Raw genomic sequence first — 72089 nt, 5'->3', positions numbered from 1 at the left:
GAGTAATGATTTTAATTAGTTTTATACCATGTTGTGAACCACTGGAATTAATTTAGTTTGCAAGTTTGGTGTGTTAAAACAATTGGGGTTCGGGAAAGCATAAACTGCTCGTATTAAACTCTTGATGCAAAATTCATGCTTTAATTGATTTTAGTAACTGAACAATGAATTTGGTGGATTTTGGAATAAGTTGGAACCTGATTTAAACACTTTGGAACCCTAGGTATAAAGGTCAGTTCATCAGAAACTCACCGGAATTGAAAACGATGAAGAACAGAGAGAGAGACGGCTCACTATTTTAAAGAGCAGGCTCTTCCGGACGAAGAGCAAGCTCTACTTTTAAGTAAAGCCGGCTCTAAGGGTCTTGGAGCAGGCTCTTCTTCTAGTAGAGCCGGCTCCAAGATGGGAAGAGTAGGCTTTTCTTTTGGTGGAGCAGGCTTTTCCCTCGGGTGTTCGTTTTTTAAATTTTTCTGCGACTGTGTGGGCTACAGAACTTGGATTTTAGGATTTTCAGTTTCTGTTGAAAGCTATACTGAGGTGTTTAGAGGTGGTCTAAGCTTGATTAAAATCCTTGAGAGAAGATTTATGCAAAATAAAACAACTTTGTTTTAGTGCGACAATGGACAATGCTTAATTAATCAGTTTACTGTGTTTTTGTTATGAAATGATGCAGAATTGCTTAACACTTAGAATAGCAATTCTTAGCAATAAAATTCTCAATTAAACCTATCCCAATGTTATAAAATAAGCGTGTGGATTTAAATGGTTTAGTATGCTTATTTGGCCCTAAGTTGGTTTACAGTTTGGATGGGAGGAACTGCAAGATGTTTAAGCTTTGGTATTAAAATTCTTAATGATGATTTACAGTTAGTCATGTTCTAGAATTACTAAAAATAAACTTGTGAACATTTATATTCTGTTATGGTTGATTAGAATTAATTGGTTTACACGTATAACCTGTAATATTAATTAGTGAACATTTCAGAGTAGTATGGATTAAGCTTGTTAATTGACAATTGTTTTATCATGCTTAATATGGAACAATTGATATTTGTACTTAATGTTTTATTGTCAATTGTGGAATGTATGGATTAGTTGATAGTTATATTTTTATTTATTTTATTAACTGCCGGATGGATTGGATTGTATGCACCGGTATGGGACGGTGATATACTAGGTTTGGATTGGCTCAAAATTGCTATATCCTACCTATACGGAATAAGGGAATGGATTAAAAATAAATCCTACTTATATTTAGGCTAAGTCAAAGAAGCTGCACAAGCTGAATGACTAGCTGGATTACTGGTTATCTATGTTAAGTCTGTGCAGTTGAATAAGCTGAACGACTTACTAGATTTATTATGGATTGTTATGAACGGATTTTAAATATATTATTATGGTACTGTGACATGAGCTTGAGTCTCAGAGTCGACGGTTAGGGAGCGTATATGCAGTAGGATGCGTAGCTGGCTATGCTGGTTGTGGTGTACCCTGTTAGGCTTAGGTAGTCATGCCCACTCAGGTGCGTTTTGCATGTTGCCTTCTATTCAGGTTGAGACCCATATCATAGTCCAGCGAGAGTCCATAGTATGGATATATATATATATATATATATATACACGACTTATATAGTTATTGTTGAGTTGGTTAGAGTGTATATGTGTATCGAGTCTCTGCTTGGATTGTAGTAGGTTAGAACTTGTTCATGGGCCTGACCCACTCCTATTTTCCAGGTGTACGTCAGTTCCAGGCTTGAGCTTGTTCGTGCTGGGCAGAGAAGATCTTCCATTCTACCGACGATGTAGGACTTCTTTCCGGATATTTGATTTGGATTTTATCTTCAGTTTACTTTCATTCAGTTTGGTTTTTAAGGGTCCACTGGAGATGGATTCCCGAGTTGTTAACTTATGGAGGTTTTGGATTATTGGGATTTAAGTGTATTTAATATTAAAGGTTTTTATATTTAGTTTTCTTTCAGCTTAAACTTTATTTATCAAATTCATTTTGTCATCTGTGTTCGTATTACATATTAATTATTTGATATTTCTCTCGGGTTTGGGCTTGGGCCTGATCAACCCGTGTCTCGGATCCGAGGGGTATCACAGTTGGTATCAGAGCACTCCAGGTTCAAGTGTTTCTAGGGTGTTTCATATTAAGTCTTCCGCGTAGCATTTTCTCTTGATTAGAGCTTAAGTGTAGGATTCGTTGAATTCCTTTACGGTCCATTTAGAAATCGTACTGATGTCTGTCTTTCCATGTTAACAGATGGTTAACGGTAAGAGAGGAGGACAGAATAGCAGGAAAATGAGAGCGGCACGTAGGTAACAACAGTTTCTCCTATGGCGTCAGCAGATTGGGGAAGAACAGCAAATGCCTGCATTTCAGAATGGTGAGGGTCAGTTGCATATCGAGCAGGAGAATGTACAGCTGACTCAAGAGTCTCAGGATTGGGGCTACAATCAAGACAGGAAACCAAAGTTTTCTCCTCAGTTAGTTTACACCATTGTTCAAGCTGTAGCAGAGGGCATAACAACTGCACTTCAGAATCAGCTACATCTTCAGCAAACACTAGAAGCAGTACCGGTGGTGTAGAATGTGTTTAAAGGACATTGTTATGCCTGCGGAGATTATGGGCATACAGCCAGACAATGTCCTAGGTTCACTCAGTGACAGCGTAATGAGGAACCACAGGCAGGATGGGATCAGTCAGAGGCTAACCAGCAGAGGAGACCGTTCAGTATTTTTAGGGGTACTTGCTATACTTGTGGGGAGATTGGCCACACTTTCAAGCAGTGTCCTAAACGTAGGAATACCGAGCTGTCCAAGCAGGAGAGTACCGAATCACAGGGAGGATAGTACTTTTAAGAGTAATATTAATTACTAGTAGCATTGGAGGTAGTAATAAAAGTATAGTACGAATTTAATCGCGTACATTAGTAGTTTTTAAAGAATATTTTATGATTATTCTTTTGAAAGTTTACGATTTAAAGAAGTTTTTAATAATGTAAACTATCAGTTTTGGCCATCTCTTTTGTGGTTTATGATGGTATTATTGGATTTATACACATATGTTTTTTAAACTATAATGGAATGTGTATGTTACAATAATAGATAACTATCACAGTGAAGTGTTTAGTTTGGATAAGAACTTGTGTACATTAATACAACAAGTTTGATAGTAAAGAAAGAATTCTCAGGATAGAGTAATGTTCTAACTATGAATTGACTTCGAAATATTTTGTGTACCTTCTGTGTTTTGCTCTACGAAGTATTTAGCATTTTGGTTTGGATAGGTTAGTTAGGACACTAGATATTTGCAGGCTCAGATTCCTAGCCAATTTAGTAGTTCAGGACAGGTACACTTATACGGTGTTACTTGGGATGGATTGGTTATCATACTACCATGCTCAAGTTAGTGGTTGTGATCGGTCTGTTGCTTTCACCATACCTGGTCAGGTTATGTATGTTGTCACTATACCACATTCTAACTTGGTCATTAGCACTTATTTGTTCCATGTGGAGGAGGAAACGGAGGAGGAGGTTACTGTATCTTTGGATCGTATACCAATTGTACAAGAATTTTTCAGATGTTTTTCAGGAGATTCCAGGGTTGCCGCCTAGTCGCGAGATTGACTTCGTGATTGACTTAGATCTAGGCACTAGGCCTATTGCTAGAGCACTGTATAGGATGGCACCAGTGGAGATGCGAGGGCTGAGGGATCAAATTTAGCAATTACTTAGCCAGGGTTTTATTCGTTGGAGTACTTCACCCTGGGGAGCATCAGTTCTATTTGTGAAGAAGAAGGATGGTTCACTTTGGCTGTGTATAGATTTCAGGGAATTGAACAAGGTTACTATTCGTAACAAGTATCCGTTACCTAGGATTGATGATCTTTTTGATCAGTTGAAGGGAACTACGTACTTCTCTAAGATTGATCTACGGTCTAGGTATCATCAACTTCGGGTTTGGGAGCCGGATGTTCCGAGAACAACGTTTCTCACTAGATATGGATCTTATGAGTTTCGTGTAATGCCGTTCGGGTTGACTAACGCACTAGCAGTGTTCATGGACTTAATGAACAGAGTTTTCAGGGCTTATTGGGATCAGTTTGTTATTATCTTTATTGATGATATCTTGATCCATTCTCGGTCGGAGGACGATCATGTGAGACATCTTCGTATAGTATTGCAGACGCTTTGTGAACGTCAGTTATTTGCCAAGTTCGAGAAATGTGAATTTTGGCAGCGGGAAGTGAAGTTTTTGGGTCACCTAGTGTCCGAAAGGGGGATAGCAGTAGATCCAGCCAAGGTTTTAGCCGTAGTTGAGTGGGGACAGCCTACTTTACCTACCGAGATTCGGAGTTTCCTCGGGTTGGCAGGATATTATCAGAGGTTCATCAAGGGGTTCTCTAAGATAGGTGGACCACTCACGTACCTAACTAAAAAGGGTGTACAGTTCGTGTGGGATGAACACTGTCAGCGAGCTTTTGATGAGCTGAAACCTAAGTTGACTTCTGCACCGGTTCTGGCTACTCCACAGAGTGGGATAGAGTATCTAGTCTATACAGATGCTTCTTTGCAGGGTCTTGGATGTGTTTTGATGCAGGAGGAGCGACCGATTTTATATGGATCTCGAAAGCTTAAGCCTCATAAGCTTAATTATCCAACACATGATTTGGAATTGGCAGCTGTGGTCTTTGCCTTATGCATATGTAGGCATTATCTGTTGGGTGAGTCCTTCAGATTATTCAATGATCACAAAAGTCTGCAGTATTTATTCACTCAGTGGGAGTTGAATGTGAGACAGTAGAGATGGTGGGAGTTTGTAAAAGACTATCACTTTTCTATACAGTATCATCCAGGGAAAGCGAATGTGGTGGCAGATGCGCTCAGTTGCCGACCTATTGGTAGCCTTTCTACTTTATTCACCACTGGGTGGAACGCTTTGAGGATTATGGATGAGTTATTGGATGTTTTTATGGCTTGCTTAGTGGTTATACATTCTACCATTCGCAAGGTTTTGCAAGCACAACTCACGGATCAGCAGTGTATTGACAAAATTGTAGGGATAGCTTCTGGGGAGGTTCCATTTTACTATATTGGGGCTAACGGAGGCTTGCGGTACAAGGGACGTCTGGTGTACCTTCTGCTGATACTTTGAGGAAGGATGTGATGACTGAGACTCATCACTCTGAGTTTTCTGTTCATCCAGGAGGAGACAAGATGTATCAGGATATGAAACGGTGATTTTGGTGGGCATGTATGAAAAGGGACATTGCTCTTCTTGTCTCCCGATGTAGTACTTGTTAAATGGTCAAGATTGATCATCAGAGGCCGCCAGGAGCTCTACAGCTACTACCGATACCGGAGTGGAAATGGGAGAGCATTTCTATAGATTTTGTGGAATGATTGCCAAATTCCTTCAAGGATCACAATTCCATTAGGTTATCGTGGATAGACTGACGAAATCAGCTCATTTCTTACCTTTTTGCACTGACTTCACCTCGGAGCAGTGGCGAGAATTTGCATTTTAGAGGTTGTGAAGTTACATGGTATTCTGTTGTCTATTATATCGAACAGGGATTTGAGTTTTGTATCCGGATTCTGGAAGAGTTTTCAGCAGGCTTTGGGTATTGAATTACACCTTGGTACTGCTTATCATCCTCAAACTGATGGACAGACTGAGAGGGTGAATCAGATAATGGAGGAAACGCTTTGGTCATGTGTTCTTGATTTCAAGGGCCACTGGAAGGGTTACTTACCGCTGGTGGAGTTTGCTTATAACAATAGTTTTTAAAAGACTATTGGGATGGCACCATTTAAGGCGTTATACGGTCACCCGTGTCGATCGCCTGTTTGTTGGATAGAGGTTGGTGAAAGCAGATTCTTGGGTCCTGAGTCTATTAAAGATACTTCTGAGAAGATTGTTCTTATTCGAGACCGCATGCGTACTGCTCAGAGTAGGCAAAAGAGTTATGTCGATCGTCGTACTCGTGCTTTGGAGTTTAGGGTTGGAGATCAGGTTCTACTCAAAGTGTCATCTATGAAAGGTGTTGTGCGCTTTGGGAAGAAAGAGAAGTTGTCACTGCGATTTGTCGGTCTATTCATGGTTACGGATCGAGTTGGAGCTGTTATTTATTGGTTGGCACTTCTGAATACTTTGGATCGTGTACACAATGTTTTCATGTTTCCATATTGCAGAAATTTCTGCGCGATGAGGATAGGTATCAGCATATCGATGTTGGAGAGATTGAGTTGCAGCCGGATGCAACTTATTTGGAGTCACCGTGTCGTATTATCGCCCGTCGGGATCAAATCCTTCGTAACAAGGTTATCCCTTTGGTTCGTGTTCAGAGGAGTCATCACAATGAGGCTGAGTCTACTTGGGAACGGGAGGATGTCATTCGCTCGCAATTTCCTAAATTTTGGGAAGAAGGTAAGAGCGAATTCCGAGGACGGAATTCCTGTTGTTAGGGGGGAAGAATGTAATACCTCTAATTTAACAAGGAAAGTTCTGGAATTTATTTAATTATTTAAATTGTGTTTTTATTTATTTAGTTGTGAATTTGTTGATTAAGTGTGACTTTATTTGTTTTTATTTATTTAGTGGTGGTTTGTGAATTAATTAATTAGTTATTAAATTGTATTTTATTTTTCTATTTTTCGTTAAGTGAATTAATTATTAAATGGTATTTTATTTTTCTATTTTTCGTTAATTGAACTTAGGGTTTTGTTTTATTTTTCTTTAGCCGACTTAGTTTCATGTCTAGTATTAAGACTAGAATTAGGGTAACCTTAATCCTATAAATATATACATTAAGGTTTTACCTAGGGTTTTAGAACTTAAACACGTCGGTGGAGGCAGAGAGAGAGAACAGAGGAAGGCTTACAGTAGTCGGAGTTCGCCGGAGAATTTAGGAAGCAACGGTGCAAGGTTTCAAACTGAGACCTAAAGGCAAGTTCTAAACCTATCTCTTTCCCTTAGGCTCGTGTTCTTTGCACGACTGATACAATTCCAGGATTTAATAAGAATTAAAAACTGAACTGGATTGCATGTTTTAAATGTTTAAAACTGGATGTGTGTTCAAGTTGTTTAATGTTTGTATTAAATTCTTTGTTGCGTTATTTCTGTTTTAAATCATATAAGTTGATGAGTAATGATTTTAATTAGTTTTATACCATGTTGTGAACCACTGGAATTAATTTAGTTTGCAAGTTTGGTGTGTTAAAACAATTGGGGTTCGGGAAAGCATAAACTGCTCGTATTAAACTCTTGATGCAAAATTCATGCTTTAATTGATTTTAGTAACTGAACAATGAATTTGGTGGATTTTAGAATAAGTTGGAACCTGATTTAAACACTTAGGAACCCTAGGTATGAAGGTCAGTTCATCAGAAACTCACCGGAATTGAAAACGATGAAGAACAGAGAGAGACGGCTCACTGTTTTAAAAAGCAGGCTCTTCCGGACGAAGAGCAAGCTCTACTTTTAAGTAGAGCCGGCTCTAGGGGTCTTGGAGCGGGCTCTTCTTCTAGTAGAGCCGGCTCCAAGATAGGAAGAGCAGGCTCTTCTTTTGGTGGAGCAGGCTCTTCCCTTGGGTGTGCGTTTTTTTAAATTTTTCTGCGACTGTGTGGGCTACAGAACTTGGATTTTGGGATTTTCAGTTTCTGTTGGAAGCTATACTGAGGTGTTTAGAGGTGGTCTAAGCTTGATTAAAATCCTTGAGAGAAGATTTATGCAAAATAAAACAACTTTGTTTTAGTGCGACAATGGACAATGCTTAATTAATCAGTTTACTGTGTTTTTGTTATGAAATGATGCAGAATTGCTTAAAACTTAGAATAGAAATTCTTAGCAATAAAATTCTCAATTAAACCTATCCCAATGTTATAAAATAAACGTGTGGATTTAAATGGTTTAGTATGCTTATTTGGCCCTAAGTTGGTTTACAGTTTGGATGGGAGGAACTGCAAGATGTTTAAGCTTTGGTATTAAAATTCTTAGTGATGATTTGCAGTTAGTCATGTTCCAGAATTACTAAAAATAAACCGGTGAACATTTATATTCTGTTATGGTTGATTAGAATTAATTGGTTTACATGTATAACCTGTAATATCAATTAGTGGACATTTCAGAGTAGTATGGATTAAGCTTGTTAATTGACAATTATTTTATCATGCTTAATATGGAACAATTGATATTTGTACTTAATGTTTTATTGTCAATTGTGGAATGTATGGATTGGTTGATAGTTATATTTTTATTTATTCTATTAACTGCCGGATGGATTGGATTGTATGCACCGGTATGGGACGGTGACATACTAGGTTTGGATTGGCTCAAAATTGCTATATCCTACCTATACGGAATAAGGGAATGGATTAAAAATAAATCCTACTTATATTTAGGCTAAGTCAAAGAAGCTGCACAAGCTGAATGACTAGCTGGATTACTGGTTATCTATGTTAAGTCTGTGCAGTTGAATAAGCTGAACGACTTACTAGATTTATTATGGATTGTTATGAACGGATTTTAAATATATTATTATGGTACCATGACATGAGCTTGAGACTCAGAGTCGACGGTTAGGGAGCGTATATGCAGTAGGATGCGTAGCTGGCTATGCTGGTTGTGGTGTACCCTGTTAGGCTTAGGTAGTCATGCCCACTCAGGTGCGTTTTGCATGTTGCCTTCTATTCAGGTTGAGACCCATATCATAGTCCAGCAAGAGTCCATAGTATGGATATATATATATATATACACGACTTATATAGTTATTGTTGAGTTGGTTAGAGTGTATATGCGTATCAAGTCTCTACTTGGATTGTAGTAGGTTAGAACTTGTTCGTGGGCCTGACTCACTCCTATTTTCTAGGTGTACGTCAGTTCCAGGCTTGAGCTTGTTCGTGCTGGGCAGAGAAGATCTTCCATTCTACCGACGATGTAGGACTTCTTTCTAGATATTTGATTTGGATTTTATCTTCAGTTTACTTTCATTTCAGTTTGGTTTTTAGGGGTCCACTGGAAATGGATTCCCGAGTTGTTAACTTATGGAGGTTTTGGATTATTGGGATTTAAGTATATTTAATATTAAAGGTTTTTATATTTAGTTTTCTTTCAGCTTAAACTTTATTTATCAAATTCATTTTGTCATCTGTGTTCGTATTACATATTAATTGTTTGATATTTCCCTCGGGTTTGGGCTTGGGCCTGATCAACCCGTATCTCGGATCCGAGGGCTATCACAACTTTCCACCAAGTCACTATCCGTGTAGCCAACAAGTTTAACCGAAACATTTGCTTGATAAAAAATACTATAATTAATGGTTCCTTTCGCGTACCTCAAAATTCTTTTTGTAGCCTCCCAATGACTTGAATGTTATTTCTCCATGAATCGGCTAACCAAACTTACCGCAAACATTATGTCTGGCCTTGTAGCGGTTAAGTATATCAAATTTCCAACCAAACATTGAAACATGGTAGAATCAACAAGCTTTCCTTCACCATTTTTGCTTAATTTTATTCCGGTGATGCATGGTGTTGAAACAGGATTAACTTGCTCCATCTTGAATTTTTTCAGAATTTTTCTAGCATAACTTTCTTGAGAAATAAAAATTCCCTCTTAAGATTGATGAACTTCAATGCCCAAAAAATGATGTAACTCACCTAAGTCCGTCATTTCAAATTCTTTCATCATTGAGACTTTAAAATCATTCAACAATTTCAGATTATTGCCGGTAAAAATTAAGTCATCAACATGAAGACTTACAATCATAAAGCCTCCTTCCAAATCATTTTTTATGTAGAGCGTGTGTTCGTAAGGACATTTTTGAAAACCATTTCTCTCAAAATATGAATTAATGCAGCTATACCAAGCTCGTGGGGATTGCTTCAAGCCATATAAAGCTTTGTTAAGCTTATACACCTTGTGTTCTCCCCCATTTTTCACAAACCCAAGAGGTTGTTCAACATAAATTTCTTCTTCAAGGATCTCATTCAAAAAAGCGGATTTAACATCCATTTGGAACAACTTCCAATCATTTTGGGCAGCAAGAGAAATTATCAAACGAATGGTATCAAGTCGAGAGACTGGACCAAATACCTCATTATAATCCTCCCCTTCTTTTTGTTTGTAACCTTTTGCAACAAGCCGTGCTTTGTACTTATTGATGGAGCCATTAGGATTCACCTTTGTTTTGAAAACCCATTTCACACCAATGAAATTTTTGTTTGGTGGTAGATTAGACAACTCTTATGTGCCATTCTTTTCAATGGCATTAATTTCTTCATTCATTGTTTTCTTCCACTTTTTCCCTTTGCGTGCTTCTTCATAAGAGATTGGATCTTCCCTTGTAAAGAAAGCAAAAAAGACAGGGTTGTCTTGATTCACTTCATTGGTAGATTCATAAAGTTCTTGCAAGCTTCTTGTCTTCCTCCCATGAGAAGATGGAGGGCCCTAAGAGGATCCTTCACTTGATGAGGGGCATGTTAAAGACAAATCACCATTAATTTCTTCACCTTGAAAATCATCAAAATTTGTTGCATTTGAAGAATCACCTATTTTTTGAATCAAGAAAAGAAGTCTTTTCATCAAATTTTACATCTCTACTAATCACAACTTTCTTTATTTTCGGATTGTATAGCTTATAGGCTTTGGACCTGTCACTATACCCAATAAAAATGCATTTTTCTACCTTATTATCAAGCTTATTTCTCATCACATCCGGAATATGTGCATAAGCAACACTTCCAAAAATCTTCAAGTGTTAAACACTAGACTTTTTTCCATACCATGTTTCATGAGGTGTACGATTCTTCAAAATTTTTGTGGGAGATCTGTTGATCAAATAAATAGCACAAGATACTGTTTCCGCCCAAAATTCCGATGGCAATTTTTTCTTTTTAAGCATGCATTTTGCCATTTCCATGACCATTTTATTTTTCCTTTCACTCACACCATTTTGTTATGGTGTGCGTCTAACTATTAACTCATACCGTATGCCAATATCTCTAAACAACCTCTCAAGTTCATTGGAAAGATATTCACACCCTTGATCCCTTCTTAATGTTTTAATTGGAAAACCGGAAAAAATTTCAACTTGGGCCTTGAAATCTTTGAAAGCTTGAAATGATTGAGATTTTTTTTTGAGAAGATATACCCAATTTTTTCTAGTGAAGTCATCAATAAATAGGAAAAAAATATCTATTACCTCCAAGAGATGGAATCGGCAATGTACCACACAAATCCATATAAACAAGATCTAATGGATGCTTAGCACGCCACAAGGATTATGAAGGAAATGGATCTCTATGTTGTTTTCCAAGCATGCATTCTTCACAAATTCCATTTATACTTTTAATTTGAGGCAGCCCTTCCACCATTTTCTTTTACACCAACAATTTCAAACTTCCAAAATTTAAGTGTCCAAACCTGTCATGCCACAACTTGGAGTCTCCTTTATCAACACTAGTGAAACAAGAAATATTAGCAATTTGGAGCTTGAGAGGAAAAAAATGGTTAGCCGCCATCCCAATTTTAGCAACAAGCTGATAGTTCTTTATCATGATGCATGTATTATCATGAAAATGAATATCATATCCTTTCCGTAAAAGATAACCGGTGCTAAGTAAATTACCTTTCAAGCCGGGCACATAATAAACTTCTGACATTTTCTCAATTTTGCCGGAATTTGTTTTGAATGAAACTTCTCCAATGCCTTGAATTTTGTAAACTCTAACATCTCCAATTGTTACTTGGCCATGACCCACTTCAACTAAATTTGAAAATAAATTTTTGTTACCGGTAATATGCTTGCTAGCACCACTATCCAAGTATCATACATCATCAGTATTATCACCATGACATGCAATCAACAAAGTTTCATAAGAGTCATTTTCATGGAAATCAAACTTGTTTTCATGCATAAAACCAGTCTCATTTTTTCCAACTTGTTTGTACTAACATTCACTAATTTTGTGACCAGGTTTATGGCAATGAAAACATTCAACATAGCCTTTTCTTCCTTGGTAAAAACCACGACCTCTTCCTCTTTGTGAAAAATTTGTTTGTTGATTTTTCTCATCTTCCTTGGAAGAATTTTCATTTTTTGAAAAAGTTCTTCCTCTTCCACGGAAATTAGAACCTCTTCCTTGGAAATTTCCACTTCTTCCACGGCCTCGACCATGGTTGTAACCACGGCCTCCCATAATTGAAACTTGAGATTTAAGAGCTTGGTCAAGAGAAGGAAGATTTCTTTGAATGATCCGAATTTCATGAGCCTCCAAAGATCTCAATAAATTATCTAGACAAAGGGAAGAAAGATCTCTTGATTCTTCAATGGCAACTACAACATAATCAAATTTTTTAGGCAAGTTGCGAAGAATTTTTTCAACCACTCTTTTCTCTTCTAAAATTTCTCCATTGGAAGCCATTTGATTTACTATAGATGTAACATTTGTAAAATACTCAGAAATAGATGAATTCTCCTTCATTTCTAACTTCTCAAATTCCAATCTTAAGGTTTGATGACGTACCTTTTTCACTTTTTTCTCACTTTTGTATACTGCTTGTATAATCTCCCAAGCTTGCTTGGATTTGGTGGCTTTTGCAAGTCTTTCGTAGATAAGCATTTCAATTGTTTGGTAGATTGTGAAAAGTGCCTTGCTATTCTTTAATTGCTTCTCATTCAAAGCATTCTTTTGTACTTAAGTTAAATCATCTTTATTTTCGGGTTCATCAAAACCCTCGACGTTTGTCTTGATATCTACAATATTTGAAATTACAGATCGAGGTATTTATATCTAACTATTTATTTATGCATTATAGACTATGTGAAAATAATGAAGTTTTAAGATCTTAAGATTCATGTTTATTTGTGATTAATGATTTGCACGAATAATTGTAATTTACATGTGTTATTAGAGCTTATGGTTTATGAATTCATTATTTTTCATTAATGTTCCATAAGTTTAAATTAAAATCAAATAATTTAATTTATTAGATTCGGTGTCTATATATACATATACAATAGCGTTCTCATGGAACTGTTTGTGCGTGATATGTTTTGATCAATTTGTTGGCATCAAATAATTAATCAAAATTGTGTGCCTCGATTTCCAAAATTAAATGAATTACCGAAAGTTGAATAATGATACATAGTTTATATGATAGTTTCATATATGTAAAATAGATCCATAATGTGGGTAAGATAAATAACATATATGTTTTAGATTCTCAATTTTCGTGCATGATTTGAATGATACATGAAATTGGAAAGTTGTAAGTCATGTTTTTTTTTTTTTTTTGAAGAAAACTTATTGGTACATAACTTGTCCAATAATTTCAAAGATTCGTGTTTTTAATTTTTTAAAAATGAAAAATAAATTATGCAATACATAAAGTATGTGTATTTATTTATTCTATTGAAAATTTGTATTTTTAGAACAATACGTGAGTCTAAAAATTTAATTTAATGTTATTGGACATGTAAATAATTATTTTTTTGTACCCATACATGCATACATATTTGAGAATCAATTTTAAAGTGATTCAATTATGATCTTCAAGTTCAAAAATAAAAATTATATGTTTTATTATGTATATAAATAAAATGATACTTTATTGAATTTTTTGGACTATTAAGTTTCTGGAACCGAACCTACCTAAATTTAGATCGATCAATATGAGTATGTGTATATAATGTTAAATAGGTAAATTAATGATGAAGAAACCACTATCTAATTTAATATTCATGTTATGTGAGGGTTAGTAGCTATCAAAGTGGTCTAACTATAATGATTGATGAATATTAATTTTAGTAGTAGACATAACTAATGATGAATTAGTTACTAGCTAGTTTAATATTCATATTATGTAAAGGTTGGTAGCTATCAAAGTGGCACAACCATAATGGTTGATGAATATTAATTTTAGTAGTAAACATAATTGCAATATTTCATGAATTATGATACTTATGATTTTTTTTTTTTTTTTTTTGTGATATTCATGAATATTAAATTTATTTAATTATGAGAAATAATTCCCCAAATGTAATTGATTTTCAAGTGATTAAATGAAAATTAAGTGATTGTATGTATTTTTTAATTAGGTAGATATAGAATATTCAAATGTAACTTATCTGTTTAATTAAATAATGTATCACCAATAAAGGTATACATATAAATACAAATAAGCATCATTATTAGTATTTTATAGTTGCCACCCAAAGGGGTACTATAGTTATACATTGTATTTATATTTTAAGTTATATATACGTGTTATGAACTCAAAGCATAATTGTTGTGAGTATTTTATCTTATTATGTTTGTTTTATTACATCCCTTAATTCGCATGCTACATCTGTTCTAATTCTCAATAGGACTAACTTCTCATAATGGAATGAGTAAGTTAAGTTCAAAATTTAGGAGAGAACGAACAGATTAAGCATTATAACTATGCGAATAATTATTCCCCATAGTGATAGTGTTAAGGAATATTTGACTAAAAGAATGTTTTTGTATTGTAAATAAATACCTAAAACGAAAATTATTGATTGATATCACTACTATGCATTTTTGTTGATACTCGTACCATGTATGAACATATTTTTTAGATGATTAATGTTGCTACAAATTTAAGAACCTTATGGATGATTGTAGATGAGAATTTTCTTATTCAATTTATTCTCAATTTTTTGTCTACTCAGTATGGGTCATTTCGAATTAACGCTATTAAGATAAGTGGAAAGTGAATTAATTGACCATTATGTTAATTTCGGAGTAGACAAGGCTTAAGCAGCAAGGTAATTATTATGTTCATCCGATGACTCAAGATGTTAAAAAGAAATTTGGAAATAAGCCTAAAAAGACATTAAGTGAGTAACACCCAAAATTAAAAGATTTAGGTAAATCTACTAAAAAAAAAAAAAAAAAAAAAAAAAGAAATGTAATAATACAAAAGTGTTATTTATGTATTGAACACTTTTAGAAAGATTACATAAAACATTAAGGATGATTCGAAAAAGAATAGTAAGTCTTTGGCTTTTGTATATTTCGAATTACTTATTGAAATTATTTTTAATTCGTGATAGGTTGATTTAAGTATAAATGTTTATGTTTCTAATAGATAGTAAGGATTTCTTATGGCCTAAACCACAAATTCAACGAGAATTTTTATTTATGAGAATTGAAAAAAAAAAAAAAAAAAAAAAAAAAAAAAAAAAAAAAAAAAATTGTTGAAACCATTGTGACATTATGTTTAGTGTTAGACAGTAGATTTATTTATATTGTTTTAAACTTTTTATGTTTATTCAATTTCTCTCAATTTGATTTTATTTCAAAACTTTATGTTAATGATTTTTCCTTTAAGTTTGATAATGATCTTTATTTAAGAAATTCTAATTTGTGAGTTGTGGTATTCTTTTGATGATTTCTTTAAATTTAAATTTGATAATTTATTTATTAAAACCCTTTTAACCTTACATCATAACGTTAGAATTAAGCGCATCTCAATTAATGAAATTCATTTATCTTGTGGCATAAAAGACTGGATAATATTCAGTGAAATGTTAGAAAAATTAGTAAATTATGTGATTCTTCTGAATTTAGACTTTACTGATTTTGTTGTGTGTGTGGATTGTATTAAAGGCAAACAAATCAAACACATAAAGAAATGAGTCACAAGAAGTACAGAGCTTTTTTAAAATTATTTACACAGACATTTATGGACCTTTTGATGTTCCATCTTTTGGTGGAAAAAAGTATTTTATCTCTTTTATAGTTAATTTTTCACGTTATGGATACATCTATTTGTTGAATGAAAAATCTCAAGTAGTGGATACTCATGAAATATACATAAATGAGGTTGAAGAACAACTAGATAGAAAAGTGAAAATCATAAAGTTATATAGAGGTGGTGAATATTATGGAAAGTATGATGAAACGGGTTAAAACTCTAACCGTTTGCTAAACTCTTTGAAATGTATGACATTTGTGCTTAATACACTATATCAGGCATGCCATAGTAGAAGCGTGTAACTGAAAAGCGTAATTGTACTCTTATGGATATGGTTAGGAGTATGTTAAGTAATTCATCGTTACCCATAATGTTGTAGATGTTAAGTAATTTAAATGGTACAAGTTTTACTATCCTAAACATAGTACGACAATTATTGAAATCGGTAATGTCAGATTCATTGAGAATGGTGAAATCAGTGGGAGTGATAAAAATAAAAATGTAATCATTCCAGAAGTTAAGATACAAATCTCTTTACCTATAACTTCTAAAGAAATAATTGTTCCTTCAGTTGTTGAACCGTATAACAACGATGAATAATTGAATGATCAACAGCTCCATGATGAGATTGTCATCAATGAATAGATTGTAAAAGAACCATAAGGAATAACATTAAGACGGTCTCAAAAGGGAGATCTGCTATTCCGGATGACTATGTGGTATATCTGCAAGAATTTAATTTTGATTGATATTCTGAATAAGAGTTTAGAAATAGGAAGTCTATATGGAACAACCTGAAGGCTTTATATTAGAGAGTAAATAATACATGGTCTGTAAACTTAAGATGTCAATATATGAACTTAAACAAGCTTCCTGACAATGGTATATTAAGTTCAATGATACCATTATTTCTTTTGGGGGTTGATCAGTGTATATACTATAAGGTTAGTGGGAGTAAGTTTATATTTCTAATTCTATATATATTGATGATATTTTGTTTGGTAGTAATGATCTTAGTTTATTATATGAAACTAAAAGTTATCTCTAAGAACTTTGAAATGAAATATATGGATGAGGTATCTTACGTGATAGGAACAGATCATGTGGATTTTTAGAATTGTCTCAAAAAACATATATTGAAAGAGTTCTAGAAAGATTTGGTATGGAACATTATTTAACTAGTATTGTTCTATATATAAAAAGAGATAAATTCAGCCTAATACAATCTCAAAAAATGAGTTAACTAGAAGGTAAAGAAATGAAAAATATTCCTTATGCATATATTGTGGAATTTGATATATATACAAGTTGGTAGGGGATAAAAGATTATATGCTCATACTTAGAAAGATATTTTTATGAATATGTGGATAATTATTAATTCACAATTAGTTATTTGTTCCTTTTGACTAAAAGAACAATATTATTAAAAAGTGTAAAGGAATTTATTGTTACTTTGTCTATTATGAATTTTTAATTTGTAGCATGCTTTGAGACTATAATTTATAGTTGCAGAATTTATTTCAGGACTTAGAGTTATGGGTACCATTTTCAAATTGCTGAAAATTTATACTGCAATTGTTGATATTTTTATATGAAAAATGATAGGTATTCTAAAGTTGAAATACTTTATCATTAAAGAAGATGTTTAGAAACAACGAATGTTTATTGAACATATAAGTACAGAATTTATTATTGCAATCCATTAACGAATGGACGGTACCCAAGACATTTATAGAATATGTTGAAAGAATAGGTCTTAAATGTAGTCAATGATGATTATTTTAATTGTGAATTGCTTAACAGTGCTTATATATATTTAATATTTTGCGCTGATAAAATGTGTTTATAATGTTTTCTATTAATTAATATACATGTACGTATTACTTTAATATATTAATTAATATACATGTACGTATTACTTTAATAAATGACAATAGGAATAGGCTTGGAAAAGATATTATTGTTAACTCATTATTGATACTTCTCATTTATAGACTATGTTGAATAGGTTACTAGTGTTGTGGTACATGGAAGGGAATGTGTCATTTAGGGACATATAACCGTCTTGACTCGCATTGGTAATTTATTTACCATGGTATTTATGATGACCAACTTAATGAGTCAATCTGATTTATGGTGCACACTAATAATTATTTTACTAAACCACTACAAAAGTTATCATATGGGCCAAGTGGGAGACTGTAAGATATTTTCTTATATTTGTGGCCCACATGATTTGGACACGTGATTTACTTCTATTCTTTGGTGGTTAAATAAAATAGATATCACTTTAATATTATATTATTTGGTCAACTTATAAATTACATTTTTGGTAATTAAGTATTGCAGAAGTGTTTTCCTATTTATTCCTTACTTTGATGGAAAATGGAATTAAAGTTACTAAAAGGAAAACTGGTCATCTCTCTGCCTTTATAAAAATGCATATTCCCATCAGTTATGTACGCTAGTGAAATAACACGTTTATGTGTGCAAAAGGCCAAGAGAGAAAAATCAGTTTCCACACTTTGACTTGCAGTTTACCACGTTGTTCGTTACGCAGAAAGAATCTCGACGTTTGCCTTGATATCTACAATATTTGTAATTACAGATCGAGATATTTATATCTAATTATTTATTTATGCATTATAAACTATGTAAAAATAATGAAATTCTGAGATGTTATGATTCATGTTTATTTGTGACTAATAATTTGTACAAAATAATTATAGTTTATGTTGTGCGCACACATGGAACGTTCAAAATTGTCAACATATACATACATATACAGTTGAGACAAATGTAGCAAGGAGTATCAATCAATTGGCACCTGCCAATTGGTTAAATATTTTAGTGGCAGTTTTGATTTTTTTTTCATTCAATTTTGTCATTGTTAATTTTCTAGTCAGAACATGAGAAATTGGAGGCCGGTCGTGAATTACTGTAAGAAAAAATAAAGGAGGGAAGTTTATTGATTCGCCCATTTCAACGACCCACCAACAATTGAAATTGACTATAAAATTTTAACAAGCTTGCTAGCTGCAACTGTTTTTTCATATCTGTCTCATCTCTACAGAGCAATCTGAGTTTGCAAAGCATTGAAGTCCACCTATTGCTGCGGTGGTTGTTGCTCAACCTCCCACTTCATAATCAAAATGTATGGAATTGTACCAATCATATGGGAAGATTGAGGGCCCTACAGACTTCAGAAGAGATACTCAAGGACATGATCCGTTTTCCATATATATCTATATACAAATAAACACCCACAATAAAGAAAAATATCATGACACCGGTGTGCTAATCTGTAATGATTATTCTTTCTTCTTATCACCGGATTGTCTTTCCTACGCCCATTTCTTTTCTGTTTTTTTTTAAATAAATAAAGTCAATGTACAAGTTGTTGCAATTTCATTTTTTTTTTTTCTTTCTAGAAATGAAAACAAAATGAAAAGTCTAGAGACACCCTACAGCTTTTTCAAATGGAAGTGAGGAGATAGTTGTAGTAACCATCAACGTTAAGCAACATTTAAAAAAAAAACAAAAAAAAAACAAAACAAAAACAAAACAAAACAAAAAAAACTATCCACATTAAGCAAACCCATGCCTGCCAAAATTTCAGATTACATTAATAAAGCTTTAGTACGTCGTGGAGTGATTAGTTAGCAAACAGAAAACTAATATTACTTTTATTAATAAAGTAAACGCAAATATGAAATAAAAAGAAGTAATGCTATTAAGAAAACTCCTCACATAAATATGAGCTCAATTTAATAATTAAATATAGAGAGCGGGTGACTTCTGTCATGAGATGAACTCTCATACCAGCATTACTCAATAAAAAAAACGAAAAGAGGGGAACTAACGTGGATGGGGAATAAAAAGTTGTTACATTGATATAAGGAGTAAACTAATACATATAATTAAGTAATTAATTTTTAAAATTCTATATTCATATATTACTCCCCCATGTATAAGTTTCTGGCTTAGCTTCTGGAATTTGACTTATGATAGAAGGTGGGTGAGTGGCCAAAACACTTGCAGCTTGAGCACATTTGAGTCTTGATATTCGACTCAGATGTACGCTTACTACCTGTCCAGAGCTGACCTTGAGTTTTAGGTTGCTCGGGAGCTCTGAATTTGCATTGACTCCCATTTGAGCTTTGCTAGATGCTTTATTTTATATTTTTATATTACTCCTTGCTTATGGAATAATATTATGAATTAACAACTATATATACCCCACATGGTTAAGTAATACATGCAGATGATAATATATTATAAGTAATATATATGCCCCCTAATACAGATTAATTATTGCTTAAGGAATAATTCTGCAATAGGTTCCGTCTAAATTACATTACTAATTAGTCTAATGGGTGCACAATCAAGGGCAGAACCAGAAATTTGTGGTTGGAGGGCCAAGTTTGGACCATGCAATTAAAGTTAGAAAAGTTTATACATAAAAATTCTTAAATTTGAGCTGTTAAAAATATAATTAAAAGAGTAATGAAATTTCAAGAAGGGGCACCCCTAGCTCCGCCCGTCACAGCACAGATGATAATGTGATATATATAGAATACCAAACGTACTGACTCCAAAAGCATATACGTGTCTGTGTTATGTTCAATAATTGCATTTCTAAGCATGATTAAGGTGTGAAAGTAATAAGTAGCGTAAGTGATGATTATCATTTAATTAGTGCGCAGAGATGGAACGCTCAAAAATGTCAACATATACATACATCTAGGAAAATGTAACAAAGAGCATCAATCAGTTGGCTGCCATTGGTTAATTATTTTAGTGGTAGATTTGATTTTTTTTCTTTCAATTTTGTCATTGTTTTCTAGTTATATATATAAATAAAATGAGAATTTGGAGGCTAGTTGTGACCAGTAAGGAAAAAATAGGAGGGAAAGTTTAGTCATTCGTCCATTTCAACCACCCACAACCAATTTATTGAAACTGACTATAATATTAATTTTATGTCATTGTTTAATTTCCACTAAAGACTTAATCAAGGGCTAGCTTTTTATAAATGCTATCCCATCTTCTTACAAAATGGATACGATCTTCAGCTCATACATACTAAAGAAGAAATTAAACAAAATATTATTATGGATATTGCAGGAAATGGAGAGTTCTCCGTGAAGCTAGGGAGGAAGGAAGTTGTGGCAGCAGTGCTGCCAATGCAAGAGCATTGGCTGCCACTGTCCAATCTGGACTTGCTCTTGCCTCCGGTAGACGTCGGTGTGTTCTTCTGTTACAAGAAACCAGAGGAGGACCACTTGTTCGGCTTTACTTACATGGTCAGTGTCCTTAAGAAGGCCATGGCTCAAGCTTTGGTGTCCTTCTATGCGTTTGCTGGGGAGCTTGTGCAGAACACCTCAGGCGAGCCCGAACTCCTCTGCAACAACCGTGGGGTGGATTTCTTTGAGGCTTATGCCGACGTAGAGCTCCAACAACTCAACTTGTACAATCCCGACGAGAGCATTGAAGGCAAGCTGGTCCCTAGGAAGAAGCAAGGGGTGCTCTCTGTCCAAGTCAGTGAGTTTTATCATGCATGGCATCTTAGAGAAATTAGCTTGCTCTCCCTCTCTTTATCTTGTGTGTGTGTGTGTGTTTTCTATATCTTGTGTGTGTGTGTTTTTTTTTTCAAAAGTTAAAGCAAATACATACCCACTATATAATGCCTACATCAAGGATAGAAGATTAAACTTTAATTTTCATTTGAGCAGGGGCCTCAATATAATTTGAGGCATTAGACGAAAAAAAAAAAAAATAAAGTGATCTTTTAATAAAATGTCTTTTAATAAAATTTATCCATATTATTATGTTAGTAAATATGCTCATTAGTTGTTTCGTGATTTTTAACTTGTTAGTAAGATTTTTTCAATCTATAGTTCCATTATTAATTAATTGGCATGTGTTTTCTAGTAGACACATTGAGCAATATAAATAAAAATAATGACAACTCACAAGCATAATATATAATTTTATGAGAACAAAAATTAATAAAACTATAAAATAATTTAAATTATAAAATAATAGAAATTGATTTAGAAGAATTTGGACCAATACTCCAATAAATTTTTCAATACAATAAAAATGTATTCAAAGTCTTCTTGGAGTGACATAGTGAAATTGTAAATTGTAACGAGTACTAAGTGAAAAAGATAAATAATAATAATAATAATAATAATAACAAAGAAAGTTAAAATGAGAAAGGATGAAAAATATGTAAGGAATAAGGGAAAAAAAAAATGATAAAAGTTAATTGGTCTTAGAAATATATAGAAAATTTCACCAATTCCCACCAGGAGAAACAAATATATATGTACCTGATGTAATGAGGATGAGAGAGGAAAAATGTATAGTTTTTTTCTTTTATTTTATACTTATTTACCGAAAAAAGATAATATAAGGATAAAAATATTTTGGGCCCACTATTACATTTGTTTATTAGTTAAGGTTTAATGATAGAAGAAAATAAAAATTTTTGGTATGTTATACTAAATAAATAAATTAAAAAAAAAAAAAAAAAAAAAAAAAAAAAAAAAAACAACAACAACAACAACAACTTTTAGGTCTACTATCAAATCTATTTATTCGTTGAGGTTTAATAATTGAAGGAAATAATTTTTTTTTTTAGAAAAGTTATAATATATAAAGAAATAAAAATTTCTGGGGCTTTCTTATTGGTTGGGGTTTTAAGGAACCGCCTAACTCGCTTAAGACTCCAACAAACCAACATTTGGGGAGATAGGCTTATACTTATTTGCATTCCATTTAAATTAGTTCAAGCTATACATATCTGTACCTCTATCGTAATTTTGGGTCTACGTGTGCGCAAGCAAGAGAAATCAAGAATCTCTTGTGCTACTAGAGAAAATCTTTCTTGTCCGATTGCACCAAGAGTTATCATGACATTATTATCATCAATCAATTATATTTTATCACATAAAAAAATAAAAAATACATCATTTCAATGGATTTTTTTTTCCGTAATTCATTTCAATGGATTTTATCCTTACATTTTAGTATTTAGTAAATAAATAATATCATGTCATCAATATTCTTGGCACATTTAACTATTTAAGTGTTTTGTCTTCAATTGTGCACCTAAAAGTACCGAGCATAAATTGATGCATGATAAAGGGTGAAATGTGAAATATGTTAGGAATCCAACAGCTGGCTAGCCATGCATGCATTCTTAAACTAATCGAACGTTAGTTTGGTCAGGGAGGTTGACCCGTTTCCAAAAATAGCTAGGAAGCCTAGTCGCTTCCTAGTCTCGTACTCTGATTTTCTTCTTCTTCTTTTTCGGTAAATAAATCTAGTACTCTCATTTTCACCAATAATATATATGTATAATGTATGATTTCCATCTTTTTCATACATAAAATTAATTCCAAGATTGTGTTATCTCCATTATTGAAAAAGAAGTTGAAAGCTTCATCGCAACGACCCCATAGAATATAATGAAAAGACAAAAATGGATAGGAAATTTTCAGCATAAACATGCATCTTCCTTCTTCTACCTTAATTATTTATTTATTATTTTCTTGGATTATTGTTGACTTAATTGCACTTACACTAACATGGATTTAACATATATGTTGACAGGTCACCCAACTCAAATCTGGAGGACTGGTGGTAGGGTGCACGTTTGATCATAGAGTGGCCGATGCCTTCTCGGCCAACATGTTTCTTGTATCATGGGTGGAGATGGCTCAGTCCAAATCCGTACTCTCTCTCCTCCCATCATTCAGACGGTCTTTACTCAACCCTCGACATCCAGGTCACTATGATCCCTCTCTGGACAACATGTATGTGCCCATCTCGGCCCTACCACCACCCCAACAAAAAAAATCCGGTACCACCGGTGATGATCAGCTGATAAGCCGAATCTATTACATCGAGGCCAATCAGCTCAGCCGCCTTCAGTCACTGGCGAGTGCTAGCGGAGACAGAAGGTCTAAGCTCGAGGCTTTCAGCGCCTTTGTGTGGAAAGTGGTAGCAGCCAGTACTGAACATGGTAGCGACAAGAAGTGCAGGATGGGCATTGTGGTGGACGGGAGGACTCGCCTGAGTGAAGGAGACAGTGGCGAAAGGGCGGAGATGATGTCTGCTTACTTCGGGAACGTGTTGTCCATCCCCTATGGGGAAAAGAGGATCGCTGAGCTCGAGGAGCGGCCGCTGAGCTGGGTGGCAAATGCGGTTCATGAGTGCTTGGAGGTTGCTAAGACCAAACAACACTTTTTGGAACTGATAGACTGGGTGGAGGCTCACCGTCCAGAGCCAGCTCTTGCGAAGATATATGCTAGCAGCGATGATGAGGGGCCGGCGGTGGTGGTTTCGTCCGGGCAGAGGTTCCCGGTGTGGGAGATGGATTTCGGATGGGGGAAGCCTGTATTCGGGTCGTACCATTTCCCGTGGGGCGGGGAGGCCGGGTACGTGATGCCCATGCCAAGTCCAGTTGGGAATGGAGATTGGGTTGTGTACATGCACATGTTGAGAGGGCAGATGGAGTTGATTGAGACGCAGGGAGCACATTTGTTCAGGCCCTTGACTAGTGATTATCTTAATATATTTTAATGTCGGGTTTTGTACTGAAAGTCAATTGAGTGTGAACTGTGAACTAGTCTTTAATTCATCATTTCGTTGAAACACTTCAACGTGAATGGCATGCATTATCCCATGGTACTACTTTTTGATCTTTGATCAAGCATAATATTACTACTTGCAATGCTTTTTGGTTTCAATTTTCATTTTATAGTATTACTATATTGTAGCTATAGATCTATATATATATATATATAGGGAGTGTAGAGGGATTCATGCTGGTAGCCCGGTTCAGTTGAATGCATCAAAACTGTAGCAATATTAATATACTACGTATATTAATGTCAGATGGTGGCCTTGACTTTGAGCATTCGTTGACGAAATAGTGTTAATCCAGCGACAACTGATCAACTAGGAACTTCTAAAATTCCAACTTGGGTGATCAACTAGCATTTTATAGTATTGCTATATTGTAGCTATAGATCTATATATATATATATATAGGGAGTGTAGAGGGATTCATGCTGGTAGCCCGGTTCAGTTGAATGCATCAAAACTGTAGCAATATTAATGGTGGCCTTGACTTTGAGCGTTCGTTGACGAAATAGTGTTAATCCAGCGACAACTGATCAACTAGGAACTTCTAAAATTCCAACTTGGGTGACCAACTTTTGTTTCCCTTGTTTCTTTTTCCAGTGAGTGACTTCACCAACTACCTATTCATGAATTCAAGGTTTTTGATATTTACGTAAATTTTAATTCTTCTTAATTGCTTCTTATACAATTAGTCGGAAGCGCAATGACGGATCTACAAAATTGTATGGGATGAACAACAACTTTAAACGTACAATAAAAATATATACCGGGATATTATCAAAAATTAAGGAAGACACTTTTAACATTTTAACAAAAAAACAATATAAGTAACTTTGTAAATAAAAGAAATTTTAGTAGGGGCTGCTGTCCCATTGAGTCCTTAATAAATCCGTACCTTGTTAAAAGAGTGCCTAGATATAAAAAACAGGATAATGATTAGTTATTCACTTATGAGCAGTTTCATTATATTCACCTTTTGTGTGTTCCAATAATAATTTATCACATCAACTTTAATAAAAAAATAATTCACGTTTATTCAATAGTTGATCCAAGAAAATACAAAAGGATGTGGATTATTTTTTATTAAGGTAAATTGTTATTGAAACACACAAGGGTGAGTAGGGTAAAACTACTTACCAGTGAATAGTTAAGTATTATTCTAAAAAAAATTCATAAAAATTAAAAAAAATAATAATATAAAAAAAAAAAAATTTAAAAAGACTTTGGTTTGGCATGTGTCTTACAAAACCATGCACCTAAGCCAAGCTAGCTGGTTGGTAAGTGCTCGTAGAAAAGGCACCCATTCCAAAATACAGGATTGGTCAATCAAATAACAATAGTAAATTACATCTGTAAATGGGTAGGTTCGAAAATAAATAAATCGGTAATGGTAGAATATTACTACTCCACTAAATAAAATAACTACGACAAGGGTTGGGACAATTTGCTTCTTTTTGGGCTTTGCCTTGTTTGGGCGTTTGGACTTGCTTTGGTGCTTGTCTTCTTTGGACTACATGATACCATTTCTTTTTGTTAGATTCAATACTTAAAAAAAAAAAAAAAAAAAAAAAAAAACAAACCTATTGTAATCAAATCGATTATCTGAAAAGTACCAATACACTACTTTTTACAATATAATTCAATGGGAAATAGGTATGTAGTGAATTTTAGTGATTTTTTTTGCGCTGTTGTAATTATTAAAAAGTATAATAATTAGATAAGTCTTTTTAATATGTTATAATATATTTAAGTATGAAATAAGTAAAAATTCATATCAGATATAACATGAGTATTGAAAAACAAGAAATAAAAATAATAAATCCGAAAACTAAAGACAAAAATAAAAGGTTGGACTTTCGTTAGAGGGTCCTTGTCTTGGTCATTGGGAAGGTTATTTAGGTATTGAACAGTTTTTCTAATTTTTAAAAGTATTCTAAACTTTACTATGTGACTAAATAGAAATAAATAGTTGAAAGGTAAAGTACGTGAAGCTAATGTAGAGCACAAATTCTACCTAAATTATTTATTTGGTAATTTTTCATATTACTAATGATCTATATATACATGAAAAAGATATGTTATATAATTAAAGTTGCACATAATATCTGTCTTTTGGTATTGTAATACATGCATTTTGGATTAGCAATTTTTATTTTTATTTTATTAAAGACGGCTAATTCAACGATAATTCAATGATATTTCGTTTGTCTCCCAAAGTAAAATGTTAAAGATTGGATTAGTGCATTATTTGAAGTAAAATAAAATAAAAAATTGTTTGTCCAACTTTCCTGGTCATTGAATCATATAGTAATAATTAGAATAAGATTTTGAATGATCACGAAATCAATGTGAGAAGAATAACTTAAATAAGATAGTCCAAATGGATTGGATAAGATAGTTCAACAGTAGACGAAAAATTTGAGATTAAACAAAAACAGTTGAGCTGTAACAAGTAAATCGCAACCGTTCAAATTCAAAAGAAAGAATCTCTTTGAATATTTCCTCACCTCTTACCAACCAAAGAGGCATAGGACAATTAATACATTAAATTCTTAACGGACTTGATAGCTCTTGGTAGACACTTTACCGATGTTGATCAAGTTTCACCACTTTGTTGCATAATCATGCTTCAACACAATGTAACCATTTTGGTTATTAAAAAAGAAAAAGAAAATTGTAGTGGTGTGGTCAGTGGTGGGTAGTGGGTTAAATAGAAAGATTGTGGCCAAGGATGTAGAGGCCGCACTGCCGTAGGCGGAGGTGGCACTGTGTTGACGGAGGTGCTAAAATCGAGGGTGGGTATAGCCCCGGTTCTAGTAATTTACAGCGAATGTAGGGACTGTGCCAACATTAATCATAGCTGTGTACTCACAACTGATGAACCTGATGCTTTATACAAGAAGGAAACTATTTGCTTTTGCAGAATTTGCTGGATATTTGTACAAATTTGGATTTGGGTTTTACACAATTAATCATATTGGTTTGAAAATTGAGGAAATTCTTTGAGAAAAGCCTAAATCTCAGTGCACTCTTATGAAAAAATAAAATACACGAGTTAGTTTAGTAACTCGTCTGAAATCGATGAAATTCATGAGGATTTATAAATAGAGATGTTAAAAATAATTATTGTTTAAATTTAACAGCAAATTTGTTAATTCTGATAAAAGGATTCCAGGTAGAGTTTTGAGTTGCCGCAACATTGATGATTTTAAAACCATGTATTCTTTGAGTGCAAACCCCTTTTTCCTTTGACAGCTTTTGTGAAAAAAAAGGCTTGTCCGGGGGATAGTCGACCAAGTGTGGGTTAAAGCTTGGGCTAAGTAGTCCTGTAAAGTATAGTTTTATAATTAGGGTTCCTTGGATGTAAATTTTTTTTTTTAAATATAATTTTTTTTTTGATATTTGATTGTCCTAAAATATTTATCAAGAAAAAAATATTAAAATTTAGAATTAAGTGATCTCTCACCTGAGGTTTGATTTAATTAGTTCTTACATTCCCTCTTTTTAAAATAATAAAATAAAATATCTAAATTACCCTCCATTATTTCAATTACATTATTATTCTTAAAAATTGTTAGAAGTTTTTACCCTCAACTGGTTTCCTCTCTTTCTTCTGCACTTCTCCTATGGCGGATTCATCACCGGTCCATTCTCAACAGATCAATACCGGAGAGTGCTCGATTGAAAGAGGACGAAACTAGGTAACAAGTTCTTGATGAGTTAAGCTTACCTTTTAACCAAAAAAAAAAAAAGTTCTTGATGAGTTAAAAGGAGAGAAAGTGAAGGAAAATGAAGAAAAAGTCCAAGAAACCAATGTGTTTTCCCTTTATCAATAGTACAATGCCGCAAACAGAGGCCTTGAGACTGAAAGAAGCAAAATAATGACCAAAAAACAACTGGGTTTCTCTCAAAATCCTCTCCCAGAGGGAAGCTGACTAGAAAATCAGTAAACAAATGAATTAAAAGATTCCATTTTTTTCATACTCTCTCTCTAATCTTTTGATGGTTTGCTCAAAGAGAAGGAATGGAGAGAGGAAAGGGATGGAAGAGGAAATCACGACCATGGGGATGACCGATGATCACGATTCACGACTTCTACAGTAACCACATCCACTGTTTTGTTCAAGGTCCATCTCTATCATTTGTCGCCAGCAACTGTACGCGCCACCGATGACGACGACAATCTGTCTTTGATGCACGAGGATTGAGGATTTTGCTGGGCAAGATGCTGACGTCAACTGCTATCCTTACCTAATTCCAAAAAAATGAAAGCAAAATTTCCAACAAAAGCGGAAGAAAAAAAAAAAAAAAACAGTTTTAAAGAACACTAATCGGTCCCCAAGTACATAAAAGAGCACCGAACGATTTTATTGTAAAATTAATACAGATCAAGTTTAGAATTCACATACGTTTCTCACCTAATTTAACACAATTGATTACTCACTCCATGAATTTCATTTGTTAATTCTAATTGCAACTCATTACAGTACCAACAACAGCAACAAAATTAGTCAAATCGCATAGTAGTCCATTAAACAATCAACGTATGTGTATATATGCGTGTATTTGTATGAATTTGAATACAAATAATATACCTATATACAAGAATTACCTTTGATCGGAGATATGTGGCCGGGGAAGATGGGACGATGACTGGATTTATGCTTAGAGAGGCCCTAATCGGTTGTAGCAGCGGCTACGTTGCGGATCTTGTGAGGTGTGGGCAAAAATAACTTATCACCATTTAATCTTAAAATTTAATAAAAATAACTTATTCATTAATTTTTTACAAGTAATCTTAAATACTTCCAATAAATTCAATCTTAACTTCGACTTAGACCTTTGCCAAATATCAAAAAAATAAAAATATAATTTTATTTTACCTAAACAAAAAAAATATTTTTCAAAAACATATTTTACGTCCAAACAAACAGAACCTTAGGATCTGTTAGTTTGGCTGACAAATGTTTTTGTTGTAAAATATTTTTTAAACAAAATATGTTCATATAAAATATATTTTTTTATCTTTTATTTTTCAGTATTTGAGAATGGTTCGTAAAATATTTTATAAATCAATTTTTGTGCGCAATTAACCATTTTTCTTTTTTCAATATTCTTCACCGATAATAATACCCCCTAAACCATCCCTCTCTCTCCTCATTGCTCTCTTTCTACACTAAACCATCCCTCCATCTCATTCTCGTTACTTTCTCTCCCCACTCTCTCTATACCTGAACATGTTCTCGATCCAAATTTATTCTTCGACCAACCCAAATTTGTGTCCCTAATTTGTGTCCCTCTTTCTCCCTCCTCTCAATCTATGTATGCATATAGATAGAGAAGCCTAAAAATTAGATTTTTAGATTGAGAAGACTGCAAAGATTGCAGAAGATTAGTTATTAGAGAGACAAAGGGTTTTAATAAGAATATGAATGGTTAGATGATCCAAGGTAGCCTGTAGAAAATTACTTCCTGAAACTTTTTGGTAAATTATTTTCAATCATTTTGGGGTAAAATGATTTACACCAAAAATAATGTCCTGACCTTGGAGTCTTCTAAAATTCGAAAAATAAGGAAAATAATTTTCAAAATATATTTTACGATGAAACAAACGGAGCGTTAGGGTCAGTTTGGTGCAATGGCAAAGGAAGGAAAGAGAAGGGATGAATTTAGTTTGCAAAACAAGAATTACAGACCTTCATTAGTTGATTTAGCAGTTGTAGAGAGAGAGGGGGGCAAGCTTAAGTTGAGAGAGAGAGGGCTAGTGGCTAAAGCTTGCGAACGGCGAACCCGAATTGGAACAGCGGGCGATGGAAACTTGAAAGATCGATATGGGTTTTGATTTTTTGAACAATCTAAAATTGGGTTTTGATTTTTTGAACAATCTGAAATGATGCCGATATGGTTTTTGAAGTTTTGATTCTTGTAGACAAATATATAAACTGAAATATATGAATTTTGAACTTCTAATTCTTGTAGTAGTTTGCAGTTGCAGAGAGAGAGAGGGCAAGTTTAGAGTTGAGAACGAGAATAGAGATGGAGGCCGAAATGATTTGCCCTAAAAAAAAATTTCATTTTCTGGTGTCCGATCCATGGGCCTTTAGGAGACAAATATATAAATATATATATATATATATATATTTATATATTTATATTTTAAAATATAAAAAAGCATAATAGTAAATTTATTAAACTAATTCTCCTTCCTATCCTTCCCTTTTTTTTCCCAAACATAATTATTATTCATCCCTTTCTTTTCTATTTAATAATCAACCAAACACGATAGGAGACTAAAATTATCATTCCATTCCCTTTCCCTCATAATTAATGTTATCCTCTCCCTTCAAACTCACCCTCCCAAACACAACCTTAATGAAAAATGGAGCTTTTGTGAAAAATGGAGTGTTTCGAGATCAAGTGTGGACAAAATACAAGAGTGAGTTGTGTTTATTGCTAATAAAAATAAAATAAATAAAAATAATGATGGACAACTTCGAGAACATTGATCATTGACTATACCAAACGTGGTGTAATGCGCTGAATTTGAGTTGTCATAATGTAACGGAGTCAATTATCACGGACATGAGTTTATATAATTTTTATTATTTTGGGGACAAATCTCAAAATGCACTGATATACTATTTTCTACCATACGTGCAGTAATTGGTTTGCAGTGATTTTTATTGAACTTTTTAAAATTATTGTTGTTTGTTAAAAATAATTTATAATTATAGTTAATTGTTAGTAATTTAATGAATCATAATAGATTTAAGTATGAAATAAATTTAAAATCATACTAATCAGAAATAAAAGTAAATCTTAAAATTAAAATAAATGAGAAAAATATATAATTTCATCTACATATAAAATAAATCTCTTTATACGTGCTTTTATGATTAATTTTAATTTTTATTATTCCCGTCAAAAATAATGACCAAACCAAAGGTTTTATCTTGATTAAATAAAAAACCAACACTTATTATCTCCCTTTTGATAAAAGTTATGTAAAAACAATAAATACATCAAATTAAAATCTTATATGTTTTATCTTAATTAAAAAAAAAAAAACCAACACTTGTTATCTTTCTTTTGATAAAAGTTGATTAATTGAGATTTTAATCAACTTTTATCAAAAGAAAGATAACAAGTGTTGGTTTTTTTATTTAATTAAGATAAAACATTTAAGATTTTAATTTGATGTATTTATTGTTTTTACATAACTTTTATTTATTTATTTATTAGCATAAAATAATTATAATTCAGAGTTAGATAAATGATACGAGTCATGTTTGATTTTTATAGTAAAAAATTCGCGCATGACAAGGTGCACCTTTTTTGCAGGGTGTATGTAAATGAACACGCACCCGGCTCTTGTCGGAGCCCCTTCCCCGTTATATTTGAGACTCACGTCGGGAACAGGAAAGAAAGACCTAAAATCCATTCCCACCACATTTTTTTGACATTTTGAATCAATTGACAAGGTCGTTAAGATTCTGCGTAGACGATACATATACACACGGTAACACACAGATGCATTGAAAAGACATTATTTGTTTTCATTTTGACTTTCTGCTTTGGCGTCGATACAAAGAAATTGACGAAAGAGAGAAGATATTACTCCTGTTCTGATACTCGATCTCTCCTGTTCAATAAGGTTGGCAATCGTTTATTTTCCCTCTTCAATTCATTTCATTTATTTTCTTAGCATTTTCTGGCTGTGAATTTTCGTAACATTTTCTGGTTGTGAATTTAATGGTTTGATGGATCTGCTGTTGTTTGTTTGTTTGTTTGTTTATTTGTTATATTTTATATTAATGATCATCGAACCAAGAAGATTCAATTATTAGATCCTACAATCTATAGAACAAGAAAACAATGTGCTTGCCACTTCTCCTTATGCTTGGAATTTCCTCATATCCTCTGCTTCTTCACTTCTATAACACACATAAATGTGCATCCTATTTCAATTATTGGTAATAATTGTTACATTTTACTTATATAGATGCAAAATTAATGGTACTAAATTGATAAGTAGGTGCAATCAGCTCCCACATTACTAATATTTGATTAATTAATACTCCATCAGCTTATAATTTTTGAGAAACCAACTTGGTTCTGTGGTGGATTATGGATAACAATTTGTATTTTTAACAAACAAAAATTTATACCAATTTTGTGATGTTGAAATGTTAAGTATTGAAATATATTCTATGAATTTCTCAAACAATCAGATCAATTAGGAGAGAGATTCTCTTGGCAACATTTAAAGTCTATCAAAAGGATGTTAGTGGTGTCTTTTATGAATTTTAACAAGTTCATGTCTTCCAATACTTTCTGTGAACTTGGGCCGTGTTACTTTACCCCAGAAATGAAAGTTTGTGTCTGAATGAGTTTTGATGAGCTTCATAGAAAATACATTGTTTCAAAATGGCTATTTAGGTTTCCTTTCATATAATAAAACCTAATACTATTTGAACATGTTGAAAGAAGGGTTTTAACTATCGTAACGTTGACTATTAGAAAAAATATATTTTGTAGGAATTTTTAAATATTGGGTTAGATTTAGCTTATGACCTTGAGCCTTTTATCTCTTATATTAGAAAGCTTGCATCACACTTTTCTTATCTTTAATTGGGTTGCCACTTCAAGTACTTAAGTCATTTCTAATTAGTATATTGTTCAGAAATTCGCTACCAATTAAAGTTGGATTACACTTATGAATTTTGAAGAAAATATATGAGAGAATGATGAAGTAAATCTTAAGAAACAGGAAGTTGAGAAGGATGGCTTGGAACTATAATAGCAATGCTTACTCGTTTTTTTTCTTCTTTTTTTTTTTACTTAAAACTATCTTTAAGTTTAATGGGAGGGGGGAAATCCTTGCACGTTTTAATATACTTAAAGATATGACAGTTCATATTCGGTTGTGGCATTTTGGAAGATCATTAAATTATTGGAAAGTACCATAACATGTGATTGTTCGGCAAAAGTGTTTCTGATTAAGCTTTGTGTCAATATTCTACATGTTCAAGAAAAATATTGTATACCATATGTTAATTGACACGTGCTTATGTGTAAAGTACTGTTGATGGATGAAATTTAGGGAGAGAATGTGAAATATTAATGTGGAGGAGTGCACTGTAATCGAAATGATTCTAAATAAGTTGGACGAAAAGCAAAAGAAGTGATCAATGGTCATGGGAGTGATAGCCCTTGAAGGAAGAGGCTAGGACTCAGGTCATACCTTAGGGTGACCAGTTATGGAATCTGTGCCTGACCTTCCTTATAGGGGACAATTTATTAAAACGCTCAACAAGTTATAGATTGGTGGTTAGACTTGAAATTCCCCTAGTAATTGTTGTGTGACACACTCCAAACAAACATGTGGGTGATAATGCCTACCATGACAAAAGCTCTATAAATTTTGAGAGAAGATCAAATCATTGCCAAGCCCAAATAGAAATCTACAAAATAATCTATGGTGTAAGAACATGGGGTATTCCGATTGCAAATCTTCAGATGGGTCTAAGAAACTAGATATCAATTGCATTCTTGCTCAAGTTTAAATATTTAAGAGCAATCATCTAACCTCAAATATAACTTGAGTCTACTTCTATATTGATTTTAAATTCCAGATATATCTTTTACAAATTTTGTGTAATGTTATAAATATTGCAGCTATTAAGTTTTAATTTTTCCAATCTCCTAAAGTGGAGGTCCCTGAGATGCCCTCTGCTGCCACTCTTGCAAGTGCCTGTGTCTATATATTATAAACAGATGCTTGATTATACTTGTTTTGTGAATTTATATCTGGAGACTCCAGCCTCTAATTGTAAGGTCACTTGGATGCTGTCTCGATGCTATCAAAGTAGTAGTTTATATATGCATGCATCTAGGCACATTCATGTACTCTTAAAGGACAATTCTACCAGGTCTTGAACTTTTGAACCTCCTGAGAATAAGTGGTTCTGCCGTCCTATATCTGAGCCTGCTATCATGTATGCTCTTGCTGTATTGTTTATATTCTATGATTGATATTCTGAATTGCAGTCACTTTAGGCTTATTACTGCAAATGAAATTCCTCATTGGATTAGGTACATGTTTCCTCATAAAAGTTCAACATAGAAACAACATAATCATTAGGAAACTTTTTTTACTTTGGCAAGAAACACACTCACGCACCTACTCACGCACTTTTTACCCACACCGTGGCTCGAACCCCTCCCTTCCCCTCCCCTTTGAGGACGGGGAGGTTATACCATTGGGCTAGATGCCTTTTAGTAATCATCTGGAAACTTTGGTAAACATGCTTTAGAAAGTGGTTCGGAAATATGCAATGGAAGAGACTTATATAGGCTATAGCTCTTTTCCAATATTGTGAGCAATCATGGCTACTGTTGAGATTCGAGAAAAGGTGTCACTCTGCACATGGAGTTTAAGCCTTTATTAATTGCTTGTTCTTGTAATGGCAGCCCATATCCCATGATATTCATAGTTTTGTTGAAGAAGAAACGTGACAATTGAGCAGTAAATTTTTTTGCAGTGTTTCACGTGAAATAATTTATCACATGCCATGCTTTGAAGCAACCTTCTACATGTATTTCTAAACCATGAATGAAAATTTTCATGTTTTTTTGTAGATGGGAGATGAGAGTGAAACGTACACTGTGGATGAGGCACTTGTCACCATGGGTTTTGGAAAATTCCAAATTCTTGTGCTTGCTTATGCTGGCATGGGTTGGGTTTCAGAAGCTATGGAAATGATGCTTCTCTCTTTTGTAGGACCAGCAGTTCAATCAAACTGGGGTCTTTCTTCTCACGAAGAGAGCCTTATAACCAGTGTGGTTTTTGCTGGCATGTTGGTTGGAGCATATTCATGGGGCGTTGTTTCTGACAACCACGGGAGGAGGTGAGATAGTTTCCTTTTTCTTACTTTCTGTGAGCAATCTTTTATTATTGATACAGCCTTATGTTCTAGATTGTCCAGAATTTAAAAAGAGGCCTTCTTGTATATTATTTGCAACAATATGTGTGAATTACTAAAATAAAATGACAAGGGGTATAAGTGCTCTATTTGTAGCTTCTACTTGTCAACCACTTACTGCACTTTTTCTATGAGAGGTACCATCTATTAGATTGAGTCAGACCATTTAATTTTCAAGTATAAAGGTTATAGTGCACCTTAGAATGACTGTAGGCTACTATTTTTAACTGTTGCAATTTGAAAGAACAATGTATACTTCCCCAGCTTCTTACATTACATTTAGAGATTGATTCTAGGAATGTGCATGCCAATGATTACATGTTTGAAATTCACATTTGAGGGGAAATAAACTTGAAATTATGCTGGGTAAACTGACTATCTAAGCTGCTGTATATTACATCTGGTTAGAAAGGAATGCTAGATTGTACAAAAATCAGTATAATGAATTATTTGAGAAAACACTGAACGCTAAGGAAGTTAGTAAAAAGCTCAATGAGAAAATTAAGCAACTTGAGAATACTGAGGAAACTGAAAAATAAAACACTAAGAATTTAGCTTTGGTAGAAGAACTAGAGAAGGTAAAGGAAGACTTAATTGGCAAAGTTAAATTCCTAGAGCAAGAAGTAATTGAAGTTTTAAACCTAGAAGGTGTTTATTTAAAGGCAATTTAGAAAGTGAAGTTAAGAAATGGAAAGAGTTAATGTAAAGTTCTCCCAAGGCACTGAAAATTTAGATAAGCTACTCACAGTTGGTGAGTCTTCGTTTGATAAGATCAGGTTACACCCTACTTCTAATGCATCCATGATTAGTGGAAGTTCCCCTTCTCTATTAGTGGTGTCACTGTTAATTGAGTTTGTCAACTGTTGCTGATACTGTCAATGATTTAATACTGACCAGTAAATTACAGTATTGGTTCCTCACTATCATATCATGACTTGTAATGGAAATGTGAAGGCCAATGTTTTTCTTGTCTAGATCTTGGTGCTTTCAATGTTTCTACTTTTTTCAGTTACTTAAAAATAATTCTTTTATGCTAATTGTGGTGTTCAAGAATGATTCTCTTATGCTAATTGTACTGTTCCAATAATGCTTTCTAAGTAAAACCTTCTTTAACAACTTCAATTTTTAGAATAGATGGTGGTTAACACGGTATCAAAGAGTCCCGAATTCAAACCTTGCTGTCACCCAGATAATTATAATTAATAACATGTTGGACGAAAATCTGGCCACATGCGAGGGGCATGTGGAGGATGTATATAATTAAGTTACACCCTCTCAACAGCTTAAGCTTTTAGAGTCAATGGCAATTAACAGCTGCTTCATCCTTCTCTGTCCTACTCTGATGCTTTCAGTTTGCCACTTCCTTTTTCGGCCATGGCTCCCCCACTCTCAACTTGTTTTGGAAACTGTTTTTGGCTTTAGCTTATTAAAAATAACTCTTCTTCTCTGACGAGTTTGATAAATGTTCTTCTTCTTTTTTTTTTTTTTTTTTTTTTTTTTTTTTTTTTTTTTTTTTTTGTTAACTTACAGGAAAGGATTCCTCATTACAGCAATAGTAACTTCTGGAGCTGGTTTTCTAAGTTCTTTTGCTCCAAATTATATTTCACTGCTTATTCTTCGTTGTTTGGTTGGTATCGGTTTGGGAGGCGGGCCTGTTCTCTCATCCTGGTTTTTAGAATTCATTCCTGCTCCAAATAGAGGCACTTGGATGGTTGTTTTTTCAGCTTTCTGGACTCTTGGAACAATTCTTGAGGCATCACTTGCATGGGTATGATTATAATCACAATATGTTCTGTGTTATGTATATGATCTTTAAAGAAGTAGCTAAAGGGATAGACAGTGTTGCTTATCGCCAATGCTACAGATTGTTAAAGTGCATATATGAAATTTTTGGTTCTAAGAATAAGAATTGATACAGCTTATTTTACCATTCACAAGCCTTTATGTTTTTTTTATTTTTGCATTTGTTCAATATTCATTTTTTTTTATCTTTATCTTTATCTTTTTTTTTTTTTATCAATATGTAAAAATTCAATTCCTGACTCCACCTCCTCCTTTTTAAATCTATGCCTGCACTTAAAGATAAAAGTCGTGTATGTTAATGGGCAATTGTTAGGCAGTGAGATTTAGCAATTGGGTTTCATGGCGGGTTTCTTTGGTTCATTCCATGTTAGTGGCAACATAATGTAGCAATCTGTTATGGTTCTCAATCGAAATCATTCAAACTGTTGAATGAGGTAACAATTGTATGGCAAAAAATTGAAGACTAATTTCTTATTCAAATTTAAAATGGCTATTCTATCTTTAAAAGAAAAACTTTTATTTTTAAATCTTCATTATCTTTCTGTGTTCTTTGCAGTTTGTCATGCCAACATTGGGTTGGAGGTGGCTGCTTGCACTGTCTGCTTTTCCTTCATCGCTGCTCCTACTGTTCTATGGTTTGACACCTGAGTCACCAAGGTATTTATGCATGAAAGGAAGAACAGATGACGCACTTAATGTTTTGGAGAAAGTGGCAAGGATGAACCGAACCAAACTCCCTCCCGGCATTCTTGTTTCTGATCACCAAATTGAGCTACATGAAAAGTCTACTGAATCAGAAGATACACATTTACTCCCACCCAGTAATGATGAAAATACAACAACTGGATCTAAGGATTCAAAAAAGGGACGCACTTCATCACTGTTTATGCTTCTTTCACCAGAATTAATCAAGTCTACCTTGATATTATGGGTGGTATTCTTTGGGAACGCATTCTCATATTATGGCCTTGTTCTGCTGACAACAGAATTGAACAGTGGACATAATAAGTGCACGCCAAAAGAGTTGCAATCAGACAAACCACAGGATATTAGCTACGGCGATGTTTTCATCACTAGTTTTGCAGGTATAGCTTTATGTATGTTTCAGTTAGACTTGTCAATGGATCAGGTGAGGCTCGATGCGATCCGAATCAGATAAATAATATTCTCAATCAGATCCAAATCCGACAGATTATCTATTAGTGAATCCATATTTGGTTTGCTCGTGATTGGAAATTTGATTCGATTATCCTATTTGTTAATATGTGCAATTTTTTGTTAAAAAATTTATGTCAAAAAGATGGGAAAATAAATATAAATAAAAGAGACAAGACAAAAAATTGTGGGCAGAAAAGAAAAGAAAATTTGGATCTCTGACTCTTTGTTAAAGAAAAACACAGGGAAAATGAAGAGGAAAGAGTGAGGATTTATATATCATATCATTAGATAATATATGTCTAATATATTGTATACTACATTATATCAGATCTGATTATTATCGAATTAGATTGATCATAATTCATATTTAGTTTGTTAATCTAATGGTTTGTCGGATTTGGATCGTTAACAGATTATGGAATTTAACATTTAATCCGTATCTGACTTATAGGATTGGATTCGGATCAAATCTGATCCATCGACAAAGCAGTTTAGTTTTCTTTATGTTTTTCCTTTTTCAATTCAATATGAAAAAATCTTTACATTCTCATTTGATTGGATGTTCTTTCACCCCAAAAAGAAGGCTAAGTGACATTTAACTTTGATTTGTTTCAAGAGTTCCCTGGGCTCCTTATATCAGCTGCCACTGTCGATAAACTTGGTCGTAAGTTCTCAATGTCTGCAATGTTCTTCCTGTGTTGCATATTCCTACTTCCGTTGGTATTCCATCAGCCTCAGGGTTTAACAACTGTTCTTCTGTTCGGAGCTCGCATATGCATTACAGCAACCTTCACAGTAGTCTATATATATGCTCCAGAGGTAAGTTATTTGGTTACTTTGTCATCATTTTTGTTACCTGCCAATGAACCACCCCAACCCCTCCCCCCAGGAATCATGAAACGTGAGTGAGATTTCTATTGTTCCTATGCAGATTAGTTTGATGGGGTAGACCTATTGGCAATCTTAATTTAGCTGTTTTAGTATCCAAAACCACACAAATACGAAATCCTGGAAACGATGAGGAGATATATCATGTTCCAATGTAGGTTGCCTATTGGCAATCTCGTCTATACTACATCGACGCTCAAATACTTGTGGAGTTCCCATGTTGGGCACGACAAGACATGGGTAGAGTCATAACATGTGCGTATGACCGTTTATAGTATAACTATTAGACACTTGCCAGGTAGGGGTGTCCAACAAAGTAATTGAAAAACACTTATTTCTTCTTATTTTTCATATTCTTCTTCTTTTGTTTTTATGAGTTATGACAAACTGTGAGAATCTAACCCTACCCTCGGCCCTCCTTTCAGATACAATACCATCACTTCTACTTTTATAGAATACTTGATTTTGGCCCTTTTTCTCTTTTTCGCAACAGAAGATATGTTAACGAGTCCATAACATCTGCTTCATAGAGGTGACCGAACCAACACATCTACTGAATAGATGAACAATTCTACTGTTGGATACCATTGAGACATTCCTAATAACATGGTTAATCCAAAATTAATGAAAATATGTAGGTCTATGTTCTAACAAACTTTTAAGAATTTTGCCAAATTGTTAGTAAGGTGAAGATCATTTTGTATGATAAAAAAGCTCAACTGTGTTCCCTTGTCTTAAAATATTTAGATTTAATAAATGTGAAGACATGCAATTCCAGAGTCCACATAATGTAGCTTCTCGTGTACTTTTCTTTTCCAAACAACCACGAGTGGGTGCAGGGACATGGCCTTCTCCAAATATGCCCACCATTTCACAATGTAAAATTTGTCCCCTTTTGTTAGCAGCCAGATCATAACTGCATTTTCTATTTAAATTTTGTAATTCTTTACCCATCAAGTATCACTTTGATTTTAGTATGAGCTATACATCTCAGATTATAGGAAATCTTCCCCTAGCAAGTTTCTGCCAGTCATTTTCTTTTGTTTTTTCCTTAACAAAATACAAAGAAACAGAACTTTGTTGCACTAAAAAAAGTTCCCAATGTATGTTCCTGAGAGTTTAGCTGATATGTAGCATGTTTCATGAATTACATTGTCTTATATTTTCATGTTCATCTGCTTTCTTTTCTATCTCTTGGTCTTTATTTATTCTTTTGGTCTTGAAGTATAATAATATTTATTAAAGTTATAAATTGAAAAAGTTTAGTGCTTTCCATCTCATATAGATTATCTTTGGTTGGGTTTTAGATGAATTATTCACTTTCCGCTTATTTGAACTATGATATCAATAAAAAATAGTTCAGTGGTTAACACTCAAATCAGACACCATGTTGGACTTGAGTTTGGTTTACTTCCTGCTCAGCCTCTTATCACATAAAGCAAAGACGGAGAAAGAAAGAGCGAGATTGAAGTGAACTATTTAACACTCAGATCAGACACCATGTTGAGATTGAGTTTGGGTTACTTCCTACCCTTCTTCCCCCTCTCCCTTTCTAATCCCTAAATATTTGAACGAAAGAAAGAGATTAAAGATGTGAAGGTCCGAATATAAGGGATTTTAGTTTTCCTTTTTGAGGCTTTGATTATTATTATTATTATTATTATTATTATTACTAGTCTGCATTTTCTCATATGAGGAAACATTTTAGCTAAACAATTGATCTCTCTGTTTTTCTGTTTCAAATTTGTAGATATACCCAACATCAGTAAGAACAACTGGTGTCGGGGTTGCAAGCTCGGTGGGAAGAATTGGTGGAATGATATGTCCTCTCGTGGCAGTAGGTCTGGTTCATGGTTGTCATCAAGCTGCAGCCATTGTTCTATTTGAGATTGTGGTATTTGTTTCTGGAATCTGTGTCCTGCTCTTCCCCTTAGAAACAAAGGGCCGTGACTTAACCGATACCGTATCTAGTAGTTCAAAAGAAGTTCATACATTTGTACCAGTTGATCACTGATTTTCCTTCTTTAATCAATATACTCATATATCTTTAGTCCAGAAACAACCCCAGGCCACTCAGCCAATTCCAAAGGCAGTTTATTCTCACATTTAGTATTTGTTGTTTGATATGATACATTTGCACCCTGCTTTCAGTGGTGATTGAAGACATCAAGCCCCTAAAGGTTTCTCTTCCGGATTGCACCCTGTCATGGGTTCCTCGAGTTTGCATAGGCATCGCTCATGTTATCAGTCGGTGGTGTCTTCGATCAAAAGAATCTGGCTTCTTGCAAGAATTGAGATGGATCAGTCCTCTCTCAGTTTGATTTCTGTTTCTGTTGCTCTTAACGTCCCTTTACTGTGTTAATATATATATATATATATACACACACACATTTGAAGGATGTATTAAACATAACTCTGTGCACACCCAATTCTCGCCCTCAGAACGACATGAATATTGGTTAAGAATTAACTCATTTCTTCACTGTGGTTAGATGGTATAGATTGGACTTCTTATATCTCGAAACTAGAAACTACTTTATATGAAATTACAGGGGTATTATAGCAACCAACCAAGTTAAAGTAAGAATATAACTATATTTGTCAATTTCAGAAAAAATTGATGATGATTCCCTTTGATCTACATGTACGAGAGTGGTTTTGGGTAAGTCGTTTTAGTTGTGAAAAGTAACAACTGACATGAAAACTCCAATGCGGAACTTGAAAATAAATCATATTCAAGGAAAATATTCCAAGTGTCGGCCAAAATAATTTTGTAGATATTCGATCAAACAATTTTTTTCGTCATAATTAAAGTTTACTAGGTAAGAAAGTGACTATCTCCATCATGTAAACATTTGTGGGCCTAAAAGAAAAAAGAAAAAATTACCAAAAGAGGGTTAATTTCACAAAGCCTCTTAAATTATTCTATTATATTATATACATGTAGTTCTACAAAACACTAGTTTTTCATATTGCCCATAATGTAACATGTTAGGCGTAGCTGGTGTATTCGGCGGCCCCCCTCTCCCTATTTAGTTCTGGTTCACTGCTCTAGGTATAAGCACTATGGCTTTCAACAATTCAACCTAAATTGTTTCAATTTCAACCAATCTATAGAGCTAGCTGCTATTGAAATTCCATTTACAAATGGATAAGTCTTTTCTTAAGGTTCTGTTTGGTTATATAGAAATAAGCAAGAGAAGAAAACAAATAAAAAACAAATAAAAAGTGAAGTGAATGAAAAGAATAGATATTTTCTAGCATGCATTTAGTTAATATAAAAATTTATCCAAGAAAATTGTAAAAAAATATTAGTTTGTTAGTTTGGATAATGAAAAGAAAGTGATTATACATACCAAAACTACCCTTATGAAGTAAAATGATGGATTGTTAAATTCAAATATATAATTGTTTATATTCATTTCTATTATTTATATATAGAATAAGGTTTCATAATATTTTCCTAAGTAAAACTAATAATTAGTTTAAGATAAACAAATTAAAAATAAATAAATATAGAGATGAAGAGACAATACTACTGTTTAGGAGAAAAATCAAATATTTCACCATAAAATATATATATATATAGATTATGAGTGACTAGAATTACAATATAGAACAGAAAAAAATAAAAAATTCTATTTAGAAACAAGATTTATTTTGAGTAATTTTATGCAAACTATCATTGATATTCTACATATATAAGTATATAATTTGCGTTGGGAAATAGAAGTTGTTTTGGAGAAAATTTTGCACGATTAAGTTAATAGGTAAAATAGGAACTGCAAATAAATAGGGTTTCTTTCAAGTGAAAATAAAATTTTCGCGTGTTTTTTGGTAAAAAAATTTTGAGAAAAAATACTCAATTTGAGAAACTAAATTTTCCATTAAGTTTCTCTTTTTATCTATTCAAACTTTAAAAAAATTTAAAAAATTTCTCTTTCCTTTCTTTTCTAACTGTTTCAACCTAACCAAATAAAGTTTGTTAAAAGTAAAAGAACAATAATAAACTTCTTGTTCTATCAAAAAAAAAATAAAAAAATCAAATACAACGAAAGGATTGTACAGGTTAGGGACCATCGTACCATTTATTTATTTATTTTTTTTTTTTGTGCCAAAATGTTGTTTCATATAATCTTCTTAAATGGCCCGTATGTTTTGGTAACCTTAACCTTTATAAAACAAATGAACGTAAAATTTATAATAACACTCGTAATGATAAACTTTACCAATATCCCATCGCATTTCACAAGCTTGTAACATTTATCCCGATGAAACGTGGACAGGTGCTTTGTGTGGTGTCAGAATGTCAAGTGTCCCTATTGGACCCTTTCTCCCTCTCATCAAATATGTAAGTACCTACTAATTAACGCAAAAAAGAAAAAGAAAAAGAAAAAAAAAAAGAAAAGAAAAGAAAAGAAAAGAGTAAAGTTTTCTAAGGTCTTGTTTGCAATTGCTTATGTTTTGAGTGTTGTTTTCTTTGTTTTTTGTTTTTTTTTTTAAACGAAGCAAGATACGATAGCGTATTTAATAACGTTTGTTGTGATTTAAATATTATTAAATTTTTTTTTTGAAAAAAGACCAAAACCGAAAGTTCTAAATTGGTGTTTCAGATTGCTTCTTCAATATAACAATGAAAACTTGCAACACTTTTAAATGACCTTTTAACTAATTATTTTATTTTTAATATTTTTTTACTAAATATGTTTTCATATTTTTTTTTTCAAAATTTTTGTTACCAAACATATTTCTGAATTATACAACATACACTCTAGAATATAAAGTTGCTTTTATTTCATATCAAAACAAAATATAAAGTAAAAACAGTTGTCAAATATGCCCTAAACACCCAATTTTAATACTGTTCCTAAAATTAAAATTTTAACACGCAAACACATATATATATATATATATTGTCGGAATAACACGCAATTCAAATGGTGCAATTAATAGTGAGTTGCTCCTTAGGGAAATTAAACAATACTATATAATATAAAACTGTATGTTATAAATCTATAATTATTAATTAGATTAATGCTGTTACTTTGCCATTTCATTCATTTTTCAGTCACGCCAGAGTGAAAAACAAAATAGGAGTAACTGAAAAGAATCAGCCTGAGTCCCTTAATTTGATGGAATTTGAATTTAGAAATAGGATTTACGTTGTTTGGACACATCGGATTTAAAAATGATGAAATTTCAAATATCGTCTTTAACGCATTTAAAATCCCATATAAAAAGACAAGATTTGATGAGATTTGAAAGATAAATATTGTTTAATGATGATATTTTCATAATTAACCTTGTTAAATACTACTCAACCTATCACAATCTCCCTATTAACTCTAACCTATTAAATATCGTTGTAATATATATATATATATATATATATATATATATATATATTATCTCTTAATATTGAGAATATAAGTACAAGTTAGTAATCAAATATTATCATTTTTTGTTTGGTATTCTCTAATATCTCAAATTACATTCAACAGATTAATCTACTTTATTTTATAATCAAAAGTCATGCAATTCAATTATTCACAATTCACACCATGCCACAAACTTTATATTTATTTACACAGTGCAGATTGAATGAATAAAGATTACACTTTTATAAGCCAAGTTCATAAGTCTTTTATATAAAAAATGAATAATATATTAAAAATTTAATCTATAAGCAAAAGTTTAGTTATCAATTAATATACTTGTTAATTTTTATTGTATAAATTGTTGTGTATCAATTTCTAAGTGGCATACTTTTTTAATTACTAGTAATTGATATGCTGAGTAATTTATATAATAGTTCGTTATAAATATATATTTATATAAATTTTTGTTAATCTACATATTATTTTTGTTACAAAGTAATTAATATACTTTAATAAGCATGCTTAGTATTTAATAAATGAACTTATTTAAGATATTAATTAAATCAATGTTTAGGCTTAAGTTTACATTTTAGTATTCTTTTTTTTAATATATTGATTTAAGTATGTTGGTGATGATAGTTGAATAAGTTAGTTTTTTTAATTAATAAATAGTTATTTATTTTTTAATTAATTTGTTAAATAAATTTTATGTTTCAGTTCTATCGTGTAATCATTCAATTTGTTTATCTATTTGATGAAACTTTGAAATATATTTAATAATAAAATAAATATTTTATTTATTATTTAAATAAGGACAAAAATAGTATAATATTATTTTTATTTCAAATTCAACTTTAAATTATTCCAAATATATAAATGAAATTTCATTTTAATTCCAATTCCTATTCCTTTCCAAATTTCAAAATAATTGGTTCAAACAAAGCGTTAATTTTAATAATGGGTATATATATATATATAGAAAAAAGTAGTACTACTAAAGTTGAAGAAGAAGAAAGCTACTGATGGGTACAAAAGGAGATAGATACTGTTGGGAATTGAGTTTGAGATCCTCTCTCTCCTCCTACTCTTAGATCTAGGACACAGATTCTCTCCGCCCTCCTCTCTGTCTCGCTCGCTCTCCCCTTCTCTCTATATACACACACATACACATAGTCGAGATCGATAGATTAATCATGGATGCTGCGCAGCCACAAGCGACCGATCTTATCATCTCTACCCCGATTGGTATGTGTATTCCACTCTCACTCTCTATCTATATCTATATCTATCTATAAAATATTAAAATTATGATTTTAATGAGTTGGGGTTTAATTAGGTTCTGTTTGGATCAATTCATGGTTCTATTAGGTTTTTCTTAGATTAATTCATGGTTTCTGTTAAAATCCTAATTCATTTTCTCCATAAAAAATAAATCGTGTCAAGTCAATGAAGTAATTGAAGACGACCTTACTTCGTGTTTTCTTGATGCTGTTTTCTTAATTTACACAACATTATCACTGTATATATGATCAATTCATATTGATCGAAACTGCTGCCTTCTGTATTTAGATCATCCACGAAACTACTAAATTATAGGGAGAAGTTGCTATTTTTTTTATAAAAAAAAAAAAAAATTATACGTGTAAGGAGATATTTAAAAAAAAAATTATACGTGTAAGGAGATATTGCACAATTGGGAACTGTTGGGGTAAGGTGACTAGAAGGTGGTTTTGTCTATTCTAGTTTTCTGTGGCTTAAAATCTAACCTCAAGACTCTGGCTGGGTTCAAGTGACAGTATGCATGCTGACATGTTGTCTTTGTATAGGATAGCTTCAAGATATGAATAAAATAGCATTGTCCTATTGGACATAAAAGCCTTGATCAATGTTTAGTAGTGGTCCTATGCTTTCTCATTTGCGTATAAATAATATGAAAATTTTGTTCCCCTCGGAATATGTTGGTGCTTCTGGTGTTGGAGTGTGAATTTCTTCAATATTTATGGACAATTTTAGTAGAAGTTTTGCTGTCTTATTTTTGCAGCCATTCCATAGGAGTTTAAGGTGACACTTATCCACACACACGCGGAAAAAGAAAAAAGAAAAAAAAACAAAAAAAAAAAAAAGACTTGTAGAAATAAATAAAAAAATAAAAAATAATTAAAAAAAAAAAACAAAAATGAAAAAAAGAAGAGTTTAAGGCGATGCTCCGAACACAGCGCCCTTAAGTTACAATATTATTCTTATCATCATTACTGGTGTATATTTTTGCTTGCGTGTCCTTAAGTTACAATATTATTATTGCAATTATTATTATCATCATCATTATTGATGTAGATTTTGGTTTCTACCACGCTCATTATTTTGTATAAGTTTGTATATTGGGTTCTTTTTTTTATCATACATCCTTGTACTTCATCCAACAAATTAAAACTATGAATCTCTATTTATGGGTGACTATTATTTGCTTTCACATATATATATATATATATATTTTGATAAGTAAGCTTTCACATATATTTTTGTTCTTCCATGTAACATTTGCAACTGTGGATTCATACATTCATGTTTTTCTTATTATCGTGTATGCATAGGTGTGCACCTGTGGATATTATCGCACATAGTCATAGCTTCAAGTTTACATATCCCTAAATTTAGCTTATGGTTGGTCAATAATTTGTAATGCCTGTGTTACTAAGACTCACTGAGCATACTAATCATGGGTGCAGAAGAGAAACCTGTCGAACCAGATAAAATGAAGGAACAGGTAGCTGTAAATTCACAATGATGCAATTCATTATACTACTTGTTCAAAAATGTATCTTATAAAAACCTGTCATCTTGTTATCTTCTATCAGCATCTTTGAGCCAAAAAAATGAGAGGTTGGTTTCTCCTAATTTTTCTCAGGATGCTGCCATAGGTCATTCAAGGGACAATGCTGGTCAAGTGGGATCTTTGGGTTCAGGTGGTGATCGCGCTGTCTATGCACCTAATATATATGCTCCTCAGGCCCAGGGCATCTACTTTAAAGGTTAGTTTTCAATCCCATAGTGCTATCTGGATTGCTTTGATTTTTGGACCAATCAAAGGTCTAGCCAATCTGCAAATATGCCCGACTGTATCTATACTGCCTTTTTTTCTTGCATATCAGGATGACATTATTCAGAAAAAATTGATGCTTGTAACACAATATTAACCAAGTAAACATGTTCACTTGTGAGGGCAAAACCAACCATGTGTGTACTGGGTGTTCTGCAACATCACCTTAACGTTCTAACTTCTGAGTGAAAATATTATTCTAGAAAAAGGATGTTTATCTTGTAAAGAAAATATATTGGAGTTTCAGCACTCAAATGAAACCAATAGATTCCCTATATTGCTGATATTAAGTCTTATTTTAGCTCCAGTTTTGGTATGGATTGACATCGAATCTCCATAAATTTGTTGCAAGGTGTTAAATTAGTGAGCTTTTTGATAGAAAAAATATCAATGCATATCAAAATTAAAATTGAATCTAAATATTCTTCCAATTCCTTCAACCTAAAGAACCTTGGAAATTTTCAGTACTAGAACTCACTTGTGATCCAAGGATGTGCATCTGCATGTCATGTTCTTCAGATTGGACCTGTGACATGATGCTTCCATTTTTTTGAGGGCTCGATTCATCTACACTTAATGTTCTCTTGGGATTTTATATATGGCATGCTTCCCTTTGGGGGTTGGGCTAGCCATGGCTTCATATTCTACTAGCATGAATTATGATGCAAAATTCACTTTTGGATGTGTTTCTATACTGTGCCAACTTTGTAGTTTTCTAGAATAGGCATTATTGGCCCATTCAGTTGAAGTTAGAGAAAAGGTTGCTTTCATCTCCCATAGTTGTTGAATGTAGTGCATTAATTCTGGAACATCATTAAATAATTTTTGATGTTCAGACATGTTTGGGGGAAATGAAATGGAAAATAAATGGAGGGAACAGTAAATATAAGTTGAGAGGCAAGTAATCCATTTTTTTGGCGTTCCTTATGGATAGAAAGAAGTGAAATGGGAGGAAATGAGCACCTCTATTCCTTATTTCCCCTCTCAAGGAATGGGATGAAATGGATGGAAAGGAAGAAGAGTCAAGTGATTGCCCATCTTATCGATTGTTCTTATTAGAAGCAAATTCCTTTCTCCCCTTCATACCAACAGGAATAGAACATAATTTTCCTCTCTTTTCTTATATTTCTTATTAACTCCCAAAGAAGTTGAGGAACTATTACTTTCTTTTCTCTCCTAAAACTGCAAACAAGGGGATGGATTATCATCTTCTCTTCTTTTTCTTTCTCTTGCTCAAGGGACAGCGACCATCCTCCCTTTTCAATCTTATTTTATTTTATCAGAACTCTCAAAGAAAGTGTTTAAAATCAAGTATTGCACTCGGGTACACAGCCTTCAAATTTGAAGTCTGTATATGAAATGGAATCAAACACATGCATTCTTCAAGAAGTTTAAGAACACAGAGCTATATCTTTGCAAGTTATTTTTTTATTCTAAATATTATGTGTGTGTGTGTGTGTACATAGAGTTCAACTGGTTGAAGCAATCAATAAAAATTTGGCGGACTGCATGTGCCCGGTGGTGGATTATGGGGTGCTTTAAGAGGCCCAACTCCACCATCGTCGACCAAAAAGGAACAAAATTTGGCACTCGCTTAACCCATTTTTAGGCTCTATGATGCTTATACTGGTCCGTCTCTCATTCTTTCAGCTCTCTATAATAATATCTTAAGCAACTAAAGATAGTATTTTGTAAGTTGTTGAAAGGATATAATTAAATGGGCCATGCACTCTATCCGTAGATCAGTTTCAGGGGTTTTCTGCAATCCATATGTAAAACGTTGCCCAGTGACAAATTAAACTTTGATGGTTTGATCTGACTTGCATTTAGTCACAATATTTGGGCAGTTGTGGTGTAAAGGGTCTTTTCACTTCATATTTACCGTTCATATGTTTATCACTTTATCATGCCTACTTTAATTTACAGAAATTAACCAAAGGGAATCATTCAGGTTACGAAAATGCCCCTGGTGAGTGGGACGAGTACCCTCCATATGTTAATGCTGAAGGATTCGATATTGGATCTCCTGTAAGTTATAACTCTTACTCTTTCATCCATTACTTATTTTCATCTCATGTGCTAAGCTGAGTCCACCCCCCCTCCTAAAAAAAAAAATTGTTTTGTAAATAAGTCCAACGTTTGGTCCCAAAATTCATAAAAAAGAGTTCAATTTGCCCCCCCACCAAAATTTTCCAAAACACTTATTTATTGGCAAATAAATAAATAAATAAAATAGTGAGCGTGGAAATAAATATAACTTATATTTTCCGAAATTATATTTTAACTTAAACCCTTTTAGCCTTTACTTTTGAAGTCCAATATTGTGAAACAAAAATGTAAGTTCATTATTATGGTAGGCTAACATATCGTTACTACATTTAGAATAATATACACACATTGTATGGAACTATTTGAATTCAAGAGAGAAAAAAGAGAACTTATACCTATGTGTCTTTTTAATAAAGATACATGTATCTTCTTTCTATGTTTTTGTTAGATGGTGTTTATAGGGAAAAATATCTTAAATTATATGTTAATCTCCATTTGTGAGTCTTTTGAGCAGGGAAGGAGGGAAAACTAAAAGAAGGGAAAACTAAAGTGTTATGATACCAAGATGGCAGAAATGACCATAATAACTAAAATATCATATAAGCTAATATTTTTTGTTGTCACTTGTAAAATGAAAAGTTCTATAGTTACTCCTTGTATAAATTATATGTTAAAGTATTTCTCTATTTTGCATCTAAAAATTGTGTTTAATTAATACGTGCCGGATTTTGTTCAGTTAAATGATACTTTTATTACTAATTTCTCAATAAGGTAATAATTATATATATCTTTCTCAAAGTGAAATAAAAAAACTCATAAAAAATCAAAAATTAATTTTTTTTGAAATTTGAAACTATTGTTGGAGGAAAATTAATTTTTTTAATAATGGTTTTTCTTTACCACTTCTCTTATTCCATGTAAGATGTAACTTATCATTTTCTCTTCTCTATGTGTTTTCTTTGTCATATCAATTTTCCATCTCTATTTATTTCGAAGGCATTTTTTTTTTAATTATATTTTCCTCAATACATATACCAAGATTAAAATTCTGAGGAAAATTATGTTATAATTGATATATAATTTTTTCAAATTTTAGGGGAAAGACCAAAATTAACATGGATAGAGGTAGAGTTAGCAAGGAAAGATATGATAACATGTGGTTTGAGTGAGGTGATGGCCTTAGATAGAGTGGAAATGGAAAAATAGGATTCATATAGCCGTCCCAAGTAGTTGGGAAAAGGCTTTATTGTTGAGTTGAGTTGTAATATAACTCATTGTATTTTGCTTTTCACGTTTGATCTTGTTTAGGGCATCTACAGCGATAACCCCTCTCTCGTGTTTCATACTGGTTATGGCTACAGTCCACAAGTGCCATATGGACCATATTCCCCCGTCACAACACCTTTGCCTTCTGTCAGGGGTGATGCTCAATTATATTCCCCTCAGCAGTACACATACTCAGGACCACCATATTATCAACAGCTAGTTCCTCCTAACATGCAATATATTAGTTCACCAACTCCAGTTTCACAACCACAGCTGAACTCGTTAATGAATGTTGACCAACAAGTTGACGGGATGCTTCTCGGGCAGAGACCTGGTTATTCCTCTTCGCTGGGGTCTTTTGGTGGAAATTTTTCTGGAAATCCTGGAAACCTTGGTTTTCATGATATGCATCAAGGGTTTGACGCCTTCAGATCTGGTGGACTTTGGTCTGATTGGCCAAAACCTTCAGACAGACAGAGGTCTCTTACTCCATTACCACCTGCAGTCTCTCCACAAATGATTGGCACTCTCGGGTCGTTTGGGCAAAATGTTGGAATGGTTTGTAGTCTTACCTATGCATTTTTATGACTAGTATGGCAACTTATGCATGCTTTAAAGATCTCAATGTGTGCTTTTTGTTTATTTTTCTTATTCTTTTTAAAATTTGTTGACAAGCAAATATTGCTTTCGGAATTTTAAGATATCTCAATTTGGGCTTGCTGTTAAAGTTGGAAAAAAATGCGAGAATTACCTGAGTCTTGGTGCAGAGTGTTTTATCCTGAGCAACATGTGGGTTAAAGGGCTCTATTCTCATTGCAGTACTTTTAATAACCTCTGCTTAGTGAGCTAGTCCAAAGTGTTTTAACTTCTATGCTTGTAATCCAAGAAACACATATACTACTAACAAGGGGCACAGACATGACATGACATGGACACAACGATACGGCAAATCATACAAAATTAAGACATTGACACCGTGGGGACATGGGACTAATAAATATGTCTTTTTATAAATGATCCTCTATTTTGGGAGTAATATTATTTTTCATCTACCTAAGTTACCTAACAATGAAAAATCCACAAATCATTATAACTAATGAGCTATAAAATAATTAGTTTATAGTTTAAGAACTACACAATTGGGTCCATGAAAACAATAATACTTGTTTTTTGAATAAAAACCTTTAAAAATTTGGCTTATGACCACCATATTATTTCCAATGTTCAAAGAAGTCATCATATTTGCGCTTTAACCCTTATTTCGTTTTAAAATTTTCTTAAAACTCCCTAACAATGCGATACACATTTTGGACACGTTTTCATGGTGTGTCCTACTATGTCTGCAGTGTTTCCAGAAATAAAAAAGAATCCAGACATGTCTTTTGGCATGTCTGACACGTGTCAGACCGTGTTTGTCAAGTGTCCGTGTCCAACATGGATTCCTTGACCTTTTAGGCGTGTCCGTGCTTCCTGGCTTGTAATCATATAGAGCTTGTAAAGAATTTACCTGCAGTAGGCAGCATTAAATTCATGCTATTCAGCAAAGTTCTTGAAAACTCGGTCAACCTATCGCTTATTGTCGTAATTGCTGAACACTTGAATGAATGCATTGGTGATATGAATGTCATGAATTATCATAATACCGTTAACCACTGCAGACTCAGGATGATAGTGATTATATGATAACTCTAGAAAGTAAAGAAAATTGAATTACCAGAAGATACTGAATGATAGAATATGAATTATCCTTTCTGTTTATAGTTAACACGTATTCTGCCTTTTTCATCATCAGATGCCAACATGCCATTAACACATAAATAAGATGATTCTTTTAGTTGGATTCGTGGGGTCAACTAATTTGGTTCCAGTCGTGTTTTGTGCAAAATTTGGGATATATTGCGCCTTTTATTTGAAAACGTATAATTAAATGTCTTAAACAGTTACATAATTATGTTCTTAGAGAAGTATTGAAGCCAATACTGAGATGGTTATAACCACTGTTTTTCCGGGAGGTATCATGAGTTCTTGAGAAGCCTGTCTTGAAAATCAGTGGGGAACTTCTCAAAAACTTATCTGAAGCCCAAAAAGAATGAATTCCCAATGATCCTTAAATAACGCAGACAAAATATCTTAGTTGTCATTGTGCTTCGTAACTTCTCTAAATGCTCCTCACTTTTTCTTTACTCTTCCTAATTTCTTTTTTCCATATAATCATTGTGGTTCCTACACCATCTTTCATTTTACAAACTGAGAGTTATAATTGAACTATTTTTATTTCATATCTCAAGTTCCAAATTTTTGAGCAAATACAACAAGACCTTCTTTTTCTTTTTCCTTTTCCTTTTTAAGGTTAACGACAATGTGATGATTTGTCCTACATGCCATTTTTTGTCATTTTATTATATTCACACATAATCATTGCAGTGACTGATTACACAATGCGTTTCTGCTTTCACCGTGCAACTTTCTGTTTGTTTTTCATTTCTTTCCCAGTATTCAATACTCTTTCCTAAATCTGCATGCATAGTTCTTCAATATGCATGAAAGCCACCTTTTTGGATTGTCTTTTGTAACTGATGAGTGATGACCCATGCTGGAAGGTTGTCAATGAGCAAAAACTACTGTGCCATGTAACTCTATTAACATGTTTCATACATGCATCGCTCATAAGTCATAAGTAAGCCATGCAACTATATTGTCATTTAATTTTAATTATTAAATATGATTGTTGAATCATTTGAAATAGTGACATCTTTTCCTGACTTGAATGATGGTATTTGATTAAGATTTGAACAAGGATGGCAAAGGTACTTCTAGGAAGGAATCATTTAGTTTTTTACAGCTATGTGTTATCATAAACATGATAGTCCAAGTTAATGCATTGGTTTGCGTTGGTGGTGTTTCTTTGACCATTACAAAAAGTTGACTTGCCATAGATGTATCTGTACCTGCTGTTATCCTGTCAGTGGCAGTTACAACAATGGACCATCACTTGCTTCATCTTTTGAATTTTATTTTATTTTTTAATTTAAGTTTTTCCATATGAATGCTGTCTTTTGAATCTAAATGACAACCGAGTAGAGTCATGGCTTTATTTGTGTTGCATGGTATTTTATCTTCTGCAGGCTTCTCCGCAACCAAGATCATTCTACGGGTTTGGATCTGGTTCAAACTCTTATAGCAGAGGGCACCTGCACGGTGGTTTTAATCAGGGTTCTAGCTTTGGAAGTGAATCCATTTCCAGTTTGGGAACAAACACTAGGGGCTGGCTTTCTCTTGATAATGGTAGACGTGGAAAGAGCAATGGTTCTCTATGCAATTGTAGCGGCACAATTGATATTCTCAGTGAGCAAAACCGTGGGCCAAGGGCCTCGAAACCAAAGAGCCTGATTGCAAATGAAAATAGTCTTGCCAGTGATGGTAACAAGCAGAGCTTGTCGACTGCCAAGACACATGATGGGTCCTACAACCACCCCGATTTTGTCACAGAATACGAGGATGCCAAGTTCTTCATCATCAAATCTTATAGTGAAGATAATGTTCACAAGAGTATCAAATATGGTGTCTGGGCCAGTACTCCAAATGGAAACAGAAAATTAGATGCTGCTTATGGTGAAGCGAAGGAGAAGCAAAGCACCTGCCCCATTTTTCTCTTGTTTTCGGTAATTTGTTAATCCTTAAGTCTGATAAGGCAAGAATTAAGTCCAAGTGATTTTCCTATATAATTGTTGCTGATGCAAAACTTTTATAGTTTACTAGACCTGCTGGAATGCATTGTCGGTTTTTTTTTTTTAGAATAATTAATTTGGAAAGGGGTCATTTTTTGGTGCAATAGTAAGTATCTTGAGGATGTAGGTTCGAGTCTGGGGGCAGCCACTTTGTGCAAAATTATACCAAAGCTAAGGTCTGTCTCTGGTCTTCCCCTTCCAGGACCCCGCGTAGACAGGACCTGCATGAGGTAATGGCCTTTCATTCATTTAATTACATTAGAACTGGGGAACTCCTAAATTAGCTGGAGCTTGTAGTAATGTCATCAGATTGGGTGTTGCATAGTTTCCAACTGGGACACCGTCTGCTCTGATTGAGTTTTTTATCCCTAGAAGAATCTAAATTTTATGTGAAATAAAATCAGGTTGAGGATGTTTGTACCAGTTTTGATCCATTACGGAGGAAGCCAAATGTATAATTATTACTTTATGACGTTTAACTCCTGCAGTTGGTGCTTAGAGTTTTATCATTCACATGGCAATTCCCAAGGCGAAGAAAAAGGTGGGTTGACTTAGGTAACTGTTAGTCGGCGAGAAGTTATTGTTTGACCGATATAAACGTCGGTTTAAACCACTTTAAAACATTTATTTTCTTTCAAAATGATTTCCCTTGCAATGGACTAAGCTTTACAGATTTTACCATTTTTGTTTTTGAACTAGATGCTTTGGTGCCTCAGGATAATGTGAGAATATAATGGTCTATTTTAGATTTGTTGACCAAGTCCTGTCTTCACTGACTAGATAATGTCTATCAGTTTTCATCAATAGATAGTTTTTTAAATCCTCTCTGCAGAACTTTTAAAGATCATAGTGAAGATATGCAGGCCTTAAACAAATATGTGAACCTCAGGTTTACGTATGTTTACCCATCAGAAGAGTAATCTGTTTTTCTGCTTTACATGCATTTATTACTAATCCAAAACGACCTTGAGATACCTTAAGCATGGTTATTCTCCAACCCTTGAAATTCATTCCTACTGCTTTTGTTGTCATCGACAAATTGTAGTTGCTTTCATAAATAATTAAATACCCAACTTCTTTATTGCCATTTCTTTTTTCTGTTTTTAATTATGTATTGCATTTTGTTTTTTACAATAATTCACAGGTGAATGCTAGTGCTCAATTCTGTGGAGTGGCTGAAATGGTTGGACCTGTAGATTTTGACAAAAGTGTGGACTACTGGCAGCAAGATAAATGGAGTGGACAGTTTCCGGTCAAGTGGCATATTGTCAAAGATGTTCCCAACAGTCATTTTCGTCACATTGTGCTTGAAAATAATGATAACAAGCCCGTAACCAACAGCCGAGACACTCAGGAGGTAGGAATTTATTTGACATTTCTGAAGTGATTAAATTTTTTTCTGGAGTTATCTACCTAGGATTGATTAATTGTTAAAGCCCATAACCAACAGTCGAGACATTCTGGAGGTAGGAATTTATGTGAGATTTCTGAAGTGATTAAAATTTTCTGGGGTTATCTACCTGGGATTAATTCACTGTTCTGTGCTAATTCAATCTTAGGTAAGCCTGTTAGCTTCTGTAACTTTTGAATTAACTGCAGCAGCTGACTAAAGTTTCAGAACTATCCAGTTTGTAACTGAGAAGTTCTTGTTAGTTGTTTTTTTTCCATTTACGACCTCAAGCCTTAAAAACCAGTAAAAGAGTAAAAGGCTGTTTTTAGTCAACCTGTTCCCCCCAATTTATTTAATTCTGTGGTGGTTCATGCAACCAGAGTCCTCCTTAGTCTCTTTATAATTTGCTTGATCCTAAATTTGTTTCCTTAATCTGAGGATGGAGTAACTGCTGCTGTCGGTGGTTAAGTGCAGTTGTAGCTGAGTGGTTGAATCATAAATGCTGGCATGGCATCTAAAATAGAGAGCGGGTTAGGGTTTCAATTTTTATCATTCCAAGTAAAATATATATATAGGGTAAAGTGCAATAAACCCCCCTCAATTATACCTCAAGTGCAACTAACCCCCCTCAACTACAAATAACCCCCCTCAACTATGGTCTTGGTGTAGTCATAGGACACAGAAATTTTTCTGGTCATCTCCTATCACCGGAAATTGAAAAAGTCTATTTTACCCCTCATAAAAGGGTGCCACATCACAATAAAACGCCACCGTTTTACTCAGCAACTTAAATGAAATTAAATTTAATTTCAGTCCAGTGGCAACAACGGGAAAGGTTTATTTGTTGGAGAACCAGATCTGGACGTGCCGAGTACGACCTAAGAGCCATCACCGGAGGTGCCATATTTAATAATAAGGAATCGCTGGAATTGGAGAAAGAGTGATTCAAACTGTTGAAATCATTGGTGGATCTGAGTGTGCTCTATCGCCTGTACCACCAATTCCCAAAATTGGAGCTGCCACAACGGAGCCACCGTGGCCGGTGGTGCTTGTGGATTTGCAGGAGACCGGTGTCCGACTCGTCCACAGTTTGATGGTCTGCGCCTAGGCGGTCCAAAAAGACAAATCTTAAGCTCGCCGACGCGTTGGTAAAGCTTGTTAGCAATGTCGCAAGCCGCTGCGATGAGAAAGCTTGCAAACTACTTCGCTCAAGCCGTAGCTCGGAGAATCTACAAAATCTACCCTTAGAGACAACTCTTACTCAGATATGTTTCAAAAAATTTAGCACAAAAACAACCAATCGTGTCCAGCCACCGACCACAATTAATTCCTAATCGCAAAAGTCCCAACCCCTCTCACCACTGACACAACAAACCACAAGCCTCACATAGCATCAGTGCCTTCGTCGGAATCGTGTCATCATCCTCGTCGCTTGGATCTTCTCTTCCCATTGTACTTGTCGGAATTGCATAAGAGCAGTCGTGGTGGAGATGATACATGGTTTATATATATATATCAAAATTATAGTCTTTTATTCTCACAAGGGTTTTCTGGTCATTTAATGAGAAATAATGTATCACGTGACATGCAAGAGGTTAAAATTCAACGTGCGATGACCGGATTGGGTAAACTGCAACCAAAAGACATAGTTTGAGGGGTTTTCTGCTTATTTAGAAATTCAGGGGGGTTTTGTGCTTATTTGGGTATAGTTGAGGGGGGTTTAATGCACTTTACCCATATATATATATATATATATATATATATTTAAAAAGAAGAAGAAGAAGAAGAAGAAGAAGAGGAGGTTATATTTATTTGTTTTTAGATAATCATGTAAGCAGGTGCTGTCAGTTTTGATGACTTATCCTGCTGGATATCAATTTCCTACATTTCGGTTGTATTTTATTGAAGTTCCATTGTCCTCTATTTCTTTTTATTTTTATATTGAGATCTCTGCAGCATGATTTGTTTAAAGGAAAATATTATGTAGGTATTGATTGTGTTTTTCTTTATTATTTGTCTTTACTTGCTTTTATGTCTAAATGAACATTGCAGGTGAAATTGGAACAAGGTATTGAAATGTTGAAGATTTTCAAGAACTATGAAACTGATACGTCCATCCTTGATGACTTTGCTTTTTACGATGACCGGCAAAAGGCCATACAAGAAAGGAAGGCCAGGCAGCAGGCAAGCCTGGTGGGTGTTGGGGGAAATGAACATGGAAATGTTGTTACATTATCTAACGATTTCATCAAGAAGATGTCCAAGAGTTTTGCACAGGTCGTCCAGTTGGAGGAGTGTGGTAAAGAAGCCTCTGTAACTGTCAGAGCTGGTTCTGCCCCGGATGGCTCCGTGAGCACCAGAGTTGAACTGGATCATGCTGTAAACAGCAGTGGCGTCAACAGCTCAGACTAGCTAGTCGAGTCAGTTGTATCAAATGCAGGCTATCTCAGGCGGCTCGTTATGTATTTGACACACAACCTTTAGTTATTCACTTCTTCATTTTCAGTTTTAGATTAATGTGTGAGGTGGGTGTGATAAGTCTCAGAATTTATTAGAGGGCATTGGTGTCTCCTAGAAAGCTCTTGCAAGTGTTAACGGGCTGAAGAAGGGCTTCATGTAAATTAGGTGGCCGCTGAGTGCAGCTTTAAGATTGTAATTCTTACTCCCTCCCTTTTTTCTCTCTTTTTTCCTTTTCATATATTTGTCCTTTGTTTTTGCTTTGTTTATTGGGTGAGAGTAGTTATGTGAAAACACTTTGAAGTTTTGAGCTTGTAAAGTTACTCATCTTGGCAGGCAGTTCAATAATGGAGTGAAGCAAAAGACATTAATGGAATAATTGTTTTGTCAATTATGTTGGATTGATAGTTTTTGTAGCACAGGCAACTCTCTCTCTCTCTCTCTCTCTCTCTCTCTCTATATATATATATATGTATGTATATATATATATATATATTTTACTGGAGTTTCGGATTATTTTCTTGAGAGTTCTATATATATATATGTATGAAAAGAATTACGAGTCATTTTTGCTTGTTTGAATTATCTATTGCATGCAAGTTGGTTGTAAAAAGGTAATTCACACAAAGGATTGGGTTAAGGACATGTGCAAATTGAGTTCTAGATGATCACCCTAAGACGATAATGTAGTGTCTGTCTTCTAGCATCAACATCAACCACGCTTAATTTTTCTTAAAAGAGCATTTTTCATTTATTTTTAGCTCATCTCGAAGGAACTAAAATCAAATTTGATTATGAGCTATTTTGCATGTAATGTAATTAAAATTTGTCTGGTAAAAGTAAATAGGGTAATTTACACAGACCTCTCCTATGGTTTGTTATAATTACTGGCAGCACTCTTCTTTTTTTCAAAAATTACGCGGACCTCCCCTCCTTTTGAAAATATTCTATACGGACCTCCTTTTTGTTACGAGACGAAAATGTGGATGACGTTAGCCACTATTTTTATTAGAATTCCTAAAATGCCCTTGTCTGTATAATTAAATAAACATTATATTTAAAAGATATATATATATCAAGCCTTCATTTGGTTTAGTTGGTGATGGCGGCAAGGATCTGTGACGGCGACGGGTTGTGGTGGTGGGTATCTGTGATGGCGACGGGTTGTGGTGGTGGGTTTAAGACGGTGAGGCTGTGAGATGGCGACGGCGAGGCTGTGAGATGGCGACAATGAGGATTTGTGATGGCGGCGACGGGTTGTGGTGGTGGGTATCTGTGACGGCAACGGGTTGTGGTGGTGGGTTTGAGACGGTGAGGCTGTGAGATGGCGACGGCGAGGATCTGTGACAGCGAGGCTATGAGACAATCTGATTTCCGACGAGCTCGGACCTGAAAGTTTCGACCGAAGGCGGGTACGATTCCTCCAGCACTGTAAGAGAATTTGGACTAGAAACATGAATTTGCTGATCTAGTCCTAGTTGAACTAAGGCGCCATGAATGCTGACCATGGCTGGTACAAGATTGGAAACTTTCGTTATGTCCCCGCCGGTGAAGAGCTCGTTGCCCACCGCTATTCCGATGATCTTCGTGGCCGGAATATATGTCTTTATGGGGGTATTAACTCTTCTCGCTCTCCAGGGTTGCGCTTAGAGTCAGTCCGGCTCTTCGTCTCTCACTCGAAGGAAGTCTCGAAGGTTCAATGAGTCAATTCCTTCTCCCAAGTGCGATCTCCATCTTCGACCACCACCAATTCCAATTCAAAACGATCACAAATTTCCAGAACACAGAGAAAAAAAAAATCTAGATTGCAGATCTTTTAACAAACTTGGAATCCGAAAGTGAAAAAAAAAAAAATTGTGAATTCAGAGTTTCCATAAAATTGAAGGATCGGAAAGTTCGTCTATGGATTGTGGTGTAGAGAATATACTAGAAAAAAAATATGTTAATTTTTTAATTTTATTGATTAAAATGAAAAGCTCACTAGCTCCCTTTATTTTTAGGTCTATGAAATTTTTATCGCATGAATTTGATCTATATGCTTGTTTTACCATAAAATATATATTTTTATATTTTTTGGTATTTGGTTGAATATAAAAGCGGTATTTTCAACTTTCCTAACCTGAGCAATAAAGAACATTCGATCTTAGTATTTTGTCCGCATGAACTCGACGATTTATCATCTTCTCTCTCTTTCGCCGGTGGCTATTGTTTGACGCTGACAAGTATTTCCAACGCCGGTGAGCTTTTCTATTTTCAGTGGTAGTCTCTTCAGATTGGTATTCAGTATTCATTTTCAACCAATTTTTATGTTTTTTTGGTTCAAGTAAACTATTATTTGAGGTGATTAGGGTTTTGAATCATGATATTGGTATCGGTTTGTTTGATCTATTATGATCAGTTCAAAGTGTTCTCTGTTCTGTACACACACATGAAAATTTTTATTGACATTTTGCTTTTGGAGAAGATGACAAGCTGATGTCATGCCTACCCAATAACTGAGAGGGGTAATTTCGTAATTTCAGATGCCAAGGAGAGGGTATTTCAGTAATTTCAACAGTTCTATTAGTGTATTTAACGGTCTGTCACAGATAAGGGAGGTCCATGTAAGATATTTTAAAAAGTAGGGAAAGTGTGCGTAATTTCCGGAACAGGAAAGTGCCCTCATATAATTATGGCAAACCTTAAGAAAGGTTTGTGTAAATTATCCAAGTAAATATGACTTAAGATGGAGAACATTTACTATTAAGCTAAGCCTGGCCTGTTTGGCGATGTCGTTAGAATGAAAAAAAAAAAAAAAAAAATTTAAATGCTTTTATTACAAGATAGTTACTATGCATGCATTCATCCATATGAGGTGAAAAGAAGGAAAAATATAAATTACAACAAAAAAAAACCTCTTGCTGGTAACTGATCCGGTAACTGATATATTTTTTATAGAGGACCACACTTCTCATTGTCACTTAAAAGTTAGAGCAACATAACATCCTTTCGGAATTTATATTTTACAGTGTGGTTGGTAAAGATTTTTCACAGTGCTGTTTTTCAAAAACAGTAATAAAAAAACGAGGCAGAAAAATTAAAAGGGAACAGAGAAACGAGTTCTCGGAGGTATAGTTCTGTAGGGTCTTTTGTGCTGGTAACTGATCCGGTAACTGATATATTTTTTATAGAGGACCACACTTCTCATTGTCACTTAAAAGTTAGAGCAACATAACATCCTTTCGGAATTTATATTTTACAGTGTGGTTGGTAAAGATTTTTCACAGTGCTGTTTTTCAAAAACAGTAATAAAAAAACGAGGCAGAAAAATTAAAAGGGAACAGAGAAACGAGTTCTCGGAGGTATAGTTCTGTAGGGTCTTTTGTGTATTTTTTAAATTTTTTTTTTTTCCTGAAATGCATGTCAAATTTTACAAGAAGAAATTTCAAGTGTACATTGTCAGTCATTAATTTTCAGGATATGGAAGCTGTGAAAATTTGAATTTCAGATACTGTCCTAAGTGGTAGTTCTTTTAACCTTCTTTTTTCTTTTTCTTTTTTTTTTTTTTCTTTTCTTTTTTACTTTTTGGGAAATTAAACATGCTGGTGACTAGTAAAAAATTATTCAGAATCACATTGTGTGCCATTCTTAGGTAAATTGAAGAGTCACATTCTTGTTTTAGGTAAATTGACTAATAAAAACAAGCACTATTTCATACAAGTAACCACAGTGTGTTTCTCTTGGTTATAATACTAACCTCTATCTGCTGTCTCTAAAACGTCTTTACCATCAGTAGGTGCTGTCGTTGCTTCCTCCAAGCGTTTCGGGGTGTACTTCTCCATCAATCTGTTTATTTCAGTATTGAACTCCCTTTCAATTTCAACCTCTTCTTCCCAGTGCCTTTTCTTCATTGAAATCTTCTTTTCTTCATGATCTTCTATCAGTTTCTCCCTCTCTGCAACAAATTCTTCCACCTCCTTGTCCTGAAATTCAATGAATTTTGCAATTTCCTCCGCCCTATGTACAGGGTTTGGAAAAGAAAATGAGAAGTAGAGAAGAAGTTCATAATAACTTGGGCCAAAAAGACCAGCAAACATTTTTTTAGGCCCTATATCCAAGGATTGGAAAATTAAATAAAAATAACAGAAAACATAGGAAAGTATATATTAATTTATTGACCAAATAAGACCAGCAAATGGTTCGGCCACATAATTATTAAACCAGCCACAATCCTGATCAGGCATACAAATCTGAATGCACATGCATTTAACCAATAAACCATATATCCGAGCTTTGACTTCCCGCCTTGTTTTTGGGGAAGCCACACAGATCAAAAAGCCAGTGACCCAACACCTAAACTAACCAAATGACTGTATAAGCAGCAATATAGTAAGGTATGCTAAAACATAGAATCATTTATTCACATGCAATGCCAGCACTCAAGAGCACAAAAAGGGCATATTACCTGTGCCTGTGATCAGATGTAGTATTTGTTTGTTTGACTTTCTCCCGCTCCTGTTGTTGCATCTTCTCAAAACTGTCCTCCTTTGCATCCCGGTCGTCCTGAATGATTCTGAGTTGTTCCTTGAAGAACTGTTCCAGATAGTCCATCTAAGAAGAATAGAACACAGCAACCATGAGGAAAGCGGTACCCAAGAGAGAAAAAGAAAAAAAGAATTAGTAGTCATGCGCATGGCAGGACAAAGAAAAAAAAAAAAAAAAACTCCACCTAATAAAAGAAATGAAAGAAAAAATGAACACATTCACTATCTGTTGCCCTCATTCCGAAAAAGCGGGGGGCATTGGATCTTAGGGATTTTCGCCCTATTAGTTTGGTGGGTTGTGTCTACAAGTTGATTGCCAAGGTGCTTGCTTCTAGATTGAGAAAAGTTATGGATGGTATCATTTCGGATTCTCAAAATGCTTTTGTCGGAGGTCGTCAGATTTTGGATTCAGTTCTTATTGCGAGCGAGTGTGTGGACTCCAGATTACGTAGTGAGGACCCGGGTGTTCTTTGTAAACTGGATATAGAGAAGGCGTATAACCATGTGAGTTGGAGCTTCCTTCTTTACCTGATGGAGAGGGTTCAGTGATAGGTGGAGGAGATGGATGCACTTTTGCATTTCCATTGCTCGGTTTTCGATCCTTGTAAATGGTGCTCCTTCCGGTTTTTTCTCTAGCTCAAGGGGCTTGAGACAGGGGGATCCTCTCTCCCCCTTCTTGTTCTTGTTTGTGATGGAGGCCCTTAGTAGATTGATGAGAAGGGCTACAGAATTGGGTTTTTTGAGGGGCTTTCGGGTGGGAAGGGATGTTGCTTCTCAGTTGGAGATCTCTCATTTGATGTTTGCTGATGATACTTTAGTTCTTTGTGATGCGAATGTGTCCTAGATTAGATATCTGAGATGTGTTTTGATTTGGTTCAAAGTTGTCTCCGGCCTTAAAGTGAATGTGGGCAAGAGTGTTTTGGTGCCGGTTGGGGAGGTCCCTAAGATTGAGGCTTTTGCAGACATTCTTGGTTGTCGGACTGGGTCATTTCCCATTTCTTACTTAGGTTAGCCTCTGGGTGCTCCTTCGAGATGTGTTGGGATTTGGCACCCAGTGGTGGACAGATTCGAGAGAAGGTTAGCGGGTTGGAAGAAGCAGTATCTTTCCAAGGGCGGCAGGGTCACTCTGATTAAGAGCACCCTCTCTTGCCTTCCCACTTATTTTATCTCTCTTTTTTAGATTCCTTCTTCAGTTGCGGAGAGGATTGAGAGGTTGCAGCGTAATTTTCTGTGGGGGGGTAAAGGTGAAGAGTTTAAGTTTCATTTGGTGCGATGGGAAAAGGTTTGCAGGCCTATTCGGAATGGTAGGTTGGGTCTCCGTAAATTGGTGGCTTTTAATAAGGCCCTCCTTGGGAAATGGTTGTGGAGATTTGGTGTGGAGAGACATAGGCTTTGGAGGAGGGTTGTGGCGTGTCGTTTTGGGGAGTTGAGAGGAGGGTGGAGTTCTTTGGAAATGCGGGATCCTCGGGGGGTCGGGATTTGGAAATTTATTCAGAAGGGTTGGGATGAATTTTCCAAACACATTCAGTTTCGACTTAGAAATGGGAGGAGGATTCGCTTTTGGGAGGATGTGTGGTGTGGAGATTTTCCTCTTGCTCTCGCTTTTCCTCAGCTTTACAGGATTGCTTCGGATAGGCAGGCCATGGTGGTCGACTGTTATCATCTTGATAATGGGAGACTGGTTTGGAATGTTCGATTCAAGCATTTCTTTCAGGATTGGGAGATCGAGGAGGCCATTCGTTTCTTGGAGTTGCTGTATCGCCAAAGGATTATGGAGGACTCGGATTGTTGGTCTTGGGCAGTAAACTCTCAGAGGCATTTCGAGGTGAGGTCTTTCTTCAAGTGTCTCTCTTTTGATCCTGATGTTCGTTTTCCTTGGAAGTCTGTTTGGCGTTCCAAGGCTCCTCTTAAGGTGGCTTTCTTTGTGTGGACTTCGGTTCTGGGCAGGATCTTAACCTAGGATAATTTGCGAAAGAGAAGCCAGGTGGTGATCAATCGTTGTTATATGTGTCTTCGTGATGAGGAATCAGTGGATCACCTTCTCATTCATTGCTCTTTGGCTAGAGATTGTTGGGATTCGATGCTCGGTTTATTTGGGTTTTCTTGGGTTATGCCAGAATCTGCGAGAGGGTTGATTGAGGCGTGGAGAAGTTGCCCTGTGGGGACTCTCAGTCGGGATGCTTGGAGGGCTACGCCGCTATGTGTGTGGTGGTGTATTTGGCTTGAAAGGAATAGAAGATATTTTGAAGGAAAGGCGATGTCGATTTCAGTGCTTAAATTCTCGATTATTTCCACTCTTTTTTGTTGGGTTTCTGGGAGAGATCATAGATCGTTGGAGGAGATTGTTGATTTTTTGGCCTCTTTGAAGGCTTGAGTCCTTTGTGGCTTTTTGTATTTTTCTTGTGATCCGCTCCCCTTTTGAGTGTTTTTTATAAAATCTTTATTTATCAAAAAAAAAGAATGAGGTAATGTAAATGAGCATGTTTCAATTAGCCCTAGCCAATCAGCAGACATATTGAGGATCCATCATTTCAAGATAAAGTAACAACCTGACTACGAAATAAAAATCAATTTTAGACACCTCTATCAACCTAAATCTTCAAAACATGGAATAAAGAGAGTAAAGACATTCCTTGATTCAATTTTCTTATATAAAGGTTTGATTACTTAATAAGCTAACATTTGCAGTTTCATTTTTATACTGAATACACCAGGACATTGGCCTAGGTGAATGAGAGATCTCCTCCCCGGGTGAGTGGTTCAAGCCCCACATATGGCAGTGTGGTGTGTGTTTTGCTTGCCTACCAAAATAAAATAAAATAACGAAAGAGCATAGTAGAAAATGTGAAGTACAGATAAAAATTAGATATGATCAGAGATTCTGAGAATCTTTTTATATGTCAGTTGTAGAGTAAAGAAAAATGAGTTCCACGTAGAACAATGCCAATGTAAAATCACAAATTAGCAACAGGCTGAGGATTGTAATGGATCTGTTACTGATTTAAGTGTATCAAGAACTGAGCCTTTGCCACTGTATGATTCATGATCAACAGTAAATAAAAAGCTATATACCCAATGCACCACCACACAACCCCCAAGGATGGCAAGGTTCATACAAGGGATGAGACCTATAAGCACTCCCCAAACCCCAACGGCCCTACCCTGCCTAGAGTAGCCTGCAGGATCAAGTCATCTTGCCATCCATGATTCACCAAAAAAGGAAAAATAAAATGCAACGTTACACACAAAACTTCAGCAATAAATTGCAAATATATGCCCTTCATAATCAACGGCAATTTCCTCCCTCATCATTCATAAGACTGTTGCAGTAAATTACAAGCTCTGAAAAATAAAAAAACACAACTCTAATCATCATCTCTAAGTGGTGCTGTTAAAAACGTATATAAGAAGAAGATAAACAAGTCTTATACAAAGAAGTAGTTTAAGGGTGGCTAAGCAATTCGTGAAAGGTAAGAGTACATTGGAAAAGAAAAGAGCCCGCAAGCAAGAATAAACTTGCAGAAGTAGGAGTCAGTTTAAATCTCTATTAACTAAAAGCTCCAAAAGGTGGAATAAGAAAGAGAAAATAATTTGATTCAAATTCTAAGTTCACATTAGAGATACACTAAGCTAAGTTTATCAAACTGGTCATTCACTTTCAAGAGATTCGAAGATAGGCAAAATTGGACAAGGATCTGAGCAGTTCTTTATATGTAAGCGTATACTTTAGGAAATTAGATAACTAGACTCAAGCTATAGTCTACAAGGCATCCTAGTAATCTAACAGTGATATCTTGATATCTTAAAGTAGCTACCCAGAAATAACATATGCAAACTACAAGAACATGCAAAGAAGTGAAAATCAATTCACAGGGTTCAACAAGTAATGGAATTCATCAAATTGATAAGAAAGATCTATTTTATCTTCCGATTCATCCAAAATTAATTTTGTTCCAAAGGTTAAAGATGCATGTTCGAAATATCTTCCACCAATCCAAGGAAATTATAGATGGTATAACTAGGATTTTATTAAAATACAGGATGCTCATAAAAAACACAATGGCCAAAGGTTTTGAGGGTTGCAGTTCATATTAAAGTTATCATTTCAGGCACAAACACCACCACCTATGGTTTATCTTAAAGCGTACACACCCACATAATGTGCAAGGCAGTAGTGCAAGCAACCATCACCTAGGGATCAAATCAATCCCAACTAGCAGTTAACAATTACCTCTTCCTTGTTTTCTTCATGGTGCTTTTTTGTTCTTTGCCTCACAATATGATTTTCCTCTGTTGTTTTCCTCAGCTTCTCAGATACTATATTTAAAGACTCTACAAGGACTTTTGAACGCCTCTGTTCCTTCGCATCTTTGTTCTTGAAAAAGATAAGTTGCTCATTATCTTCACTCATTTTCTTCATATGGTCTACCACCATCTCTTGGTAGGATTTCATCTCAAATTTGAGTTTGGATTTACCTAATCAATCGCACAGCATACAAAACATAATTGTGTAACAAATTAGTAGAAGTACTCTTGTATATCCAAGACCAAAATAAATTGTGAATCTAGTTATCAAGTGTAGGTGTAGGCCAGGAGAGCGACCTTGAGAATGTTGGTTAAAGATATTTATGTCTTTTTTCTCTGCCATGTAGCCGTAGAGTTGGCGCTTCCCTCCAGGATGGAATAGAACACCACAACGATCCCAAGCCTCCCTATCTGTTCCTTGATACTTGAAATGCTTATCCAGACGCTCAGCCTCTAAATAACCCATTGCTGAGCTCTCAAAAATCAAGACACTCATCCCACGGTGCAACTGTGGACCATAGGAGTGTCTGGCCTTCACTGCGGAATATGGGCTAAAGTAATTAAGAAGTTCTTGATTTCCCATGCCAATCCACTGGAAACACAGTGCAACAAATTGAAAAATCAATTGAAATCAAGCAAACAATTTTATTTCATAAAAACCAAATATAATGCATCTTTTATGACAGCTCCGTTGATTAAAATTATACATATATCATCCCTATAAAGTATACAAGACAAAATTGACCGTACCTTACCATTTTCATCCTTCTCAAGTCTGGTATTCATAATGACAACCATGGGAGGCCAAACTATCTCATGATCCTTGACAGTTTCATCCAGACCTTTCCATTGGCCAAATGCTTCACCAGCTGGTATGACAGATGAGCCCCTCCTGCGCAGTTCTTCATCCAAAAGTTCTGCAAGTTCTCGGTGGAGCTTTACCCTGTTTGATCCTTTTGTCTTCGCGTGTGTCATAAGGGGCTGCAGGCCTCGGTACCAATCAATGGCTCCAGGCCCATTTTGACATGCTGGGCAATGCCACTCTCTTGCCGGTTCATTGATCTGCTCAACAGTTAATTTATCCAAGAAATCAAAAAATGCATTGAACACCTTGTTTTTCTTACGTGTTTCGTCGCTTTTTTTTTGGCTCTCATCTGATTCACAATCATCACTTAGGAGTTCATCATCTGTATCATCAACAGCATCTGAATCATCACCATCATCCCCAATCTCGTTGACCTTGTTCTCATTAACATCAAAAGGATGGGGATTCGGAATGATCTCATTTTTGCCCAGGCCACGTTCTAAAGGCAGAGTAGAAGCAGCTCCATCGGACTTCCACTTCCCACCTCGCTCCAAAGGAGGAGAAATTACAGGTCGTGGGCCAGTGAAGTTGCTCTCAATGCCTCTGTTAGATATTGGGATCTTGAACTTCCTCTTACAGGCAGTCTATTGAAATCATCATTTACTGTTGGCAAGCCACTGCCAGAACCCTTTCCTGATCCACTATTACTGCGCATGCCCTGCTTCTGAACTACATTTGCATGTCCCCATGGTTTAGGATTGGAATTCTGAGAACCCATGATTTGGCAGCACCGCTTCCTGCTCTACTTTTGGACTTCTTGGTATAAACCTCCCACTCACCATCTTGTGCCGAAACTAGGCTGACATCTGCCACACCATGGTTCAACTGACCAAAGCTGATGCTAGAGATCTCAGATATGTTTTTTTCCTTGGATGATGAAGACTCAGTAGTAACATAAATGAACGGCTTCGCACCCACTTTTCTCGAATTCATAGTAGAATCTGTCCAATGGTCATTGTCCTAAATGAAGATCCAATTGGCACTTGAAATGAAAATTAGACTTGGTGTTCAAACAAACAAAACCAGAATTCTGCCTGACATTAACTTATCAATGAGACTATCCAAAGGCAGAATTACAACAGCATGTCAATATATATAGAAATAAAGTATCTGGTAAATTTAGATACGAGACAATTAGAACAAGGTGTTCTATGGTCATGTGAACCAAAAGGACCAGTTTACATACATAATGACATTAAATTAATTTACTAAAAGCGAACTGCATATATAACTTGAAAATTGCAATTTACACATATGTGAGGGATGCAAGAAACATTTGTTACATTTAACATGTAACATATCCAGAAATCTAAAGAATTTACAGTAAGAAATTCAAAATAGATTACAGTTAGCAAAAGTCAGGCTCCCTCCCCAACTCCTGCTGCTCCAGGGAAACAAAAAAGTAAATAAATGCATAAAAATGATAACAACAACAACAGCAGCAGCAGCAATAAAAAGGCGAATAAGAAGAGGAAACGGCATATGTGGTTGGCTCGAACCCCCAAACTCAACAAAAGCCATTCCCCAACAAAAAACAACAGCAATAAAAAGAAGGAATGGCATATGTGGTCCCTCGAGTTGCATATTGGTTTTCCAGCTATTCTCATCACCCGCAAGGGCAGGCTGCAGTCTGTATGTCCATGGAAGAGGCTTCACCTTCTCCAAACCGCCAAAGAAGCATAAAGTATAGTGATTACAAATTCATAATTGTAAATGGAATTTCTCAAACAACTTACTGATCAAATGGGCAGTGAAGTGATACTAAATCTCCCTATATATATACACACACAATTATATAACGAGATAAAACAAATTAAACACCACTAAATGAATCGATGTCTCCATTTAAGTTTATTATTAATTACCTGATGCAAAAGACATGATAAATTTCAGGCTCAAAATAGAATAACAGACAGAGAATCACAATGAAGGACTACTAATGTATTAATAAATTCATTTTCACTTCACACAATGGATGAAATAGTACTTTATCGTTAAGAAGCTAATCAGAGAACCCACTTAATAGAAGGCACAACACACAGACATTTATACACCCGCGTAATAATGTCTAGCCTACAAGCAATCAAACAAACCGACTTTCACTCAGTCTAGTAAAACGTGACCTACATCACAAATGAATATGAGATATTACCTGTAAAAATAACAAACAGAAAAACAAATAAACAAACACAAAATCAGGGAAATAGGCAGAGAGATAGAGCAATAGTATATATGTGTACATAATATATATATATATAGAGAGAGAGAGAGAGGGGGGGAGAGAGAGATTAGGGGAACGACATCAGAGGAAATAATACAGGTAGGGGTGTAGGAAGACATGTAAAGAAACAGAAATTTACAGAGAATAAATCCACACAGTAGATATGCTTACTGAATAATATAGCACAAACAAGAGAAAATGGAGTACATAAAAACAACAGAAACGAACCGATTATGTATGTATTTATATATGTGTATTTGAAGAGAGAGAAATTATTGACGAGTAACATGTATAGAGAGAGAAAAAAAATTAGGGAAGCGACATCAGAAACAATGTAAAGACGTATACATTTACAGAGAACAAATCTACCGACGCAGTCCATATGCTTACTGAAGAATGCAGCACAAACAAGAGAAAATGGAGCAGAGAGAGCGACAGAGACGAACTGCTTATGTATGTATACATAAATGTATATATGTTTGGGGAGAGAGAAACTATGGAAAACATAAACACAATGGTTGAGCAGCCAAAAAGGATACAAAGAAACACTACCTGATAATTCCAGTCAGTAATAGCCAGAAATTGACAAAATCTGATCAAGTTCTCCGGCGAATTCTCCGTCGATTGTGCGACACAAAAAGCCCCAATGCCGTCCTATACAAGTTTTGCAGTCTATGAGCTCGGACTTCAAAATATTTGACAGTCGTAGATGTGACGTTAGAAAGACACAATCGTATAGAACCAGAGTAGCGGGTCCAGCTAGTGCATGTCGCTTTTCCGCAGAATCTTGTACGGTGGTAACAATTTTTTTTTTTGCTTTTTTTTTTTAAAAAAAATTTATCTATTAGAAGAATAAAAATTATTTTACTTTTTTAATAAATAAATAAATATATTGGTTACTGTAAATGAGACGACTATCCTTCATTTTTAATATATGAATTTATATTTCATTTTTTATTTTCACATTGAATTAATTTAAAATTGATGTATTATCTAATTTAGGTGTTGTTTTATTATTCAATTTTGCTATTAATTAGAACAAATTAAACGTTTATCTAATTAAATACGTTTAATAACACAATTTAAAATTTAAGTGACAAGATCGTCACTTATATTTTTTAGTTACCGCTTAAATAAAATTCAATTCTTAAAATTTTGAGTATTTATATTTTAATTTTATTAAATACCACCTTAGCCTTTTGTTCTTAGTATGGCAAGTGCCTGGTATTTCAAACTGTGCTAAGTTTTTGTTCTTATCTCAATAAAATTATTTAATCTTTTTTAATTAACATATTAGCTACTATAATAAAAGTGATTATACTTTTTCTTTAGCACATAAATTATTAGTTTCGGACCAAGAATTTGCGTGAGGGGATCAATGGTAAATAATTTTTTGTAATTTCAGGGGGACGATATAAAATTTTCATTAATATGCAAGTCATAAAAATTACTAATCTAAAACTATAAACTATACAAAAACCTATACAAATCATTACCAAGATGATATATACTGTGTATATATACACACACCCGTACAATTGCACACACATTGACACCACTTGTGCAAAATTTATTTCGCTTAA

The 72089-nt window shown here is 34.3% G+C and overlaps 4 protein-coding genes and 1 pseudogene across 6 annotated transcripts; 3 read left to right on the top strand and 2 right to left on the bottom strand.

The window, feature by feature from the left end:
• Positions 1-20849: 20849 nt before the first annotated feature.
• Positions 20850-24427, top strand: LOC132281723 (coniferyl alcohol acyltransferase-like). Its single transcript, XM_059783398.1, has 2 exons — positions 20850-21275; positions 23359-24427. The coding sequence occupies exons 1-2, from the start codon at positions 20850-20852 to the stop codon at positions 24328-24330; spliced, it is 1398 nt and encodes a 465-aa protein (XP_059639381.1). The 3' UTR covers positions 24331-24427.
• A 7285-nt stretch (positions 24428-31712) lies between these two features.
• LOC132283940 (organic cation/carnitine transporter 7) lies at positions 31713-41725 on the top strand. Its single transcript, XM_059785988.1, has 6 exons — positions 31713-32047; positions 35035-35303; positions 36909-37146; positions 37738-38266; positions 38956-39158; positions 40978-41725. Exons 2-6 carry the CDS (start codon positions 35035-35037, stop codon positions 41239-41241), a joined length of 1503 nt encoding a protein of 500 aa, XP_059641971.1. The 5' UTR covers positions 31713-32047; the 3' UTR covers positions 41242-41725.
• A 3871-nt stretch (positions 41726-45596) lies between these two features.
• Positions 45597-59011, top strand: LOC132283628 (YTH domain-containing protein ECT4). 3 transcript variants are annotated; one of them, XM_059785614.1, is made up of 8 exons: positions 45597-45850; positions 47332-47369; positions 47511-47634; positions 49654-49730; positions 51060-51575; positions 54143-54679; positions 55890-56102; positions 58188-59011. In XM_059785614.1, exons 1-8 carry the CDS (start codon positions 45799-45801, stop codon positions 58545-58547), a joined length of 1917 nt encoding a protein of 638 aa, XP_059641597.1. In that variant the 5' UTR covers positions 45597-45798; the 3' UTR covers positions 58548-59011. The 3 variants fall into 3 exon arrangements, with proteins under 3 accessions (XP_059641597.1, XP_059641599.1, XP_059641598.1); XM_059785616.1 differs by lacking the exon at positions 47332-47369 and having other exon boundaries at positions 47524-47634; XM_059785615.1 differs by lacking the exon at positions 47332-47369.
• Positions 59012-59667: 656 nt separating this feature from the next.
• On the bottom strand, positions 59668-60048 carry LOC132281722 (uncharacterized). The gene has a single exon (XM_059783397.1). It carries the CDS (start codon positions 60046-60048, stop codon positions 59668-59670), a length of 381 nt encoding a protein of 126 aa, XP_059639380.1.
• Positions 60049-61125: 1077 nt separating this feature from the next.
• On the bottom strand, positions 61126-71191 carry LOC132283627 (protein SUPPRESSOR OF GENE SILENCING 3-like; annotated as a pseudogene).
• Between the last annotated feature and the right edge of the window lie 898 nt (positions 71192-72089).

The sequence above is a fragment of the Cornus florida genome, unplaced genomic scaffold, assembly GCF_030987335.1.
Source record: "Cornus florida cultivar Cherokee Brave unplaced genomic scaffold, ASM3098733v1 CherokeeBrave_3.0.0_Hap2_Chr11, whole genome shotgun sequence".
In the NCBI taxonomy this organism is placed as follows: Eukaryota; Viridiplantae; Streptophyta; class Magnoliopsida; order Cornales; family Cornaceae; genus Cornus; species Cornus florida.
Note: the sequence above shows the minus strand (reverse complement) of the source record. Positions and strands in the feature narration are given on the sequence as shown.

Coding starts and splice junctions, on each gene's coding strand:
- LOC132281723 (XM_059783398.1), top strand. CDS start 20,850: ATGGATATTGCAGGAAATGGAGAGTTCTCCGTGAAGCTAGGGAGGAAG. Junction 21,276..23,358: donor AAGGGGTGCTCTCTGTCCAA/GTCAGTGAGTTT, acceptor ATATGTTGACAG/GTCACCCAACTCAAATCTGG.
- LOC132283940 (XM_059785988.1), top strand. CDS start 35,035: ATGGGAGATGAGAGTGAAACGTACACTGTGGATGAGGCACTTGTCACC. Junction 37,147..37,737: donor TTGAGGCATCACTTGCATGG/GTATGATTATAA, acceptor TGTTCTTTGCAG/TTTGTCATGCCAACATTGGG. Junction 39,159..40,977: donor TCTATATATATGCTCCAGAG/GTAAGTTATTTG, acceptor TCAAATTTGTAG/ATATACCCAACATCAGTAAG.
- LOC132283628 (XM_059785614.1), top strand. CDS start 45,799: ATGGATGCTGCGCAGCCACAAGCGACCGATCTTATCATCTCTACCCCG. Junction 45,851..47,331: donor TATCATCTCTACCCCGATTG/GTATGTGTATTC, acceptor TCATGGGTGCAG/AAGAGAAACCTGTCGAACCA. Junction 51,576..54,142: donor TTGGGCAAAATGTTGGAATG/GTTTGTAGTCTT, acceptor TATCTTCTGCAG/GCTTCTCCGCAACCAAGATC.
- LOC132281722 (XM_059783397.1), bottom strand. CDS start 60,048: ATGTTTCTAGTCCAAATTCTCTTACAGTGCTGGAGGAATCGTACCCGC.